This window comes from Pan troglodytes, chromosome 17 (genome assembly GCF_028858775.2).
Source record: "Pan troglodytes isolate AG18354 chromosome 17, NHGRI_mPanTro3-v2.0_pri, whole genome shotgun sequence".
NCBI classification, from domain to species: Eukaryota; Metazoa; Chordata; class Mammalia; order Primates; family Hominidae; genus Pan; species Pan troglodytes.
In genome coordinates, this window is record NC_072415.2 from 30,706,158 (window position 1) to 30,778,246 (window position 72,089).

The 72,089-nt window shown below is 39.0% G+C and overlaps 1 protein-coding gene across 2 annotated transcripts; it reads right to left on the bottom strand.

Annotated features, from left to right (window-relative positions):
* Positions 1–1,296: 1,296 nt before the first annotated feature.
* Positions 1,297–55,118, bottom strand: USP14 (ubiquitin specific peptidase 14). 2 transcript variants are annotated; one of them, NM_001045496.1, is given in 16 exon segments: positions 1,297–2,374; positions 3,017–3,124; positions 3,475–3,535; positions 8,845–8,973; positions 10,349–10,441; positions 10,594–10,659; positions 14,223–14,337; positions 15,429–15,514; positions 15,868–15,948; positions 16,798–16,928; positions 20,678–20,736; positions 32,908–33,011; positions 34,213–34,317; positions 46,631–46,663; positions 49,996–50,141; positions 54,737–54,898. In NM_001045496.1, coding segments are annotated over 16 exon segments (1,482 nt in total). In that variant the 5' UTR covers positions 54,753–54,898; the 3' UTR covers positions 1,297–2,225.
* Positions 55,119–72,089: the final 16,971 nt, after the last annotated feature.

The following is a 72,089-nucleotide window of genomic DNA, read 5'->3' on the forward strand; positions in this document are numbered from 1 at the left end:
CTCCTCTCCCTTCTCAAAGACCTTACAGGCAAGGCTGAATTCTAAAATAGCCTTATTAGTTAAAAACGACACTGGTACCACTCCCATTTCTACTTGAAAAAATTCTTTGGAATAATGCTTTTTTAGATCAAATAAAATGAAATCAAGCTTTTTATAATGATAAGGAATTAATTACAATTTTTAAAATTCTAATATAGTCCATACAAGGCTTATATACTTTGCTCTAAACCTAGCTCACCTGGTCTAGTAGCTACAACATTTAGTAGCTACAGTCAGAAAATCTAAATTCTAATTGTTAAATTCATGTCCTCAATAAAATTGTTCTGACCAAATGAGACAATGAATAAAAAAGACTTTGCAAAGTTACAAGCATCATACAAATATACATGAATCATTATAATTTTCATGGTCTCATCCTGCCCATTCTATTCTTAATCCCCTCCACAAAGTAGAAAGTATTGATTGCCAAGTCAAAGTTTAGGTGAGGAAGCTATTTACAAATAAGTTTCCCTGCAATGCTTATTTTATCCCCTCCTAGTGTTCACAGATTGCATCACATCAGATTTGAAAGTAAAATGGCTGTTATTTTCTATTTTTAATAGTTATCAGTGTTGTGCTCTGCCGAGCATTAAAACAACATACACAAAGATATGAGATGTTACGATAATCCCCAAACTTTTTATTATAAATAACTCAAAATCAGAGCCAAACTGGCTGGTATTCTATGCTTTATCCTTTCCCTAGCAATCAGTCAAGGGTCCTGGAACAAAGATGAGTAACTAATGTATTAAAATGTAAGAAGCCCATCATATTGAAATACCTCATATGCTTGGTATTTTCTACTATCACTTTAAAATCACTAAAATTCTGAAACAGACATTAAGATTTGGGAATTTTTTCTTTTTTTTTTTTTTGAGACAGAGTCTCTCTGTCACCCAGGCTGGAGTGCAGTGGTGTGATCTCAGCTCACTGCAACTTCTGCCTTCCGGGTTCAAGCAATTCTCCCACCTCAGCCTCCCAAGTAGTTGGGATTACAGGTGTGCACCACCACATGCAGCTAATTTTTATATTTTTAGTAGAAACAGGGTTTCACCATGTGGCCAGGCTGGTCTCGAACTCAACCTCCAGTGAACCACCTGCCTCAGCCTCCCAAAGTGCTGGGATTACAGGCGTGAGCCACCGTGCCCAGCCAAGATTTGGGAAATTAAGAAAGGAAATACAAACACAACTGAACCAAGGAAAGAAACTGACTGATAACATCACTGCATTCAGCATCCAAAGAAATCCATTACTTTTACAACTTTGTATTTCTTTTTAAAATACAGGCAGGCAAAGAAGATAACATATTTTTAAGTGGATGCTTAACAGCACAGTGTTAATAACCATCTTCAGAAACTGTACAGTATTAAACATATCTTCAGCCGAGCTCCAACACTCAGAAGACAAAAGACTTGAGGTCAAAAGCTATTAATCCCTCTTTTTTTTATTATTAAATGTCCTCATTTTCTAAAAATAAGCAACCAGAGCTTGTCAACATTTTCTTAAGACTGATTATTACAAAGCCATTCCAAAGTTAAATGTACAATCCACAGTACATCAGAGAGAGACACAAATGTATAATCAAAGGTACTATTATTGATCACAATTTATTTTAAAGTCAGGAAAAGCCTGCAATAGGCTGGACAAATACTTGATTGTGCCCATGTTTCCATGGGATGGACAGCAGCACTGAGTCACACAATGAGAGCAACACTTCCTTTTCCACTTTCCTGGAAAAATGTTTGTTAGATAAGGCAAAGGATGGGTGGCTACAGAATGGTGGTTTGAACCATGCAAGAACAACAAATAATAGGTAATAGGTGTGCAATAAACATCTGATTGCTGAATCTTGGGTGAAAAAGGCAGCAAGAAAAATGACCACAGAAGGAAATGGTTGAAAGGCATTTCAACTCTGAACTTTTTAAAATAATGCAAGAAATAATAAGCTTTTAAAAAATGTCTTTCTGCCACCTTTATATAGGGCAGCACAATCCAAAGATAATTTTCTCTTCTCTGTAATTTTTTAGGTTGGTGCACAGAGTGGTCTGCTTCTGTCCTCTTTTGTTCCAAATGAGGTGAAACATAAAACCACCTATGTGTCTTCCTCTAAAGCTCTGGATTATAGAAATGATCAACAAATAACATTTATTTTCACATCTAAGCATAAATAGCTAAAATGAAGATTACTATTCACTTTCCTCTTCCATTATTTCAACTCTGCGAGGCCCATAGAGTAGAACGTAAGCGATATGCCAGTCTCCACCACCAGAAAGCCGTAAGATATCTTCTGGTGTTACGATGCTGACTTTGTCATCATCAAACTTAATCCATTCATCTAAATAACAGGGAGAAGAAGATGAATTAATGTTATGCAGGATTCTTCTCAGAGTTCCACTGCAAAAAAGGTATCGAGTCATCGGAGGCACAGCAATGCTCCACTGGCCACACCAACAGTCCTCCAAGTGTGACCCAGTGACCACACAGGCTTAAGGGCACTGCAGGGGTTCCACCAGGTTACAACTACTTCAATGACACCACTAGAGCACTGCTTGCCTTTTCCACCCACATTCTCTCAAGTGTACTCTGGAATTTTCCAGAGGCTACATAATGTATGATAATGCAACAGACTGAATGTGAACACTAACAGGAGAACCCAGCTGCCTCCTATTTAAGCCAGACAACAGAAAGACATAAAAATGTAAATCAGTACCATTTCTCACTCATTTTGTTTTTACATTAATATGTAAATGGGCTTATTACTATCATTTTTAAAACTAACTTTCTTAATTTCTCAGTTTTAATTTCTAATACAGTAAGTATTAAGAGAGGCAAACTGAGCATAAACCAAAGCTCTTTGGGGCTTCAAGAATGTAAAGTGGTTCTGAGACCCAAAGTTTGAAAACCGCACTGCTATAAAATTTATAATAAATGAACTGTTAAAATAATATTGAACAGTTGAAAAAAGAATACTCTTTACCTTGTTTCCTTTTCACCCATGATACATAATGACCTGAAGAACTAGACCTTCCCTGGTGTGTTAGTACTGCTTGTAAGTCATAGTATCCACAATTATTGGAGCCAATATCTAAAGAAAGATGTAAATCCATTAATATTAGACAATGAATAGACATGTGACTTCTCAAGCTAAGTAACAAGAATAACTCTAAAGTTCACATTAGGAAAGTATTATCAGAATCCAATAAGATACTACTGTCCAATCATAGTTAAGGCTTCATGATTGATGTTTTAATAAGTAACTTATTAAACTGTATGCCAATGAGTAAATTTACTATATGTCATTAAGGTAAATTGTTCAAGAAACCTGACATTTTGTTTGAAAAGCACATCAGAATAAGTAAATATGGGGTAAGATGTAAATTTTACCTTAAAAAGACCCACATACAATAACTCAATTAAAATGAAAATGTTACTTACCATCAGCAAAAGAAAAGGGTTCATACTTAACTTCTTTCTGGGGACTACTCTTTTTGTCACTCTGAGGAGAAAAAAATGTTTAATTTTAAATCATGATTTTGGAAATAAAATTTGAATTCTCTGTAAGTGTTCAATTTCATAAATATTTACTGTCTACAGTGCAAAGCACAGAGACAAAATACAGTCTACCTTCCAAATTACTAAAATGATATAACCACAGTTAAAACTGTAAACCCAGCAGTCCTACACTTCAACAATATAAAATCTTGTTACAGTACAGTAACAGACACCCTGAATGTGATGACCAATTTTAAACCATTAAAGTGAAAGCATACCAGTGAATACAGCAGTACAGTTAAACAGTGCTCTAGGGCAGAAAAGGAAAAACCCAATTCCCCAGTGTTACCAAAATACTATCAAACCACAGAGGTGGGGGAAAAAAACAACTACCTCTAAAACAAGAATTCCTGCAATTTGTATTAAACCTCCTGAGCCATGTCCATTTACCACGCCAGCACAAATGAACTGAAATATTTTTCAGCAAAGACTTACCTACATTAAAGAGGTATGATTTAAATTAGACAAGGACTCTTAGGAGGAACTCACTGCTTCAACTCATTTTAGCATGTAACATGAGAAAAATAACTTATCTAGGAATACAGCACAAAGTTCTTTAAAACTATAATGGTAATGAAGACAATGCCAGCAGCTTACAGGTAGCTGTGATGGCAAGAAGTCAAAGGATTCCACAACAAAAAATGGCAACTAGGTTAATCACATCTTTTTTATACAGATAATGAAATCACCTATAGCAATCACTGAAAAAACTATACAAAGAAACACATTTAAAAACATAAAGTAAAATAGGATTTTAAAACACAGTTCAAGTAACCCACAAGAAGACAAAAAAAAAAGCAAAACATCAAAAAAGCAGAATTAAACCCTAACATGTCAATGACTGCACTAAATGTAAATAGTCTATACCTAAATCACATTTAAATTTAATATAATTTAGGCCGGGTATAGTGGCTTACGCCAGGGCGAGTGGATCACCTGAGATCGGGAGCTCGAGACCAGCCTGGCCAACATGATGAAACCCTGTGTCTAATAAAAATACAAAAATTAGCCAGGCATGGTGGCACTCGCCTGTAATCCCAGCTACTCGGGACGCTGAGGCATGAGAATTGCTTGAACCCAGGAGGCAGAGGTTGCACTGAGCCGGGATCGTACCTATGCACTCCAGCCTGGGCGACAGAGCAAGACTCAGTCTCAAATAAATAAATAAATAAATGTAATAGAATTTAAATCAAGTAAGTGTGTTCTGTCACCACAATGGCATCAAACTAGAATCAACAGAAACATAACAGGAAAATTACTTAGACCCTTCTAAATAACCAATGGCCAAAGAGGAAGTCTCAAGATAAATTTTTAAAAATACAAGGAACAGAATGAAAATAAAAATACCATGTATCAAAATTCATAGGATATAGTGAAATCACTGCTGAAAGGGAAATTTATATCACAAGGCAAGCAGAATAAAGGAAATAAGAGCAGAAATCAATACAACTAAAAACAGAAAAAAGAGAAAAATCCATGAAACAAAGCCAATTCTTTGAAGATATCAATAAAATTAATAATCCTCAAGCAAGGGGGACAAACACAAATTACTAATATCAGCAATGAAACGGGATGGATCTCACTCACTAAACACTCTACAGACATCAAAAGGGTAATAAATACTAGAAACAATTCTACATACAAATTTGGTAAGCTTATGAAATGGATCAATTCTGGGAAAACAATTTACAAAAACAAATACAATATGAAATAGATCATTTGAATAGCCCTATATCTATGAAGGAAATTAAATTTGAAATGTAAAAACTCCTGAAAATGTGCCTGCCTATGTTTAGGCAATAGAAAAAAAATAAATAAAAATAAAATAAAATAAAATAAAATAAACAAATAAAAGCTCCTGAAAGTAAAATCCCTACGCAGACTGTTCCACCAATTCTATCAAATGTTTAAAAAAAAATTAGCACCAATTCTACATAATCTCTTCAAAACACTAATGGATAAAAACAGCTAATAAATTCAGCAAAGTCAAGGATTTAAGATCCATATACAAAGTTAATTTTATTTCTATACGCTAGCTTTACTAGCCACTCTAGACAATGAAATTAAGAAAGGAATGCCATTTACAAAAGCATCAAAAAGAATAAACTATTTAGGAATAAATTTAACCAAAAAAGTCCAAGGCTTGTACACTGAAAACTATAAAACATTATGAAAAAAATTAAAGACCTAAATGAATAGAAAGACACATGAAGTTTATGGATTGTAAGACTTAATACTTTTTATTTTTTGAGACACAGTCTTACTCAGTCACTCAGACTGGAGTGCAGTGGCACCATTTTGGCTCACTATGACCTCCATTTCCCATGCTCAAGTGATCCTCCCACCTTAGCCTTCTGAACAGCTGGGACTACAGGCACACACCACCACGCCTGGCTAATTTTTGTATTTTTTGTGGAGACAGGGTTTTGCCATGTTGCCCAGGCTGGTCTCCAACTTCTGGACTCAAGCAATCTGCCCACCTTGGCCTCCCAAAGTGCTGAGACTAGTCTTAATACTATTAAGATAGTAATACTTTTTAATTGATCCACAGATTCAGAGTAATCCCCGTCAATCTTTTTTGAAGAAATGGACAAGCTGATCCTAAAATATACATGGAAATGCAAGGGACTCAGAATAGCTAAAATAACTTTCAAAAAGAAGAACAAAAGTGAAGGCTGATACTTCACAATTTCAAGCCTTATTAGAAAACTACAGTAATCAAGACAGTCTGGTATGAGCATCAGGACAGACATATAGACCAACGGAATAAAATTAATAGTCTAGAAATACACTCATAAATACAGATGGTCAAATTAATCTCTACAAAGGTTCCAAGACCATCTGATGGGCAAAGAACAGTCTTCTTAAAAAATGGAGCTGAGACAACCGGATATTCACATGCAAAACAATGAATCTGAACCCACACCTCACACTATATAAAAAGTTAACCCTCAATGGATCAAAGACCTAAATGGAAGAACTAAAACCACAGAACTCTCAGAAAAAAACATACGTATAAATCTCTGAGGGCATGGACTGGGCAATGTCGCCCAGACTGGAGTGCAGTGGCGTGATCTCAGCTCACTACAACCTCTGCCTCCCCGGTTCAAGCGATTCTCCTGCCTCCGCCTCCCAAGTAGCTGGGATTATAGGTCCGCACCACCACACCCAGCTAATTTTTTGCATTTTTAGTAGAGACAGGGTTTCACCATGTTTGCCAGGCTGGTCTCAAACCCCTGACCTCAAGTGATCTGCCTGTCTCAGCCTCTTAAAGTGCTGGGATTACAGGTGAGAGCCACCATGCCGAGCCCGGCAATGCTTTCTTAGATATGACACCAATAGCACAAGCAACTAAAGAAAAAATAGACTGGATTTCATAAAAATTAAAAAAACCTCTCTTCTGCAAAAGACCCTAGGTTAAGAGGATGAAAACATAAGCTACAGACTAGGAGAAAATATTCACAAACCACATATCCAACAAAGGTCTAGAATATGGAGAACTCTCAAAATTCAAGAGTAAAAAAACAAACAGTACAATTAGAAAATAGGGAAAAGACAAGAGGAAGCATTTCACAAAAGAGGATATACAGATAGCAAATAAACACACGAAGACATGCTCAACTTCATCAGCCACTAGGAAGGTGCAAAGGAAAACACAGTATCACTATAAACCTATCCAATGGCTGCAATGAAAAATAGTGACAACACCAAATGCTGGTGAGAATGCAGAGAAAGTGAATCAGTCTCACCTTGCTGGTGGAAATGTAAAATGGTACAGCCACTCTAGAAAACATCTGGCAGTTTCCTGAAAAACTAAACATGCAACTACCATGCAATCTAACAACTGCATTCCTAGGCATTCATTCCAGAGAAATGGAACTTACGTTTACATTAAAACCTGTACACGAATGTTTACAGCAGGTTTATTCATCACAGACAAAAACTAGAAACAACCCAGGTGTTCTTCAATAGGTGAATGGTGAAGCAGATTGTGGTAAATTCACACCAGGGAATACTGATCAGCAATGAAATGGAAGGAGCAACTGATATGCACAACACCCTGGATGAGTCGCCAGAGAATTATGCTGAGTGAGAAAGGTTATATTAAAAAGTGGAAGAGTTTTTATTTCGTTTGTATACTTTTTTTTTAGAAACAGAGTCTTGCTTTGTTATATAGGTTGGAGTGCTGTGGCACAATCATGGCTCACTACAGCATTTAACTCTTGGTCTCAAGCGATCCTCTCATCTCAGCCTCCCAAGTAGCTGGGACTACCAGCGTATGCCACCACATCCAACTGATTTTTTTTATTTTCATATTTTGTAGAGACAGGGTTTCACTACGTTGCCCAGGACAGTCTCGAACTCCTGGCCTAAAGAGATCCTCCTGCCTCAAATTCCCAAAGTCCTGGGATTACTAGCGTGAGCCACCATGCCTGGCCAACTTTCTTGAAATGACAAAAATTATAGAAATGAACGGGTTGGTAGTTGTCAGGAATTAAGGAAGGGGTAGGGCAGAAGAAAAGTGGCCCTGTGGCAATAATGCAAGATCTTTGTGGTGATGGAAATGTACTGTATTTTGACTGCATCAAGGTCAACACTAGGTAAGGTTTTATGTGAAGTACTTTGAGGAGATAAGTATAAAAGGAATATGAGCTACAGATTACGGGGGGAAGGAAAATATTAAGCTTATTCTACCACAAAGGACTCATTTATTCTAAGTAGAGTTCTGTTTCTCATGCTAAAATACACCTAAAGGCCAGGTGTGGTGCCTCATGCCTATAATCCCCAGCACTCTGGGAGGCCTAGGTGGGCAGATCGCCTGAGCTCAGGAGTTCGAGACTAGCCTCAGCAACATGGCAAAACCCTGTCTCTACCAAAAATACAAAAAAATAGCTGGGCATGGTGGCGCACGCCTGTGGTCCCAGCTACTTGGGAGGGTGAGGTGGGAGGATCATTTGTGCCTGGGAGGTTGAGACTGCAGTAAGCCTGAGTGACAAAGGAAGACCTTGTCACAAAAAAAAAAAAAAAAAAGGAAAATAAAATAAAACACATGCAAAACTTTAAAGATCTGCACCGATATATGGAGGATGTGTATACCTGCTAATTGTAATACAGATTCATCCATTTTTATTAATACTATACAAAGTATAGTTCTGAAGGAAAAATGAAGCAGGAAAAAAAAGACAGAGTAATTGCTGAGCACTGATGGGAGATTAAGATATAAAGAGTATAAAGTCAGCAGTAAGAACCTACTGTATTTGGCTGCTGATTCACTTTTTTATCTTCTAGATCCTTGAATTTGGATCGAAAAGACACCATTTTCTCCTGAAGTTCTGGTGTACACAGTTCATACATATCCAACATAAGAGGAAATTTAACATCCTATATACAAACAAACAAAAAACATGTGTAAACACATTTATAAAGATATTTATTTAAAGTATCACATATCTGAAGTAATGCTTTCATAATTTAGATACAGTTGAAAATAAAATCTGTGAAAATCACTTGGAAATCTGCAGTTGAAAACCTCTTAAGAATGCCTATTTTCAAGAATGATCTGGTTCTAACTTCTTTAAGGTGAGAAATTTTTAAAACATGTTTTTCCATTAAATACTCTAACCCACAAAACTAACCACAGAGGAAGTACCAAAATTTACCTGAGAAAAGAAACATCTCAGAAATACTGGACAAGCTGCCGTGAAAATAATGGATCTCCCAAACTGGAATAAACTTATGGTTTTTTTTTTTTAATTTGAAATACAACTTTACATAGAAATAATAGTGATATAGTTCAATAGCTTATAGTAGTATATATTTAAAGTATACAACACTAGATACTTTAACTACATTTAACCTTCTCATACAACACTAAGTATACTGGAAAATATACTAAGAATTTAAGCTCAAAAGGCTAAAATGATAGATAGGCCCCTCCCAGGACTCTATGGAGATGTAGCAGAACTACAACTCAACAAAAACAGTCAGATTCTGAGGCTGGATCCTAAATCAAGGGATTACAATTTGAGTACTCTCTGGGCACCAGTGATTTAATTCTTTCTCCTTTCACCTGAAAGAAAGGAACTCTTTGGGAGGCCGAGGCGGGCAGATCAAGAGGTCAGGAGATTGAGACCACGGTGAAACCCCATCTCTACTAAAAATACAAAAAAATTAGCTGGGCGCGGTGGCGGGCGCCTGTAGTCCCAGCTACTCGGGAGGTTGAGGCTGGAGAATGGCATGAACCTGGGAGGCAGAGCTTGCAGTGAGCCGAGATCGCGCCACTGCACTCCAGCCTGGGTGACAGAGCGAGACTCCGTCTCAAAAAAAAAGAGAAAGAAACCACCTAGAGTATAGTGCAGAGTTATCACTCCCTACCTCACGCCCATCTCCAAGCCTACTGAATCAGTATCCCTGAAGCTGAGGACGTGGTCTAGGGCACTATTTCTGGGTAGTGCAGGAGAGCCATCAGAATTGTATATGAATCTTTTGAAAAATATAATATCCTAGGCCCCACCGAAGACCTACCCAGATGTTTGGGGGTGAGGGAGAAGCCAGGTGTGTGTACAGTTAAAAATAAAAAAGACAATAGATAATTCTAATATACGTTCTGAGTTAAGAATCACTTGTCTAATATTAGCTCCCCTAAATATTTCAAAGAAAGCTTAACTATTCCTAAAGGAATAATGAAAGCAATTGTAAGTTAGCAATTACCTTCAAAGAATTACATTTCTTATACAAAGTAAAGTTCATTACTAACCTTAAGAACTTTGGCATTCACAGATTCCTTCTCTTTATAAAAAAATCGAACCATCTGAATGGTCAAGTAAGCAGGCAGCCGGCTGATCTTGGACTGAGGAGACAAAATGGAAAGAAATCCCGTTACATCAAAATACCATACAAGTTTTAATTATTTGGTGGTAAAAATTAAGACTGGATAAAATTAATTAACTGGAAATATTTCAGTGAAGCGGAATTTGGCTTCGAAAGGACTGCATAACTTACAGATTTGATATACAAGGCATTTCTTTGCAACGTTGGAGACTGTTTGGTGATTTCTTCCTGAAGTCGCTAAAAAAGAACATAACAGAAGACCAAACATTAGTTTTAAAAATTTTATTTCTGCAATATAGAATCACACCAGTAAGCCTTTAAAAACTAGCACTACCTAAGAGGCAATATACAGTACATCAATGGGTTTATACCACTGAGACACAATTTGATGACAATATGGGAAGACTTTTAGATACTGTTCAATTCTTATAAGGCATCAAATAATTTACGTTGTTGTGGATTCCTCCGAGTGTAAATATTGTTTGCTCTTTTTTAGCTATGCCCCAAATGATGCTTAGATTCAGAGAATTTTATATTGTATTTTATATAACAAAGCTGTCATTCCTGTTTATTATCAGAATATTCACTCTAGAGGAAAATTAAGAGAGCCCAAGAAACTCCCGTTCTTTACGTTTTATGCATAAAAGCCAATCAGCACCAATCAATTATTGTTAAATTTGAAAAAAGTCATAACACAGAAACCTCTGTTAACCTAACAGATGTGGGAAACCCTTTAGCTACTGCACATATCTTAACCAGCATGATCACCTTTCTGCTTCTTACAGCCCCTGTAACAGTGGAAACGGTATTTATCCCTCTGGGCATCATTTGGAAAAGGTGGCAGTGGTAATCAATGTTATAGTGTTATTGTTAGAATTACAGTTAGTACATGTAGAAAACCTGGTAAAATATTTGGCATATACTCTACATTTAACAAACATTCACTACTATTTCTAATGTCACAGAAAGAATTAGCACTACTTATGTGCTCTGCTTTAAGAAAACAAACAAAAAAGAAATTAGAATTAAAATAACCTACTGGTAATGTTTAAGCATGTTACACTTGTATAATTTTAACATCTGATTTTTTAAAATTACTAATCATATTACAAAAGGAATCACTGTGGAGTAGCTTTTTAATGTTTAACCAAGTTTATTCAGCAGCAAAGCAGTAGAGAAATGAAGCCAAATTACTCAAGAATTATCAGAACAAAAGATAAAATATCTTAAAAGTTATAAAGGAAATAAATACATTCTAGGAATACACGTTTTTCAAGAAAGCATATCTGGTGAAATCTTAATATTACCACCAATCCACTATCATCTAGACCTTCTGGGTATGTTCGGTTTTCCTATACTTTTACAAAATTGTGAAGAAAATACCATCCTGGAGAGTCCCTGCCAAAGCACTCCACTCCACACTCTCCAATTAACACTGAGACTTCATTTGCTGGTATATCCTGAAACTTGCACACCATGCCTTACATGATTTGGCTCCTGGGGGTTAAGTAGTTTTGTGTGTTTTTAAATGAATTTCTCTTAAAAGTCACCATGTTCATATCCACACTGGCTCAAAACTCTCTCCTTGGTATCATAAGACATAGCGTGACTCACTCTCTCTTCTTCTTATGCCCTTTAACAACCCTTCCCCTTGCCAACCTTACCCCAAACCATAGATGAGAGCCCCCAGGTAACAAATCATCTTGTTTATCAACATAATCCATGTTCCACTTCAGTGTTTATCAACCCACCCCCTCTGCCCAAACTAGGCCTCTGCACAGAGGACCTATTCCAATGCCTCATCATTTTTCACTGACTTTTCTTCCTTCAAGACTTCTCTTTATTGGTCATGGTTAGAGGAGACAGCAAAGAGGATCAACCAGGATTTTTAAAAATTCTGCCCTCCAGGCCCTTCTTCAAATATCTAGATGTTGCAATGGCTAACTTTTATTCATTCATTTATTTTTCATACAACTGTGTTTAGGAAGAAGCTAACTTTTAAAATAAATAATCCTGGCTGGGCACCGTGGCTCATTCCTATAATCCCAGCACTTTGGGAGGCCGACGTGGGCAGATCACAAGGTCAGGAGATTGAGACCATCCAGGCTAACATGGCAAAACGCTGTCTCTATCAAAAATACCAAAAATCAGCCAGGTGTGGTGGCACGCACCTGTAGTCCCAGCTACTCAGGAGGCTAAGGCAGGAGAATCTCTTGAACCTGGGAGTCAGAGGTTGCAGTGAGCCGAGATTGTGCCACTGCACTCCAGCTTGGGTGACAGAGAGAGACTCCGTCTCAAAAATAAATAAATAAATAAATAAAATAAAATAAAATAAACAATCCTAATTATCAGTGCTTTTGAAGTGGAATCACATGAACTGTAATTTGAAAACTATTAAAAGGTATCAGTTCAAATGGGGAGATCCTTCGAGAGATATACATATCCCCAAAGCACACCAAATTAATAAGTCAGCAAGCAAAACTGTATGTTTTATCCATGGGCTTATTAGCAGAGTGGAAGCTGACATTTTATGTGAGTCCGTATTCTTTAGTATGGCACTGGAAAAGCAGCACTAACTGAATAATGAAAGAAGCAAGTTCTAGTTCTGGCTCTGCCAAAAGCCAATTAGGTTACTTTAAATTCCAGGGCTTCAACTGCAAGACAGTGCAATGGCAGAACGACTACATGCCCTGATTTGCACAGAAAAATCCCAGTTTATATTGCATAATTACTAACATACCCTCATTCACTCTCCACCAAAGTGTCCTGGTTTAGACAATATATTATATGATCACCCTTAATGGTTAAGAGCACAAACCCACAAACAACCCTATAGTTACTCTCATTTTCACGTAAGAAAACAGTAGCTTAGATTAAGTAATTTTCCTTAAAGTTAATAGTTCAGCTAAGTTATAGGGCCCATGAAAACAACTATCTCTAAGGAAAAATCTTAACAAACATGTAAATTATTCAACAAACGTTTCTTGAGTGCTTTAAAATAAAGCAAGGTACAGCACAAAGCACTAGGTGCTTCTTCACAGTGTGAAGCAGGAACACCCAGTGATTAAAAAGTGAGATGTCCCAATATTTGTTAGCATATGCAACCATGTCAATAATGCTTTTGTCTATGAAATGAAGAGCTAGTTGAAGTTTGTTTGATTTCTGACTATACAGTTGATTTTGTTAGTCACGATAATTATGTTCTACAAAGTCACCACAAGCACTGAATCAGTGAATACTGAACCACTGCTCCTAGGGGAAATACAGGATTAGATTCCCGCCAGCCTTTGATCACAACATTTTCATCAACCAGTCAATACATAACCTTGTTTTATGTGTGTTTCTGTTTAAGGACACCTTATTTCACATATTGTGTTGATTAATTAACATTGAACTCAGAGCCAACAGCGCAACGCAGGCCCAACTGAAGCTTCTCTAACAAGTGTATTTTCTCAGTAAGGCACATCACAGCCTTCCCACACCTAGAAACACTAGACAGCACTCAGCCCTGTGCTTGGGGGGTCATCTTAAACAGTGAAATAACCAACAAAGAGCAGAATTTTTTTTTTAAAACAACAGTTCTAACATTCCTGCTAAAATGGTATTTGTTTACCAAGCTGAAACAAGAAGGCCAAGCACTTGTTTGACCTCAGATGAGACTGTGTGTATCGGGCAACTCAAAATGCGTATTGCTCTGCACATGTCTACAAATGACCATTAAAGCCCAGTGAATAATGACTTTGGCTTACTCGCAAACATGGAATTCACAAACAACAAGGATGGACTGGGATTGTCCTTACCAATTTAAGTCCTGTAAAAAGATACTTGACTTCCTGATTGATAAAACAGCTAAGCTGAAGTTGATTTTCCTTTCCTTTGGTGACTTCTTCTTCTTCAGATTCTGTACATTTCATGCTTTGTAAACTAAGATAAGGAATATGCCAACGGGTATTCAATTTGTTATATACTCTTGAATATAATACATTATCCTAATTCCATTAAAATTAATAGTATCATTCATTGGCATTTAAAACCTTTTAGTCTCCCAAGATTCATTTCAACATACTTAAGAATGTTCATTTGGCTACCAACAATTCTAGAAACAACAATGAGTAATAAATGTGTATTAAAAGATAAACTGCAATAAACTCTAAACTATAAGCTGGTATTTAGTATGGTCTTATAATGGTCTTAGAAGCCCAAAGGTACATAAATTTTTTCTAAGTTTTTCTAACCATGACCTAGAAGACAGTACTTTCCTGATTCATGTTTTATTAACTGGTTCAATCTCATGTATAGCTGATACACACCCTTTTATAAAATTAAAAAATTCTTTTTTTATTTTAAAAGTTATTATTAACAGTCACCTTGACATATAAGAAATTAATTCTTTATAAGGTGAATGAAAATGAGGTAGACTCTGCTAAAGATGTTCTTAGGAAAAAATAAATATCCTTCAAGAAATAAATTTAAAATAATTATATTAATCAAAACATAATGAATAATCCCATTATCCTTCAAGATCACTCCAATAGGTATATTTTTCCAAATTCCTAATTTCCATTATTGTATTTTTTTAGGTATAAAAACCTCTGGGCTGGGCGCGGTGGCTCACACCTGGAGGCCAAGGTGGGTAGATCAACTAAAGTCAGGAGTTCAATACCAGCCTGACCAAGAGGGTGAAATACCAGCCTGACCAAGAGGGTGAAACCCCATCTCTACTAAAAATACAAAAAATTAGCTGGGTGTGGTGGCATGCGCCTGTAATCCCAGCTACTTGGGAGGCTGAGGCAGAACTGTTTGAACCCAGGAGGTGGAGGTTGCAGTGAGTCAAGATCACACCATTGCAATCCAGCCTGGGCGACAAGAGTGAAACTCCATCTCAAAGAAAAAAAACCTCTGAAGAATTTTTCTTCTACCCACCACCAATCAATCAGCCAATGATGCTATTTATGCCAATTCTAATAAGGTATGAGTATAGTCTATATCTTGGCTCATAAGGATACGTAGTTTCAAACTCAACACCGAAGAACTGATCGATTAAACTTTTCTTTTTAGAAGGTGTCGCTGCCGATGCAGATGAGGAGTCTGTCTGCAAAAATTAAAATAAAATAAAAATTCCAACTTTATATAAATATTAATGTAGATTTTCTTCCACACAATCCAGTTTAGTAATACATATTTTTTTAAAATGTAGTCCCTTACTGTAAAATCCTTCAAAAAACATTACCAAAAATCAACAATGAATTAAGTTTAATAAATAATACATTAAATTTAAATGTCGTATGCGAGCTTCCAAATTCTGACTACAGATTGAGCATCTAAAGTATTTAAATACACATCTACCTATAAGATGGAACTTATTTTAAGCTTTTGAGGGGAAAAAAAATTTAAAAAAAATCAAGGTATAACGAAAGTCTATAATCACAAATATATTTCAATTACCTCTTTAACAGAATCATCCTCTATGGCTTCCAATTTCTGTTGCAATACTCGCATCATTTGTATCCAACATTCATTAGCATCCTGTAATGTAAAAAAAGACAAAGTAAGTAATCCTGGCAGTGAATGATCTACAAAGTTCTTCCAAAATAATCACTGTCTCCTAGGCAAGAAAGTGGTTTCCTTCTTTAAAAATATTAAGCCAAATAAGACATACGATCTTCCAAAAAATAAAGCATTCTAGAATAGCTTATTCATTCAACAGACATCTGCTGAGCTCCAGTTTGTGCTAAACACTGTACTAGATACTCAGCATAATAGCAGTGAATACATAAAATTCAAGTAGAGATAAGGGTTATGAAGCGAAAAAAAGCAGGATGGAAACAGTAAGTGATCAGGGGAAGGGAAGTGTGCTATTCCAATAAGGTCATCAGGGAAAGCCTAAGGCTTTGGCCTTGGAGCCATGAGACCTGAAGGAGGTGAGGGAGCTGGTCTTGCACTTATCTGACAGCCAAAGAACAAGAGCAAAGGCCCTGCAGGAAGAGGGCACTTGAAGGGTTTAAGGAAGCCTGTGCAGCTGGAGAGAGGCAAGCAAGGGACAGAGTGGTAGCAATGAACTCAGAGAGAAAGCCAGGGGCTAGAGGATTTAGGACTGCGGTAGAAAATCACTAGGGAGTACTGAACAAGGGGCCAACATAATCCTATCTTCATTTTAAAAAGGACGTTGCGGGCTGTGTAGAGAAACTGCAAAGGGGCAAAGGCAGAAGCCAGATGATCAGTTAAGACTACTGTGCGGCTCCAGGCAAGAGACAGCCGTGGCCTGAACTAGAGAAGACTGATGTTTATATTTCGAACTATGTTCCAGTAAGTATGGTAAATGTAGGAAACCTAAGTTTTACATTTACAGAATGAAAAATACCTTGCCCTAATTACCTGTTGAAGATACTGTCCTTGTTCACCCTTCTCGGCAAACTGTGGGAAAGCCATGTGCAAAAACTGCAGTAGAATAATAGGTGGAATACTGGAAGAAGTTTTATCCATGGAATCAAACAAATCTCTAAGGGCTTAAAGACAAAGCAAACATTGCCTTAGTAAAACAGTCACATATTATACACGCGACTGTAAATTAATTTTAATTAATACAAACAAAAACTTACTTAATTTTTTTTTTTTTGAGATGGAGTCTTGCTCCGTTGCCCAGGCTAGAGTGCAGTGGCGCGATCTCGGCTCACTGCAACCTCCGCCTTCTGGGTTCAAGCAATTCTCCTGCCTCAGCCTCCAGAGTAGCTGGGATTACAGGCACACGCCACCATTCCCGGCTAATTTTTTGTATTTTTTTTTTAGTAGAGACGGGGTTTCACCATGCTGGCCAGGCGCTGGTCTCCAACTCCTGACCTCATGATCCGCTCACTTCAGCCTGTAACCCCAGCTATTCGGGAGGCTGAGGCAGGAGAACTGCTTGAACACAGAAGCGCCTCCCGAGTAGCTGGGATTACAGGAGCATGCCACCATGCCTGGCTAACTTTTGCATTTTTTTTAGTAGAGACAGGGTTTCGCCATGTTGGCCAGGCTGGTCTCGAACTCCTGACCTTGTGATCCGCCAGCCTTGGCCTCCCAAAGTGCTGGGATTACAGGTGTGAGCCACCACACCCAGCCGCTTAAATATTTTTAAGTGTATCTACTCTTTGACAATTGTTGGACTCTCAATAAGAAAAAAAAAATCCTTTTTAAATCTTAAAGAACTCACCAGAAGACCTTACAAAGCAATCACTAGCTGTAAACAACTTCTGAGCCCTGCCTCTCTCTTTCTTCTTGCCAGCCTTTGTCTTCCCAAACAAAGCAGGGCGTTTTAATTCAGTACAAAGAACACATAACCTCTGTTTAGGGACAAACAGGCATAATGTAATTGTTCTGCTACTCTGCCAAGATCAGGATAGCGGGTCACCTCTCCCAACTTACCTCCCTTTAAACCTATAGTTGGTTCTCATCTACTCAACTCCTGGAGATTTAAATCTGGGTCCTTAAACAGCTGACTCTACTGGAGAGCTAAGTACCAAAACTACTAAGAATTTACCTTCTTCAGAAAAACTTCTTTCCACTTACCCCTCTCAGCAGCATGAATCTCACAGTCATGGACTAGTCTGTTCTCTTGGATTTCGAACCATTTCTCCTCTGCTGACTTCCTAGTGATCATACCTTGCCCTCCTTCATGTACAGCAAAACTCTTCCTCTAGCTTATCTCAACTTGTATGTTTTATTAATACCCAAGATGTGAAATGTCACCTATCATCATTATACAGACTGAACCCACCAAATACTACAGCATCTTAGCACAAAGCAGGGGCTCAATAAAATGTTCCTGAATAACAAAACTGAACACAATGTTTAAAAAATATTTTTGGAGGGAAGGCTGAAATTTGGGCATCACTACCAAGCTAATTATTTTTTTAAATAAAAGCCTACATTTTAACAATACTTTATACACTACTCAAAAAAACAGATGATTTAAGATCTAGTATATACCATCAACAGAGCATCTCAAAAGTATTTCATTAGTTTGAAAGAAAAAGGTCAAGAAGAAATATAGATTAAAAGAGACTAATAAGACATAACAACTAAATGCAATGTGGGATCTTAAACTGAATCCTGAAGAAGGAAAAAAAAAAACTTTTTTAATGGACAATACTAGGACAGTTGGCAAAATCTGAATAAATACTGTATTTTAGGGTACTGTGTGAAACTCCCAAATTCTAAAAAAAGAGTTTGTTTTTTGAGACAGTGTCTCAGTCTGTTGCCCAGGCTGGAGTGCAGTGACACAATCTCAGCTCACTGTAACCTCTGCCTCCCAGGTTCAAGCGATTCTCGTGCCTCAGCCTCCCGAGTAGCTGGGATTACAGACATGCACCAACACACCCGGCTAATTTTTGCATTTTTAGTAGAGACGGGGTTTCGCCATGTTGGCCAGGCTGGTCTCAAACCCCTGGCCTTAAATGATCTGCCCGCCTCAGCCTCCCAAAATGCTGGGATTACAAGCATGAGCCACCGCACCCAGCCCAGATTCTCAAAATTAAGAATTGTCTTGTGGTTATGAATATCCTTATTGTTATGAAATACATACTGAAATATTCAGGAATAAAACACCTGCTGTCTGGCGCCTTATTCTAAAATGGTTCAGAAAAAAATTACATGCATAACGGAAAAATGAGAAACCAAATACGACTAAAAGTTAGTAACTGGTGAATTCTTACAACTTTTCTGTAAATTTAAATGTATTTCAAAACAAAAAGGTAAAAAATCGAGAAGCAAAAATGTGAAGAACAGTATTTTTCATCGCATCAATACTATTAGCCGCATATATGATGTTGCAGAAGCTGCTGAAATTCTAAGTTATTCTAAGATACATGAGCTGTCAAATGAAGTAGATATAAATGATCACACTTTCTCACTAAAAACTTCATTTCAACAAGTAAGTCTACTTTAGGAAAAAAAGTTAGAGTAAAATCTCTCTAACTGCAAATGACACAAAAGAAACCTGTTTATAATATCAAAAATCAATGGTTGACAACAATGAGACAACACTTCATACCTCTTGGATGGCTATAGTCAAAAAGACATACAATACTAAGTGCTGGTAAGGAGACGGAGAAATCAGAACCCTCATACCCTTCTGGGGGAAATGTAAAACGGTGCGACTCCTTTGGAAAATTCTGGCAGTTCCTCAAAAGGTTAAATATAGTAATCGTATGACCCAGTAATTAATTCCACTCCTAGATGCATACCAAAGAGAAATGAAAGCATTTGTCCACACCAAGACTTGTACACGACTGTCAGGAGTATTTGTAATAGTCGAAAAGCAGAAACAACCCAAATATCCACCAACGATGAATGGATAAATGATATGTGGCATGTCCATACAAGGCACTCTTATTTAGCAATAAAAAAGAATGAAGTACTGATACATGCCACGATGTGGATGAATTCTGAAAACATTATACTAAGTGAAAGACACCAGTCACAAGAGACTACATATTATTTAATTCCATTTAGAGTAAAAGTCCAGAGTAGGCAAATCTAGAGAGAAATAACACATAGATAAATGGGTAGGGCTAGAAATGGGAAAGGAGGTGACTGCTAGATGTTATGAAGTTGCTTTTTGGAATGATAATGTTCTAAAATTAACATTTTAGTAATATTTGCACAACTCTGTGGATAAACTAAAAAACAATGAATTATACACTTTAAATGGGCGGATTTTATGATATGTACACTATATCAATAAAGCTGTTAGAGAGAGAGTAAAAAAAAAGGCATGGCTGTAAAACCCTATTGACCTAACCCAAAGATTTAACAGTATTAAAATGTCCAAAATTAGGTGGGGGTTATATTCTCTTATGCAATGAAGAAACCAGTTATTTCTATCCTTTAAGATTACTATTTCTCCTCACACACATCACTTCTTTACACCAATACTCACTAAGACCCTCTTTTATAATGATACATGGATTGTGATAAAACCCGTCGCTGGCTATCCCCAGAGTCAACCCCAAAGATATATTATACAAATCAAACCTGAAGCCAAAATTATAATTTAATCCAAAAAAATCCAAAGATTATTTTTCACAAAGGACAGACATCATTGATTGATAATCTGGACGATAAAATAAGTACCAAGTTGTTTAACTTAAGTATAATGTACACTCCAAGCTTAATGAGGTGATGTTTTACAAAAGACATTCTGTAAACTGCAAAGGATTGTGAGTGAAAAATAAAATGTCTTACTCCTATCAAAAAGTAGTATATTTAGTATACAAACCTGCAGTAATATACTGCGCTGAAGCCATTTCCCCTGAAGCTCTCAAGGCACCTGCATACCTAGGAACATTAAAGACGAGTTAAACAATAGAATTCAATTCATTCTAACATTCAAATGGGAAGAAACCAGTTAAAAGGAGTTCTTATGACACGCTCAACTGCAAGTTCCTCAGAGTTGTTCCCACCTTTCCTTTTCTTCTCTTCTGGTCTTGCATGACCAGAAATATGGAGAAAAAAAGGAATGCTGAAAAGGGAATTTAGATGGAGCCTACTTTAAGCTCTTTCCCTTTGTCAAACTCATATAAAACGAACATTTCATTTTATTTTTTATTTTCTGAGACAGAGTTTTGCTCTTGTCTCCCAGGTTGGAGTGCAATGGCATGATCTTGACTCACTGCAACCTCTACCTCCTGGGTTCAAGCAATTTCTCCTGCCTCAGCCTCCCAAGCAGCTGGGATTACAGGCATCTACCATCATGCCCAGCTAATTTTTGTATTTCTAGTAGAGACAGGGTTTCACCATGTTGGGCAGGCTGGTCTCAAACTCCTGACCTCAGGTGATCCACCCACATCGGCCTCCCAAAGTGCTGGGATTACAGGCATGAGCCACTGTACCCAGCTAAAACAAACATTTTCTGAAAGTATTGTGAAACAAAACTATTCATTAATTACAAAGAAAATAAAATAATACAATCTCTGAAATAACTTGGAAGAAACAAGCATTAGATCAAAAACATTCAATCAAAAATCATACACCTACATTCAGCATTAGCTTGCTGTGTATCATTAAATAGGTCACTTAAGGTTGTAGGTCAGTTTGCTCATCTGTAAACTGAGAAGCTTCTATTAAATGATTTCTAAATTCACTTTCAGCTTTATGATCCTCACTTAATTTACAACAGTACAACAAACTGGCCATGCAAATTCCTTTTCAAATGACTATTCAAACCATAGTCATTACTCACACATGTCTTATTACAAAAGCTCAGAAATTATCATTCAGTTAATATCAAACATTGAAGTGAGAGGGAGATTGCATATACACTATGATTAAACTATGTGTACATATTACACACCCATTAGAGTGACTAAAATCAAAATTAAAAAAAACTAGTATCACCCAATATCGGCAAGATTGTGGAGCAATCAGAATTACTGATCTAGTCAATAATAATATGAATGGATCTCCAAGCTAGATACTGAGTGAAACAAGCCAGAACAAAAGAAAAGCATGACCTGTAGGATTCCATTTATTTTACGTTTCAGAATGTGCAAACTAATATGAAATCAGTAGTTGCTGGAAGGGGGTGGAGAGGATAAGGATTAACTGAGAAAAGGCACGCCCAAGAAATTTTCTGAGATGATAGAAATGTTCTATACTTTGATAGGGAAATGGATTACAGAGAATTTGCATTTGTCAAAACTGATCAAACCAAACACTTAAGATATATGCATTTCACTAGATGTGAATTATATCTCAATTTAAAAAGCAAAATCTCTATGCTTATGTTAAGTAGTATGAAAGAAATCACAGAGAGTATTGTGTTAAATCGTACTCAATTGAAGGATTTTGTTTTTCCCTTTTTCATTTGTTTGCATCTTTCGGAAACTGTTGTGACTCAACGAATTTTCTTAATTTTTCAATACACAATAATTCACAATAATGCCTGAATTATGTGTGTTCATTTTTAAAAACCTGAAAATCATTACATTTCCCTGTTAAGACATTTTAGCAACTTCTTAAAAGGCATTTTTGAAATTAAAATTAAGTACTAATATAGCAGACATACCCTGAACATCACTTGGGTATGTAATTAGCTATATAATCGCTGCTGTTACTGAATTTTACTTCTTGTTATAGGGTAACATGAATATGTAACTATTTCTACATTTATGGCAAAGATACACTAATGAATTATCAACCTTTTTTTTGTAACTAAGGAAGGTCATATGTAATTTAATATCCAAAAAAAAATTTCCATATTAGAGCAATAAAATGTAATTCCTAATTCATGTAAAACCATCCATTAAGCCAAATAACATTAACACTGAAGTTTATAAAGAAAAACTTAGAAAATAAAAGGAAACTGACAGAAATACTGAGAGGTTTTACAGTCAAAAGTACTGAGAATCTTTCCTTATCTCTGTCAAGTCAATAAATAAAAAGTAATGATATAGAAAATCTGAACATAATAAAATTAACCTAATGTCTATTATACTTTGACACCTACAAAGAGAGGACATTTTGACTTTTCTAGTCCCTATGAAATATTCAATCATACATCAGATCAAAAAGACAAACTCAAATTTCCAAAAACCAAAAGTTATGTAGGCCACAATCCTTACCCATAGTGAAATAAAGTACATTTATAACATATGCTTTCATATATGTGTTTCTAAATCCACTGGCTAAATAACTTGGCTTAAACTCTTGGGGGTGGATGTGGAACAGATGGAAAGCACATATAATGCTAATGAAAATATGAATTGGTACCTCCGTTTTTGAAACTGGTTGGCAAAACATACTAAAACTGAATATATACATCCTTTTATGACCCAGCAGTTTCACTCATATATATTTTGTGCATATGCATACATACTCATATATACCCAACAGAAACAAATGCATGTGCCCAAAAATGTACTAGAATATTCAGAGTATATTTTTTCATAATCACCAAAAACTGAACATAAACCAAATATTCATCAACAGAAGAATGGATAATAACTTGGTAGTACAGGACACAACGGAATACTATACTATATAGTATGAATATAAATGAACCACCAATACACAGAACATGGATACACTAAACATCATGAGCCAGACCCATTACCCAGTCATCAGCCAGACAAATGGGCCCAATTTGTACATTTCTGTTCATAGAGTTCAAAACTGGTAAAACTGATCTATGAGATTAGAAGTCAGGATAGTATTTCCAATTTGGGAAACATAAACGGTGTTAGTGATTAAGATCTGTGAGGGGATTTTTAGAGTGCTAGAAGGGTTCTGCCTTTATTTTGAGTATACGGATGTGTTCACCCTGGGACAATTCATTGAGTTGTACACTTATAATTTGTATACTTTCGCATGTTATACTTCAATAATCAAAAATAAACGCGCCAGGCATGGTGGCTCTTGCCTGTAATCCCAGCACTTGGGAGGCCGAGGCAGGTGGATCACGAGGTCAAGAGATCGAGACCATCCTGGCCAACATGATGAAACCCTGTCTCTAATAAAAATACAAAAACTAGCTGGGCATTGTGACACGCGCCTGTAGTCCCAGCTACTCGGGAGGCTGAGGTAGGAGAATCACTTGAACCCAGGAGGCGGAGGCTGCAGTGAGCCGAGATCATGCCACTGCACTCCAGCCTGGAGGCAGAGTGAGACTCCTTCTCAAAAAAAAAACAAAGAAAAAACAAACAAAACTGAGCTAAAAGGAAAAGACAAGAGACTTTGTAGTGGCTTTTGTTAACATTTGAACAGCCTCATCTAACAAATAGAGAACAAGCAAAATCTGAGAACTAAATGCTTTCATTACTACACAAGGGTAAGTAAACAATCCACATATGAAACTTTAAGTTAGAAAATAGACAATAAAACAAGCCTAAGGTAAACAGAAATAAGAAAAAATTAATATAAACAAAAGTAGGATGAATCAGACAACTCAAAAAATTGAATGAACAAATCTAATAGCCAATTCCTTGAAAACTAAAATACAAATCTCTAGCAAGAAAATCAAGGGAGGAAAACACAAATATAACAAATAAATAAAAATACAAAAAAAACCATACAGGTCCAATAGTAGAATAACTCTTAAGCTGAAATTAAATTTAAAGACAGGACAATTTTGTAGGAAAATATAAATTACCAAAACTGACTTTAGAAGAGAATAAGTACATTTAAAATACCCCAAAGGCCAAGCACGGTGGCTCACGCCTGTGATCCCAGCACTTTGGGAGGCCAAAGCCGGGGGATCACCTGAGGTCAGGAGTTCGAGACTATCCTGGCCAACATGGTGAAACCACGTCTCTACTAAAAATACAAAAAATTAGCTGGGCGTAGTGGCGGGTGCCTGTAATCCCAGCTACTTGGGAGGCTGAGGCAGGAGAATCGCTTGAACCCAGGAGGCGGAGGTTGCAGTGAGCCAAGATCATGCCACTGCACTCCAGCCTGGGCAACACAGCAAGACTCTGTTTCAATAAAATAAAATAAAATAAAATAAAATACCCCAAAAAAGCTGAGTGCAGACAATTTCATGGGCAAGGCTTTCAACAACAGATCAGTCCTATAAAAACATGAAAGAAAATAAAAGTTCCAGGAAAAGATGGACATAGAGCTAGCGTAACTGTAACACCAAACCCTCACAAAGAAAAAAAAAAAAAGCCAGAGGGAGACAGAATGCTATATATCAGTCTTACTAACAAATGACCCCAAAAAATCCTTTTAAAATGTTCCAGCAAATTAAATTCAGCGCTATATATTGAAAGAATACGAATGTATCAGGAATATAGTCTACTATTAGGCTAACTATTAACATAATGTATCACAAATAGATCCAGTGAGAAAAATCTTAGTACTAGGTCAACAAACAACATTTGACAATTTTAACATGTATTTCTTATTTTTAAAAAAACCTCCAGTAAACAAATGGAGGGATACTTTCTTAACATTCTTAAGAATATTTCCACCAAACCTGAGGGGAAGAAGACAAGGAGAAAAAAAGAAAAAAGAAAAAAAGAACATTTCCACCAAACCTAAGATCAATATTTAACCCTAAAATACAACAGTCTTATTAAAATCAAAAACAAGAGAGAATTCCACAACCATCTACTATTTAACATTGTGTTAAAAGTTCTAGCCAGTGAAGCACGAAAGAAACATGAAGTAAACTACCTGAAACAGACAAAAATAACCTGAGTAATGGATTTGATTATCTATTTAGAAAATCCAAATACTAATAGAAAATATGCCTTATTTCCTCATAAATATATCATAAATAAATCATAAACATCATCATAACTAAAATGTGTTTTCAGGGTAAATAAACGTGTTTTCAAGGTAAATAAAAACTACATTAAAATTTTCATAGAATATAAGGACTATTTCAATATTAGGGGAAAGTATATCTTGGAACCATGGAAATCTGATATTTGAAATTAGTACTCCTGATTTCTTCCCATCAGCTAGCAGGGCCAATAACAAAATGATCAAGGGAAAATTCATCTAACATTACAAAATACAAAAATTCAAAACAGTTGGAAATAAAACACGTGAAAAAAAAATCCATCTTACTGAAAGTCAAATAAGACCTGAAACAATGGGGAGACAGCCTATATTCCTGGATGGGGAGGCTAAATATTGCAAAAATGTCAATTTATCCCAAACTTAAAGCCATTATGGTCAAAATCCCAAAGGCTGACACTCCCACTATATATCCATTTAGAGGGAGAAAGGCGTATTGAACATGACTATGAAGTTCAAAGAGATGTAAAATATGGATCAAACTATCCGGTAATATACTGAAAGTAAGAAGTATGCATTACTACACACCAGATGGTTAAAATGGCATAATACAAACACATATCGAAAATCAGACCTCAATAAATAAACCCAATTAGAAAATCTAGGAACAGGTCTCAAAAATATTTAATAATAATACATATGATAAAAGATCAATGTGTATCAATATACAATAAATGGTGATGAGAGAAAAAAAGAGAAACCTAGATTTTTACCTTAGAAATGTAAGTCACCAATAAACTCACGAGTAAACAGTAGTTCAATCTTACCAGTAATCAAAAAATATTTATCATTATAATATTTTACATTGATGAATATGTACAGAATGTAGCATTCATATTTTTCTACCTTTTGGGATAACAACTGCCAATATCTAAAAGGTCAAACTATCCACTCTAATTTATTAACCCACTAACTCCACTTCCAGAAATTGATCCAAAGAATCCTATGCATCAAGATGTACTGCAGAATTGTTAATATGTAAGCATAAAAACAAAGACATGAGTACAAATTTAAGACTGTTTGAATTGGTTATAAAAAACACATACACTGCTACACATATGTTTAAAGAAAAAACCCAAATATAACACAAATCTTCATCCCTTTCTCTTTTTTTTTTTGAGACACAGTCTCCCTCTGTCGCCCAGGCTGGAGTGCAGTGGTGCAATCTCGGCTCACTGCAGCCTCTGCTCCCGGGTTCAAGCAACCCTCCTGCCTCAGCCTCCCGAGTAGCTGGGATTATAGGCGCCTGCCACCAAACCTGGCTAATTTTTTGTATTTTTAATAGGGACGGGGTTTCACCATGTTAGCCAAGCTGGTCTTGAACTCCTGACCTTCGGTGATCTGCCCGCCTCAGCCTCCCAAAGTGCTGGGATTACAAGCATGAGCCACTGCTCCTGGCCCATCTCTTTTTTTAAGAGACAGGGTCTCATTGCATTGCCCAGGCTGGAGTGCAGTGGCATCATCACAGCTCACTGCAGTTGCAAACTCCTGAGCTCAAGCATTCCTCCCAGCTCAGCCTCATGAGTAGCTGGAACTACAGGTGCACACCACCACACTCAGCTATTTCTTTTTTATTGCAGAGATGCGGGTCTCACTATGTTGCCCAGGCTGGTCTTAAACTTCTGGCCTCAAGCTATAGATTCAGCCTCCCAAAGCACTGGGATCACAGGCATGAGCCATCACATCCAGCCCACGGCACATCTTCAATCTGTATGAATTAAATGTATGATGCATTTTCATCATATCCTGACATAAGGGCTGAGAAGATGGCTGAGAAAAAGTGAATATCAAATATGTAGACTTTTCTGTTATTTAAAATTTTTTTGTCAAGAACAAGTTGAAATCAATTACTTAGAATGAAGATATGTGTGCCAGATGTGGTGGCTCACACCTGTAATCCCAGTATTTTGGCAGACTGAGCTGGGAGGATTGATTGAGGCCAGGAGTTTGAAACCAGCCTGAGCAACATAGCCATCTCTTGTTTCTACTTAAAAAAAAAAAAAAAAAAAAAAAATCAGCTGCGCATAGTGGTGCATGCCTGAGGTCCCAGCTACTCGGGAAGCCAAGTCAGGAGGATCCTTGAGCCCAAGAGGTCAAGGCTGCAGTGATCTGTGATCGTGCCACTCCAGAGCCTGGGCAACAGAGCGAGGGCCTGTCTCAAAAAATAAAAAATAATTTAAAATTTTTTAAAATTTTAAATGAAGATATGCCCTCAAAAAGCTAAAAAAAAGAAAATAATTTAAGTAGTGTAAGCAATCCCACATGCAATTCCACTCAATGAACATATCCCCTAGACAGCTGTGAGATGAGATATGGGGCTTTTCTGTTCCCTCTGAGTGTCTCAGTTCTTGCATGCCTCTCATAATATGAGCATCTCACTGAACTGAATGAGACTCTAGTGTTAACAGACAAATATTTTCAGCCAGGCACAGTGGCTCACACCTGTAATCCCAGCACTTTGGGAGGCTGAGGCGGGCAGATGACTTGTGAAGATTTTGAAACCAGCCTCGACAATATAGCAAAACCCGTCTCTACTAAAAATACAAAAATTAGTCAGGCATGGTGGCACACACCTGTAATTCCAGCTACTTGGGAGGCTGAGACAGAAGAATTGCTCAAGCCCGGGAGGCAGAGGCTGCAGTGAGCTGAGATTGCACCACTGCACTGCAGCCTGGGTGAGGGAGTGAGACTCTGTCTCGAAAATAAATAAATAAAAAATAAGAAAAAAAAATGAAAGAAAATCAGCAATCTAGTAACTGTTAACGCTGTGTATATTGAGAGCTGGGGCTTGCCAGTCTCCAATACAACAGATACGGCCAAGTGATACTGTCTTTTGAGGAGTAATTTATAGAATTTTAGGATGATTTTTTATAACACAGTTTTCACTCTAGGTTCTAAATTGAGAATTTAACTCCAGGAGTATGATGAGATTCCACTGTTGGGCGGCATTAAGCAAGCCATTTCAAACCTTATTTTCACCTGTGCCTATAGTTCTTGATCCTTACTGCCTCTTAAGCTAATCCAGTCTATTTCTCTTGAACATACTTTCCTTCTACCCTCCATCATTATACATCCCACTCTCTTTTTATTTTATTTTATTTTTGAGACAGGGCCTCACTCTATTACCCAGCCTGGAGTGCAGTGGCACACTGATGGCTCACTGCAGGCTCGACCTCCCAGGCTCAAGCAATCTCCCACCTCAGCCTCTGAGTAGCTGGGACTACAGGCACACACCACCATGCCTGGCTAAATTTTGGTTTTTTGTTTGTTTGTCTGTTTTGTAGAGGTGGGGTTTTGCCACGTTGCCGAGGCTAGTCTCAAATTCCTAAGCTCAAGTGAGATAACCGCCTCGGCCTCCCAAAGTACTGGGATTACAGGCATGAGCCATCACACTCGGGACCCATACCTCCCACTCTATAGAACCTGCCAAAGACAAGTTCTGCTAAGTATTTGTGAGGATGGTCTTCCTCATCTCCAGCTGTAAAACACCTCTTGTGGAATGTTTTTCTGTTCTTTCATTCTTGTTTTATCAGTTAGTGCCATTTTTCCAAAGACATACCACCATCCGTGACATCTTGTATCAATTACGTTAGTAAGTGCACTCTCTTGAGAAAATTTAGAATTCAAAAACTACTTCTTTTGTTTGGCATCAGAGGTTGCTGTACAAAAAAAAGAAAAAATACTAAAAATAAAAACCAAAAAGCGAAAAAAGTAACTTTCACTTTTTATTTTTTTTAAAAAAAGGAAAAACAAAAAATACTTCTTTTGGTTTCAGGAAAATAGAACCACATAGGATGAAATCTCCCCTGCTTACACAGAACTCTTTCCAAAACATAAAAGAGCACTCTCTCAGGAACAGAGGCTAAAAGGCATCCAAGAAGAAAACAGTAAAGAGGAAATCTTGGAAGTGAGCCAAGGCTATCTCCATCAGCCACTCCCACGGGTGCTGGCCAGAAAGCTACCCCAGCAAACTACCTATTCAGATAATTTGCAACTGGGACATAAGGAAGAGAATATGGTTGCATGATATGAGCACACAACCTTTAAACAAATGAGGGAAGAACAACCCTTATATCCAAAAAGAACAGAGTTAAAAGGCCAAACAACAAGGAAAAAAAAAACCGTTAAACAAAAATACTTCAGAGCCTCAGAAAAATAAAAGCAGGATTTAGATCCAAAAATTAAGAATAAGGAGTTATAAAAAAGAACAGAAGTCATGATAAGTAAGCAGTGAAACAAAGTAGACATATGAATCAGTAAAATGTAAGACAGAACTGAGGCATTTTCCTAGAGCACATCACATAAAAATTATAAAAATTTAAAACACGGAGGAAAGTTAGAAGACTAAAAAACAGATCTAGAAATTTTAATACGTATAAGAAACCAGGTGGAGGAGAAGCAGTATCTAAAGAAATAATGACCAAGAAATGTCCTAGAGTTTGCAACAAGAGTCCTCAGACTAAAAGTGCTCACTGAGTACTTTTATAAGATAAATAAAACCCACAGTCTCACATTCTTGGAAAACTGGGGGAAAGAAAAAAAAAAAGAGAAAACCCTAAAAGCTACTAACAGAAAAGAATAAAAATCAAGACTGATATCAGACCTCTCATCAGTAAGCATGGACACACAAAAATAGTGGAGAAATAACGACCAATCACTGAGGAAAAATGGCTTTGACCTAGACTCTTGCTCCAAGCAATATTATCATCCAAGGATAAGAGGAAAGGGTAAAATAAAGCAATATTTTGGGATATATATAAAAGACACAGTAAGATTCACCAGGCAACTTTTTAAGAAAAATTAAAATAAAAACTATTAAAGAATAAAATAATAATCTTAGCTACCTAGAATTCAGAGGATAATTTGAATGTCAGTACTCTGCTTAAAATCTTCCGACGGTTTCTCTTCGCCCACAACACGAAGTCCACACTTCTTAAAAATGACTTCAAGATTTCTGGCTGGCCCCTGCTAATCTCCCATCTATCACCGTTTCTACATCCATCCTTCTCCAGGCAGTTGCACTGAGTATGTTGCAGTCTCCTGCCTCCAGACTGTTGCTTAAAATCTCTTTCCTCCAGTCCACTCTCACACTTCCCTAACCTCTCATCCAGGCTGGGATAACACCTAACTGTTTAAATACCAGTTACTCTAAGAAGTCTTCCCAAACTATCCGCAGATACCCCTGATGAACTCCCTTAGATGTTCTCATAGCAGCCTACATTTCCCATCAAAGCAGTTCTGAAACAGTACCTGTTTACTTGATAGTCTTTCTCTGTTAGACTGTAGATGCCTTGAAGACAGATACTGTGTCTTGTTCACTGATAATATATCAGCTGCAATCTATGCAATTTCTCATAAATACCTGACAACTATTCGCTTCAGAGAAATGTAGAAAACCTTTAAAGTCACTCTTTCAGATTTTTGCACACTCCTCTCCCTTCTCTTCTGCTCAGTTCTATCACAACATTTCACAATAGACTGAGGGGAAAAAACAAAAATCAATATTCATAAAGCTGTCTAGAATCCAAATTGTAGTTCAGAATTCTATCATAAAGAACTGACAATTTATGTATCAAGACAGTTGTATAAATTTAGTCAGAATTAAGTTACATATTTTTTAAGTTACACTTATACTCACTGGAAGAAAGGGCCCTTATTTGTAGACCATTTTACAGGTTCTCAAAACATTTGTAATTAATTCTTTACTCTTTTCCTTTCATACGATGGTATAAAAACAAAATGTTCTTTCTTTTTTGAAACCAGTACTGACTGACATAAGGATAGACATATATATAAATGGAAAAGAATCCAGGGTCCAGAAATGAACCTATACATTAAGGTCAACTGACTTTCAAAAAAGGTGCTAAGACAATTCAGTGGGGAAACAATAGCCTTTAACAAATGATACTGGAAGAACTGGATATACACATGCAAAATAATAGGCAAATACCTCCCTCCCTCCCACAATACATAAAAATTAACCACAGGCCTGAATAGAAGAGCTAAAAGTATATTAACTCTTGAAAAACAACAAAGAAGTAAGTCTTTGTAACCTAGAATTAGACAATGGCTTCTTACATATGAAACCAAAAGCATATGTGATAAAAGAAAAAATAAAAATTAAAATTAAACTACATCAAAATTAAAAAACATTTGCATTACAAACGTACCATCAAGAAAAGTAAAAGGAGACTGCATACAACAGACTTAGGAAAAAAATAAATTTTAAAAAAGAAAGTAAAATGACAGCTTATAGTATAGAAGAAAAGATTTGCAAATTATCCATTGGGTAAGGAACTTGTATATATGTAAAAACACAATTGAATTTTTAAAAAGACAAATAACCCAATTAAAACACAGGCAAAAGATTTAAACAGACATTTCTCCAAAGAAGATATACAAATGGCCAATAAGCACATGAAAAGATGCCCAACATCATTAGCCACTAAAAAAAATGTGCATGACAACCACAATGAGATACCACACTTCATAGCGCTAGATGGCTTAATCAAAGACAGACAACATTGGCAATTTTCTCACATTGCTGGTGAGAATGTAAAATGGTACCGTCACTTTGGAAAATCATTGTGGCAGTTCCTCAAAACATTAAACATAGAGTTACTATATGAAAATGTTCACCTACACAAAAAACATGAATGTTCACTGCAGCATTACTCATAACAGCCAAAAAGGAGAAACAATTCAAATTTCCATCAACAAAATGAATGGATAAATAAAATGTGATATATCCATAAAATGAAATACTATTCAGCCATAAAATAGGAATGAGGTAATTATATATGCTGTAACATGAATGAACCATGGAAACATGCTAAATGAAAGAAGTTAGTCACAAAAAGACCACATATTATATGATTCAATTTACATGAAATGCCCAGAATGAGCAAATCTATGACAGAAAGTAGATTAATGGTTGGCTAGGGCTAGAGGTGGGTGAAAGGGTTTAAGGAGTGACTGCCAGTGAGTATGACACTTCTTTTGGAGGGGGCGGAAAATGTCCTAAAATCGATGGTGGTGATGGTTGCACAAACTTGTAAATACTATAAAAAGCATTAAACACTTTAAAATGCTGAATTGTATAATAAATTAATTATATCTCAATTAGGATGCTAAAGAAAGCAAAACAAAACAATACTACTCATCCAAATGTGAACATCCCTTACCCAAAAAAGACTGCAGTCTTACCTTTTAAGGGCATCTTTGAGTTCAGGCACAGAACGAATACACTGAACTGTGGCATTCATGTAACAAGTGTTACCAAGGTTTGTCAATCCACATGGTAACTCCATCTAGTTGGAAAAAAAAAAAAAAAAGGATTAAATCATTAAACCATTTTCACAAAATGACATGGCATATATAAATCACTAAAATTCTCATTTTGAATTAAGTACCATTTACTAGCTTCTACCAATTTATATTCTGCCTTCACTCTAAAGAAACAGTTTTATTTCCCCCCAAAAAAAGTTTACTTGGATCATGCTGGCCATCATATTATGTTTTAGTTTCCTTCTTAAATATAATAAGAGAATAATCATACTAGTCTTGCCTTTTTTGCAGGTTTATCAAGAGAAGAGAATAGGCAAAATATGCACAGAAACACTTCAAAACAAAAAGCAAAATAACAGGTTGGGCACAGTGGCTCACACCTGTAATCCCAGCACTTTGGAAGGCTGAGGTGGAAGGACTGCTTGAGGTCAGAAGTTCAAGATCAGCCTAGGCAACACAGCAAGACCCCATCTCTACAAAAAAAAAAAAAAAATTTTTTTTTTTTAATTTGCTGGGCATGATGGTGCACGCCTACAATTTTCGCTACTCAGGAGCCTGAGGTGGGAGGATCACTTGAACCCAGGAAGTTGAGGTTACAGTGAGCTATGATCATACCACTGCACTCCAGCCGGGGTGACAGAGCAAGACCCCATCTCAAGGAAAAAAAAAAAAAAAAAACAAAAAAAAACCATGAAAATGAATGAATGGCACTAAATAAATGCTAGGTGTTAAAAAAAAAATTGACACGTGTTGACCAGTTTCTAAACTGATTTTGCATTTAAATTCAGGATAAAATGTATGTATTTTCCACATGAAGGATTTTAAAAATTTAAATATCCCAACATTTAAACTACTCTTTGACCCTGTTTTCTCATAAAATAATAATAGTAAATACTTATATAGTACTATCTGCCAGAAACATATTTATTACAGATATTAGCTAAATATATGTAAGTTAAGCCTAAGTAAATTCACTTGGAAGTCTGAAAACCAGTAGTAAGGTGTACAATACAAAAAAAAACCCCTAGCTGTGCCTTATTTAACTACAGAAGGACTCCCTTAAGCTAATCAAAAATAATAAAACTCTTATTTACTGCTAAAAATATCTATCTTGGTATTAATGATTAAGTCTTCAAGACATTTAGATGCTACTTTCTGAAAGACACCTTAATAATGGTCCTTCAAAAAGTAGTGATCAAACACATAAAATCTGGTGTGTCTTACAGCAGATGCTAACTGTTCTTCTGTCATGTCTTCTACGAAGACAGTTTTGGCTGAGGGTTCTTCTGGAAGAGCATCTGCTGACCCCATCATTAGTAGAGTCATTCCCTGTTTTTAAAAAAAGTAATTTCATGAAAATCCTTAAAAGTTGGTAATGTTTATGTCAAACAAAAGAAGCCAGGCACAAAAGAACACATATAACATAATTCTATTTGCCAAAAAAAGTAAATCTACAGAAAGTAGATTAGTTGCTGCCTAGGACTGGAGATGGGAAGAGGGAGTGACTTTAAATGGTACAAGTTTCTTTCTGGGGTAACGGAAATGTTCTAAAATTAGATTGTGGTGAAGGCTGCACAACTCTGTAAATACACTACTAAAAAATCACTGCATTGTTTAAAACAAGTAAAAAGCACTGGGGTGGCTGTTTGAGGCCAAGGCAAAGGTGTACAAAGAAACTTTTTAGTGATGAAACTTCTAAATCGTGATTGTGGTAGTGGTTACATGACAATATAGAATTGCCCAAAGTCATCAAACTGTACATCAAACACAGGTGAATTTTACTCTATATAAATTGTACCTGAATAAAGCTTAAGGAAAAAATAAGTATTGCCATAAAAACACCTAATAATGTTTACAATATTGAAGCAGAGGGAATTCCTCAAATGATCATTAGCATTTAGTGGCATTATCTCTCTCCATAACAAACTAACAACTAATAAAGTTCAGACCAGGCATGGTGGCTCATGCCTGTAATCCTAGCACTTTGGGAGGCCAAGGCTAGTGGATGGTTGGAGTCCAGTTCAAGACTAGCCTGGGCAACATGGCGAAATCCCATCTCTACAAAAATTACCAATATTAGCTGGGCATAGGGGTGCATGCCTGTAGTCCCAGCTACTTGGGGGCTAAAATGGAAGGATCACTGGAGCCTGGGAGGTTGAGGCTGTGGTGAGCTGTGATCACACCACTTGCATTCCAGCCTGGGCGACAGAGTGAGACCCCGTCTCAAAAATTATAACAAACAAACAAACAAACACTAATAAAATTCTTTCTGTGAATGTCTATTGTGTAACTGTAGTGATTGTTTACATTTAAATACAAATATTTTTAGAGCATTAAATTCTCTATTACTAAAAAATATCAAACCAAATACAGAGTAAATTTGTTCAAAATATCCAATTATATAATTCTACACATTAACCTAAGTAAATACTTTTATTTAATACATATGCAAACACTCCATACAATCAATAGAAAGACAAGGAAGACACTGTCATTGTAAAGCTCATAATCTTAAAATATGAATAACATCTTACTCTCTTACTCAGTATCTTAATTGGAAGGCATGAACACATGAGACAAAGTAAAAGGTAGGACCAGAAGTGGAGATTCAAAAAAAAAAAAACAGGGAGGGAAAAATGATAGCCAGAAGACTAAAAATATCCAGATGATGATTAAAATTAGGAAATTAGTTCAGTTAAGAATACCTACAATTAAATTTAATGACCTTTATTCTATCACCTTTTATTTCTACATAGACATTTTATAAGATCATTGCAAAGCAGTAAAGCAGTACTAAGCCGTCACTACAGAATTTTTTTTTTTTTTTTTAGAGACAGGGACTCACTCTGTCACCCAGGCAGGAGTGCAGTGGCACAATTATAGGTCACTGTAGCCTCACACTTCTGGCCTCAAGTGATCCCCCCATCTCAGCCTCCCAAAGTGCTGGGACTGCAGGTATAAGCCACCCCACCAGACCAAGAATCTTTTTCCAAAGACAACTGTCTCAAGAGCCAACTATTTAAAGAATACACTAGCAATAACCAGTTGGAAAACACAATAGAAGAAATGCCAACATATATCTAAGAATAAGCATAACAAGAAAAATGTAATACTTTAATGAGAGAATAAAGCTTTACTTAAGGATATTAAAAAAAAAAAGCACCTAAATAAACTGAAAGACATGACAAGTTCTGGACTTGAAAAATTACTATAAAGATGCAATTATAGTTATATAAATTTAATGAAATTCCTTTACAAAACCTTGCAAAATGATTCATTCATGCAGCAAATTTATACCCATGATAATAGCTAAGAAATTTCTGAAAAAGAATAGAGACTAAAGCAATGCCCTTAAAAAATTATTAGGAAAAGGGATTATATAATGAAAAATATTGAGAAAAACTGTATACTTTAGAAAAAACATACTATCAGCTCTTTACTTCATACCATACCACAACAATAATGAATTAAAGGTAAAGATTTAAATGTAAAAAAATTAATATTCATAAAAGAATGCAAGTGAATCAAAAAACTCATGCATTGTTGGAAGATTTTCTAAAATTGACATAAATATTAACGATTGATGTAACTAGCTACACAAATCTTAAAAATGTCTATAAAACATTTGAAAACAATAAACTAGGGGCAAAACTATACCATATATACTAAGCACTCAAAAAGCAAATCTATAAGAAAAAGCAAATACATACTACAAAAATGAGCAAAAGAGATTTAAAAGAAGGCTTAAAATTAATGAACTAGGTAAGCTTCTACCTTAAGCTAGAAAAAGTAAAAATTAAAACCAAGCCATGTGTGGTGGCACACACCTGTAGTCCAAGGTAGTCGGAAGGCTAAGGTGGGAGTACTGCTTGAGTCTAGGTGCTCAAGGTCAGCCTCAGCAACATAGCAAGACCCCATCTCTAAAACAAACCAAAAAAGTCACCACCATTTGCCTGGGTTTCAGCACTTCATTCAACAAAATATGATTATATAAAAATTTTCAAAATTTTTAAAAAATTAAAACCGAAGTAGAAAGAAAGCAAAGAGAAAAAAATAAATGAAGTAATAAATGAACAGGCCAAATGTTTTTTTGGGGGGGGGGACACAATCAATGAAACTGATAAAACTCTGGCTTGATGATAAAGGAAACAGACAAATCATAATTTGCCAATACTAGAGAGGAAAACGAAAAAGCAGCACTACACATTCTAGAGTTAAAGGATAATAACAGTAGAATATGACAATCAATTCAGCAACTTAAATTAAATGAACCAATTCCTTAAGAAATACTGATTATCAAACTGATAGGAAAGAAAACATAATATCTAAATAGTCCTACATTTATTAAAGACACTAAATTCTTAATTTAAAGTCTTCCTACAAAGAAAACTCCAAACCCAGATGAAGTCTAGTGAACTAGGCTTCACTAGAGAATTTTAGGCAACATTTAAAGAAAAAATATCCCAGTGGAGTGGGAGCAGAAATAAAAAAAGAAGAAAAAATATTAATACAAACTCAGAAAAGAGGGGATGCTTCCTAACTCACTGTATAAGACTAACATTACACTGACAGCAAAACCAGATAAAAAAGAATACAAGAAAACTACAAACCATTATCTCTTATGAAAAGAGACACAAAAAACCTTAACAAAAGATAAGCAAATAGAATCTAGCAATATATAATGTCCAAGTGGGGTTTATCCCAAGAATATAAGTCCTGTTTAATACTCAAAAGTCGGTGTAGTTTAATGGATAAAATGAGAGGAAGAAATGATATAGAAAAGGCATTTAACAAAATGACAAAATTCAACTTCCATTCATGACAAAACCTCTCAGCAAACTAGAAAGAGTTCCTGAACCTGATGATGAACATCTATAAACTACCTCCAGCCATGACTGGAGGCTTTTCCCCTAAGGTCAGGAAAAAGGCAATGATGTCCACTATCAACCACTTCTACTCAGCATTGTTTAAAGTCTTAAGCATTGCAATAAAGAAAAAAAGAGAAACAAAATGCACAAAGATTAAAAAGGAAGAAATAAAACTGTCCTTATTTGCAGATGACATGTATACCTACAATATCCTAAGAAATTAATATATGAAATAAAGTCACAGGATACAAAGTCAATTATAAAAATTAACTTTATTTTTATATACTAGCAAGCAATTGGAAAATGACATTTCAAAAACACCACAGCTGGGTGCAGTGGCTCACGCTTGTAATCCCAGCACTTTGGGAGGTCAAGGCAGAAGGATTGCTTGAGACCAGTTCGAGAACAGCCTGGCCAACATGGCAAAACCCCATCTCTACTAAAAACACAAAAATTAGTCCGGCGTGGTGGCACATTCCTGTAGTCCCAGCTACTCGGGAGGCTGAGGCACGAGAACTGCTTGAACCTGGGAGGCAGAAACTACAGTGAACCATGATCACGTCACTGCACTCCAGCCTAGGCAAGCAACAGAGCAAGACTGTCTCAAAAACAAAAACAAAAAATTAGCCAAGCACAATGGTGCATGCCTGTAGTCTCAACTACTCAGGAGGGTGAGGTGGGAGAACCCCTTGAGCCCAAGAATTCAAGGCTGAAGCGAGCTATGATTGTGCCACTGCACTCCAGCCGACAAAGCAAGACCTCGTCTTTAAAAAAAAAAAGAAAAGTACCACTTACAACAACATTAAAAACCATGAAATAAGCCGGGTGCAGTGGCTTACACCTATAATCCCAGCACTTGGGGAGGCCGAGGCAGGCGGATCACTTTAAGTCAGGAGTTTGAGACCAGCCTGACCAACATGGTGACACCCCGTCTCTACTAAAAATACAAAAATTAGTCAGACATGGTGGCGAGTGCCTACAATCCCAGTTATTCAGGAGGCTGAGGAAGGAGAATCACTTGAAGCCAGGAGGCGGAGTCTGCAGTGAGCTGAGATCACGCCACTGCACTCCAGCCTGGGCGTCAGAGCAAGACTGTCTCAAAAAAAAGAAAAACGTGAAATACTTAACAATATGTGGAACAAAATATGTGTAAGTTCCAACATTGAACATTTAAATAAAGGAAAGGTTTACCATGTTTGTGAGTTAGAAGACTCAATATTGAGATGTCCCAGACTGACATACAGATTCAATGCAATTCCAATCAAAATCCCAGCAGGCTCTTATGGAGAAAATGACAAGCAGAATCTAAAAATGTGCAATAGATGTACAAAGTTCCCAGAATAGCCAACACAACTTTAAAAAAGAAAAACAACAGGAAGACTTAGACGACCTGATTTCAAGGCCTGAAGAATCAAAACAGCAGGGAATGGGTACTGGTATAAAGGTACATATAAAAATCAATGGAAGAAAACAGAATCCAGAAATAAACCCTTATGTTTATGGTCAACTGATTTTCAACAAAGGCACTGAGGAAGAATGGAAAAGAATAGTCTTTTCAACAAATGTTGCTCACTACACTAAATATTCATGTGAAAAAAACAACCTCAACCATTGCTTAACAGCAAACACAAGAATTTACTCAAAACAGACAATAGACCGGGTGCGGTGGCTCACACCTGTAATCCCAGCACTTTGGGAGGCCGAGGTGGGCAGATCACCTGAGGTCGGGAGTTCAAGACCAGCCTGACCAACATGGAGACCAGTCTGACCAACAACATACTAAAAAAAATACAAACAATTAGCTGGGTGTGGTGGTGTATGCCTTTAATCCCAGCTACTCAGGAGGCTGAGGCAGGAGAATCACTGGAACCTGGAAGATGGAGGTTGCGGTGAGCTGAGATCGCGCCATTGCACTCCAGCCTGGGCAACAAGAACGGAACTCCGTCTCAAAAAAAACAGACAATATAGGCCGGGCATGGTGGCTCAAGCCTGTAATCCCAGCACTTTGGGAGGCCAAGGCGGGCTGATCACAAGGTCAGGAGATAGAGACCATCCTGGCTAACATGGTGAAACCCCGTCTCTACTAAAAAAAATACAAAAAAATTAGCCGGGTGTGGTGGCAGGCACCTGCAGTCCCAGCTACTCGGGAGGCTGAGGCAGGAGAATGGCATGAACCAGGAGGTGGAGCTTGCAGTGAGCCGAGATCGTGCCACTGCACTCCAGCCTGGGCAACAGGGTGAGACTCCATCTCAAAGAAAAAAAAAAAAAAAAGACAGACAATATATCTAAATGTAACAGCTAAAACTTATCAAGCTTTACAAGAAAACAGAAAAAAAATATATCTTGTAAACTTGGCACAGGCGAAGATTTCTTACAACATAGTACAAATCACTAAAAAATGTGATAAACTGACTTAGATAAAATTAGCTTCTATCCAACAAAAGAGTATTACATAGATTAAAACACAGGGATACCTTGAAGATATTACAGTTTGGGTTCCAGAGCATGAGAAAGCAAATATTGCAATAAAGCAAGTCACACAAAAATTTTCCCCCAGTGCATACAAACATCATGTTTTTATCAGTCTGTGAAGTATGCAACAGCATTATGTCTAAAAAGGAATGCACATACCTTATTTTTAAAATAATTTATTGCTTAAAAAAAAAAAGTGACAATCATCTAAGCCTTCAGTTAATGATCTTCTTGCAGGTGGGGGCAAGTTGATGGCTACTGACTGATCACGGCACTGGTTCCTGAAGGCTAGGTAATTGCTTAAAATGAGACAACAATGAAACCTGCCACGCTGACTGACTTCCTTTCATGAAAGAGTTCTCTGTAGCTTGCAGCGCTGTTTAATAGCATTTTATCCACAGTAGGACTTCTTTCGAAACTGGAGTCAAACCTCTCAAATCCTGCTTTATCAAGTAAGCCTATGTAATATTTTAAATCCTTTATTGTCATTTCAACAACATTCACAGCTTCTTCACTAGGAGTAGAGTCTATCTCAAGAAATTACTTTCTTTGCACATCCACCAGTTACCTCCTCATCTGTTCAAGTTGTATCATGAGATTGTGGCAATTCAGTCACAATTTCAAGCTCCATTTTTCTATTCTTTTTTGTTTTTTAGATACAGGGTCTCACTCTGTCACTCAGATTGGAGTGCAGTGGCACAATCATAGCTCACTGTAACCTCAAACTCCTAGGCTTAAGCGATCCTACTGCCTCAGTCTCCAGAGTAGCTAGGACTACAGGTATACACCACCATGCCCAACTAATTTTATTTTTTGTAGAGACAGGGTCTCACTGTGTTGCCCAGGCTGGTCTCAAACTCCCAGCCTGAAGCTCTCCTCCTGTCTCAGACTCCCAAAGTGCTGGGATTATAGGAGTGAGCCACCGTGCCTGGCCACTTCTAATTCTAGTTTCTTCCTATTTACACCACATGTGCAGTTGTATCCTCAACTCAAGTTTTGAACTCCCCAAAGTCATCCATGAGGGTTAGAATCAACTTCTTTCAAACTCCTGGTAAATACTGACTTCATTTTAACTTCCTCCCATGAATGTTCCTAATGGTATCAAGAATTCAGGTGAATCCTTTCCAGAAGGTTTTTAATTGATCTTGCCCAGATTCATGGAGAAATAACTTTATAGGGAAACTTTAGCCTTACAAAATGTATCTCTTAAATAATAAGATTTGAAAGTAGAAATTACTCCCTGATCCATGGGCTGCAGAATAGTTGTTGTAGCAGACATGAAAACAACATTCATCTCGTTTATCTCTCAAAACTCTTAAGTGACTAGATGCATTGTCAATAAGCAGTAATATTTTGAAAGGAATCTTTCTGAGCAGTAAGTCTCAATGGTGGCCTTAAAATATTCAGTACTCCATACTATAAACAGACGTACTGGCATCTGGGCTTTGTTGTTCCATATACAGAGCACAGGCAGAGTAGATTTAGCATTATTCTTAAGAGATCCATGGTTTTTGGAATGGTAAACGAGCATTGGTTTCAACTTAAAGTCATTAGCTACATTAGCCTCTAACAAGACAGTCAGCCTGGCCTTTGAACCCAGGCACTGACTTCTCCTCTCTAGCTATGAAAGGCTTAGACAGCATCTTTTTCCAATATCAGGCTGCTTCATCCACACTGAAAATCTGTTGTATAGTGTAGCTACCTTCATCAACAATCTTAGCTAGATCTTCTGGATAACTTACTGCAGCTTCTCCATCAGCACTTACTGTTTCACTTTGCACTTTTATGTTACAGAGATTGCTTCTTTCTTTAAACCTCGTGAACCAACTTCTGCTAGCTTCAATTTATATATATATGTATATATATACATATATATGTATATATATACATATATATACATATATATGTATATATATACATATATATGTATATATATACATATATATGTATATATACATATATATGTATATATATACATATATATGTATATATATACATATATATGTATATATACACATATATATACATATATATGTATATATATACATATATATACGTATATATATGTATATATATATTTATATATAATTTTTTTTTTTTAAGTTCCAGGGTACACGTCCAGGATGTGCATGTTTGTTACACAGGTAAACATTGTGTCATGGTGGTTTGCTGCACCTATAGACCCATCACCTAGGTATTAAGCCCAGCATGCATTAGCTATTTATCCTGATGCTCTCCCCACATCCCACTGCCTGACAGGACCCCGTGTGTGCTGTTCTCCTCCCTGTGTCCATGTATTCTCATTGTTCGGCTCCCACTTACAAGTGACAACATGCGGTGTTCGGTTTTCTGTTCCTGTGTTAGTCTGATGAGGACAATGTAGCTTCCTCACCTCTCTCAGCCTTCACAGAATTAAAGAGAATTAGGGTCTTGCTCTGGTTAGGTTTTGACTTAAGGAAATGTTGTGGCTAGTTTGATCTTCTATCCACACCACTTAAACTTTCTCCATATCAGCAATAAGGCTGCTTTGCTTTATCACTTGTGTGTTCATTGCAGTAACACTTCAAGAACTTATCTTTTAAATTATAAATTTCCTTTGAAAACTGGACCTTTGTATTCACAACTTGGTTAACTGCTGCAAAATGCCTAGCTTTTGGACTGTCTTGGCTTTACACAGGCCTTCTTTACTAAGCTTAATCATTTCTAGCTTTCTGTTGAAAGTAAAAGACATGAAACTCTTCCTTTCTCTTGAACACTTAGAGGCCATTGTAGGGTTATTTATTTATTTATTTATTTTTGAGACAGAGTCTCGCTCTGTCAGCCAGGCTGGAGTGCAGTGGCATGATCTCAGCTCACTGCAACCTCCATCTCCCAGGCTCAAGCAATTCTCCTGCCTCAGCCTCCGGAATAGCTGGGATTACAGGCATGTGCCACTACGCCTGGCTATTTTTCTATTTTTAGTGGAGATGGGGTTTCACCATGTTGGCCAGGCTGATCTTGAACTCCTGAACTCAGGAATCCACCCGCCTCAGCCTCCCAAAGTGCTAGGATTACAGGTGTGAGCCACCGCGCTCAGCCTGTAGGGTTATTAATTGGCCTAATTTCAATACTGTCTTGTCTCAGGGAATAGGGAGGCTCGAGAAGAGGGAGGAGGGAACTGCGGGTCGGTGAGGCTGTCAGAACACACATTTGTCGATTAAGTTTGCCATCTTACAGGTGTGATTCATGACACCCCAAAACAATTACAAAACTAACATCAAAGATCAACACACTTGACATGAGAGTAATGAAAATGTTTCAAATACTGCAAGAATCACCAAAATGTGACAAAGAGACATGAAGTGAACATAGGCTGCTGGAAAAATGGTGCCTATAAACTTGCTCGATGCAAGGTGGCCACAAACCTTCAACTTATAAAAATCACAATTATCTGTGAAGCACAATAAAATGAGGTGTGCCTTTATATGAAACTCTGGGGTCAATCATAATATTTAAGAGGGCAAAAGGGTCACAAAACCAAGAAATCTGAGAACTGCACGTCCCAGAAATGCAAGGTTTAAGTTAAAAATCAATGAGAATAACCACACTACCAACAGAAAAAAAGAAAAAAAATCACACCATCATTTTAACAAACAGAAAAAACACTTAACAAAATTTAACGGTCTTTCATAATTTTAAGTTGTAGTGAACTAGAATAAGACAAGATGTCCACTCTTTTTTTTTTTTTTTTTTTTTTTTGAGGTAGAGTCTTGCTCTGTTGCCCAGGTTGGAGTGCAGTGGTGTGATCTCAGCTCACTGCAACCTCCGCCTCCCAAGGTCAAGCAATTCTCTTGGCGTGCACCATGACACTCGGCTAATTTTTGTATTTTTAATAGAGACGGGGTTTCACCATGTTGGCCAGGCTGGTCTCGAACTCCTGACCTTAAGTGATCCACCATCCTTGGCCTCCCAAAGTGCTGGGATTACAGGTGTGAGCCACCACACCCGGCCAAGATGTCCACTCTTATCACTTTTTTTTTTTTTTGAGATGGAGTCTCGCTCTGTTGCCCAGGCTGGAGTACAGTGGCACAATTTCAGCTCACTGCAACCTCTGCCTCCCAGGCTCACACCATTCTCCTGCCTCAGCCTCCTGAGTAGCTGGAACTACAGGCACCTGCCACCACGCACAGCTAATTGTTTTGTTTTTTTTTTTTTTAGTAGAGACGGAGTTTCACCATGTTAGCCAGGATGGTCTCGATCTCCTGACCTCGTGATCCACCTGCCTCAGCCTCCCAAAGTGCTGGGATTACAGGCGTGAGCCACCGCACCCAGCCACTCTTATCACTTTCTATTAACACTGTATTAGAAGTCCTATTAAAAAGTAGGACAAGGCCTGGCACAGTGGCTCACGCCTGTAATTCCAGCACTTTGGGAGATCAAGGCAGGCAGATCACTTGAGGTCAGGAGTTCGAGACCAGCCTGGCCAACGTTGCGAAACCCTGTCTCTACCAAAAATACAAAAATTAGCCAGGCATGGTGGTAGGCGTTTGTAATCCCAACTACTCAGGAGGTTGAGGCAGGAGAATCACATGAACCCAGGAGGCAAATAATGCAGTGAGCCAAGATCACGCCACCACACTCCAGCCTGGGCGACAAAGCAAGACTCTGTCTCAAAAAAAAGAAGTCATTTGCTTATCAATTATATGTCAATAAAGTTTAAGAAATCTGAAAGTCATGAATATTGAAATGGGAGAAGTAAAACTGTCATTATTTGCAGATAACACGTTTATGTACATAGAAAACCCAATGGAATCTGCCCAAAACACAACTGGAATTAAGTGAATTGCTTACAAGAATAAAGAATGAAAATAAACTTAGAAAAATCAACTGTATTTTGGCCGGGTGCGGTGGCTCACGCCTGTAATCCTAGCACTCTGGGAGGCCAAGGTGGGCGGATCACCTGAGGTTGGGAGTTCAAGATCAACCTGACCAACATGGGGAAACCCCATCTCTACTAAAAATACAAAAGTTAGCTGTGCGTGGTGGTGGGTGCCTGTAATCCCAGCTCAGGCAAGAGAATTGCTTTAACCCGGGAGGCAGAGGTTGCAGCGAGCCAAGATCGCGCCATTGCACTCTAGCCTGGGCAATAAGAGTGAGACTCTGTCTCAAAAAAAAAAAAAAAAAAAAAAGAGAGAGAGAAAAATCAATTGTATTTTTACATTCTAGCCATGAACACTGGAAATATTTTTGAATATTATTTTAAGCAGCGAACAAATGTTAAGTTCCAATAATTTAAGAGAAGTCATGCAAGGGCTGGGCACAGTGACTCACACCTGTTAATCCCAGCACTTTGGGAGGCCAAGGCAGGAGGATCGCTTGCGCCCTGGAGTTCAAGACCAGCCTGGGCAACATAGTCACACCCCCATCTCTACAAAAAATAATTAAAATTAATTAATTAACTGGGCATGGTAACACCCGCCTGTGGTCCCAGCTACTTGGAAGGCTGAGATGGAAGGACTGCTTGAGGCTGGGAGTTTAAAGCTGCAGCGAGCCGTGACCATGCCACTGTGCTCCGGCGTAAGTGAGAGTGAGACCCTGTCTCAAAAAAAAAAAACGACTCATGCAAAACCTCTATGTTTAAAAACTACAACTCTGCTAAGAGAAAAGCAGAGACCTAAATAAATAAGGAAGTACATCATATTCAGGGATTTTAATACTCAATATTGTTAAGATGTTTATTCTCCCCAAATTGAGCTACAGATTCAATGTAATCTCAAACAAAATCTCAAAGAGGAGAAAGTTGGAGAGCATAAGAACATATACTATCTTATTTCAAGACTCTTTTTTTGGAGACGGAGTCTCGCTCTGTTGCCAGGCTGGAGTGCAGTGGCACGATCTCGGCTCACTGCAATCTCCGCCTCCCAGGTTCAAGCGATTCTCCTGCCTCCTGCCTCTGCCTCCCGCCTCAGCCTCCCACCTCAGCCTCCCACCTCAGCCTCCCGAGTAGCTAGGATTACAGGCATGCACCACCACACCCAGCTAATTTTTTTTTCAAGGCTTTTATTATAAAGCTTTAGTAATCAAAACCATTTGGTACTAGTGTAACTTTAATCTACTAGATCAATAAAACAAAAACCCAAAAACAAACCTATAACTAGTTTTCAAGAAAGAGCCCAACACAAGTCAATAGGAAAAGGCAAGTATTTTCAACAGATAGTGCTGGAACAACTGGATATACACATGAAAAAAAGTCATCTGGAATGTATTTTGGTACCATAATGAGGTTACTGCATTATAATAAACATTCATAAGATAATACTTACATTTTTTATTTTGATGTTTCCCCAATCATCATCCTGTTTCAAAGACAAACAAAAGACATTTAACCACCACTGTACAAGCTGAACACAATCTAATAATCAATTTATTTTAATCTACTTCAAAACAGAATAAAATTTATCCTATATGCAGATTTTATTTAAAATTATGGCAATTAAAAAAAATTTTTTTGGCCAGGCACAGTGGCTCACGCCTGTAATCCCAGCACTTTGGGAGGCTGAGGCAGGCAAATCACCTGCGGTCAGGAGTTCGAAACCAGCCTGACCAATATAAAGAAACTCCATCTCTACTAAAAATACAAAAAGTAGCTGAGCATGGTGGTGCACACCTGTAATTCCACCTACTCAGGAGGCTGAGACAAGATAATTGCTTGAACCCAGGAGGCGGAAGTTACAGTGAGCCGAGATCTCACCACTGCACTCCAGCCTGGGCAACAGAACAAGGCTCCATCTCAAAAAAAAAATAAATTTTTTTTTAAACACAAGTGGTACTAAAGCCAGGGTTTCAAATAATTTGCTTCAACTGCATAAGGTAACACAATACAAAAGGCAGTAACCTGTATTTACAGCATCAAATACTAAAAAACACGTAAGTATAAAAAAATACTTTTAGCAAGTACTAAAAAACACTTGACTAATGACAAATGATAGATCCTATTTTTTGGATGTTTGGAACCAGCAGAGCTAATAAATAACGAGCTTACATGGCAAGAATGAAGAGTTAATGTCTATAACGCATCTATAAAGCAAGTATATACTTTCCTTTCAATATGTTGAATAAAAATCAAGAATGTTTTTTTTTAAATGCATGATTAGTCCAGAGTAATATTTTAACTTACTACAGCTAGGCCTTTCCCCTCATAGGATAAAGTCGATTCTATATTACTCCCTTTTATAGAAGGTATCGGGTACCCAATATGCTTGTCTACCCTTCATTGGTGCCACTAATTATCTCTTTTATCTGCTTTAAAATGGAACAGTAACTTCCTAAAGGCCCTTCTCAATTTAAGGGCTATGACTGCCAAACATAACGAATGATAACTATAAATGCACCCTAAGATCACTTACCCAAGGTCACACAAAACTGGGAAGTGAACACAGATCTGCTTGATGTATAAATCATATGCTCTTTTGGTGCCTTACTATGTTACTTAAACCTCTTTGACACTCATTTATAAAATTTCCTCATATATATGATATGGATAACATACAGCTGAGAATTAAAGAAAATATAATAAAAGCCTGACATAAAATAAGTACTCAATAAATGGTAACTATTAGCAGTCACAGTTTCATTTAATTCGCATACTTCTATAATTCTCGACAGCATACCACTAGTACAGTGTCCAGCACAAATTAGGCTATGAAGTTCACTAAAGGCCAAAGGTTCATACTGTACCTTCGGGGGTAAACAAAGATTTTCCTCCAACGTGTGTTTTACTGCCCAGTGGGGGTAGCCAGTCTTTATCTCTAAAGTTAACTATAGATCTTTAGCATTTTATCTAACCCTTGAAGGAAGTATTTTTAAAAACTATACTCATATTATTAAAAATAATAGAGGCCGGGTGTGGTGGCTCACGCCTGTAATCCCAGCACTTTGGGAGGCCCGAGGCAGGCAGATCACTTGAGGTCAGGAGTTCGAGACCAGCGCCAACATGGTGAAACACTGTCTCTACCAAAAATACAAACATTTGTCACACATGGTGGCGGTGACCTGTTATCCCAGCTATTCGGGAGACTGAGGCAGGACAATCACTTGAGCCCGGGAGGCAGTGGTTGCAGTGAGCCGAGATGGCGCCACTGCACTCCAGCCCCTGAGTGACAGAGGGAGACTCAATCCCAAAAATAATAATAATAATAATAGATATCTTCTTGTCTCTTCTGCAGTCCTTCATCAATGATGCTGGCAGGGATGGATTCTTAACTGTGGTCACTGAGATCATTCCAAAGGAAGTAAAGAAAAAAATTAGGTTTCTTCTCTTTTTAAACAAAAATTTTTTCCTCCCATCTCCAGGTAGGAGTTAGGTAACAATTACTGTTTAGAAAAAAGGGGGCTGGGTGCGGTGGTTCACGCCTGTAATCCCAGCTCTCTGAGAGGCCAAGGTGGGCAGATCACTTGAGGTCAGGAGTTCAAGACCAGACTGGCCAACATGGTGAAACCCCATCTCTACTAAAAATACAAAAATTAGCCGGGCATGGTGGTAGACACCTGTAATCTCAGCTACTCAGGAGGCTGAGGCATAAGAATCGCTTGAACCCAGGAGGCAGAGGTTGCAGTGAGCCAAGATAGCACCACTGCACTCCAGCATGGGCAACAGAGCAAGACTCGTCTCAAAAAAAAAAGAAAAAGAAAAACAGCTCTTCGTTAATGGGTAGGATGCAATAAAGGCCAAAAAAAAAATGAACAGTTTTCCAGAACCAGGGCTTTTGTAAAAATGCTGAAGTGCTTTGAATTTCAACATACAAATGCATGTACAAAATTACATTCTGTAGTAGTTTTTTTAAGAAAACAAACCTATCTGTATTGTTCCATATTTTTAAACTGAGATAAAATTTTCCAACCTCATTACAGAAAATTACTAAGGAAATATTAATTGGTTTCATTTTAGTCTAAACAAAATAAAACTAATACTTTTAATACATCCTTATAGGAAAAAAAATTCACACAATACAGATAACTGTAAAGTGTTCCACTCTCCTGACCCACAGAGGTATCTGGTAATACAACACATTTTAAAATAAAATTTAAATGATGCTTTTAGAACAAAGTCATGTCCTTTGCAGCAACATGGATGGAGCTGGAGATCATTACCTGCTAGTTCCCTAGTAAACTAATGCAGGAACAGAAAAGCAAACTGCATGTTCTCTTTTCTAAGTGGGAGCTAAATAATGAGAACACATAGACACATAGAGAGGAACAAAAGACACTGGAACTTACTTGAGGGTGGAGAGTGGGAGGAGGAAGAGGATCTAAAAAAAAAAAAAACTACCTATCGGGTACTATGCTTAGTACCTGGGTGATGAAATCCGTACATCGAAACCCTGTGACACGAGTTTACCTATATAACAAACCTGCATATGTATCTCAGAACCTGAAAGTTAAAAATAAACAAAAGTAAAAAGAGTTTTAAAACGATGTTTTTATAATACCATATAGTGTTGTCAAACAGCTACAATATTTCTCCCTTACTCTAACAGGCATAAGACAGTTTTAACACCATAGCTGACATACTCTCATCATATAAAAAAAGCACTTCAAATGCTACATTAAAATTAAATAATTTTCTGGCGTTATTTTTCAAAAAGTATACAATAATAGTAATGTGATGAAAATTTGGACTGCAATTTACCTTTAGCGTTCCTCCTTTCACCATAACTTTCTGTCTGGCAGGCTGGACTCCAGTCAACGCAAACAGCTGAGCCTTGAATACCATTGGAGGTTCATCCGTATTCAATTCTACACCTTCAAATTTCTCCTTTCCCCATTTTACAGTAACTGCAAACAAAATCACAATTTTTTTAATTAAAAAATAACAAGACAAGATTTACAGACCCTTAGAAGATCACCAATTAGGCAGTTATCGAGAGTCAAAACATGTCATTCATCTTTCTATGCCCATAACACTTACCTAATCAAGAGCAGCATGCATGCAGTAGGTGCTGAATAAAATTTCACTGGATCAAACCTAACTTCTCATTTCATAGTTAAAGAAACTGAGACTTCAGCAGGCTGGGCGTGGTGGCTCACGCCTGTAATCCCAGTACTCTGGGAGGTCAAGGCGGGCGGATCATGAGGTCAGGAGTTCGAGACCAGCCCGTCTCTAATAAAAATACAAAAATTAGCCAGGTGTGGTGGCGCACGCCTGTAATCCCAGCTACTCAGGAGGCTGAGACAGGAGAATCGCTTGAACCCGGGAGGCGAAGGTTGCAGTGAGCCAAGATCGTGCCACTGCACTCCAGCCTGGGCGACAGTGCGAGACTCCATCTCAAAAAAAAAAAAAAAAGAAACGGAGACTTCAGAGAAGTAGACTGATTTGCTAATGTCATAAAATTGGTTAATAAACTTCCAAGTCTTCTGAATCCTACTCCAACAATATGATCATATTGAAATATTTCCCAAAATGATAAGTTTCGCAGCCCCCATGTGTTTAATTGAAGAATCATTCACATCAGCACACAGCATTGGAAAAGAAGAGAGAGAGAGAAAGGTTAGATAGTTTAAGAGAAGAAGAAAAATTCCTGGGAGAATAAAGCACATCTAGAACAACTTAAGGAATACAGATTCTGAGTCATAAGAAATGTGGGAGAATTGAAAAGTGTCATTTCTGAACAAGAGGTGCTCAATTAAGAAAAAATCCAAAGACATATCTAAATCATTTAAAAATATATAGAAATCCCACTTCACAGCCATTAGAATGGCTATTCTTTTTAAAATTTAACAGAAAATAACAAGTGTTAGCAAAGATGTGGAGAAACTGGAACACTTGTACACTGCTGGGGGGAATAAAAGTAAACATAGAATTACCATATGATCCAGCAATTTCATTTCTGGGTATACCCAGAAGATCGGAAAGCAAGGACTCAAACAGATATTTGTACACCCATGTTTACAGCAGCATTATTCACAACAGCCGAAAAAGTGGGAGCAACTCAAGTGTCCATCAACCAAGTAATGGACAAAGAAAATGTGGTATATACATACAATGGAATATTATTCAACCTTAAAAAGGAAAGAAACTCTTATACATGCTGCAACATGGATGATTCCGGTTATGAGATACCTAAAGTGGTCAAATTCATACACACAAAAAGAGAATGGTGTTTGCCAGAGGATGTGAATGAAGGTGACAGTTGCAAAACAGTGTGAATATATTTAATGCTACAGAACTGCATATGTAAAAATCATTAAAATGGTAAACTTTATTACATATATTTTACCACAATAAAAAATTTCAATCAGCCTCATAAAATAGCTAACTTTTGAAATATATATTTTTAAAACCCAAGGATATATATTGTTTCCACTGAAAATTTTATACCTTCTCAAAAATAAGAACCTCACAACTGTTAATTGCTTTCTAACTCCTGAAATCAGAATTTGAAAACCTCACTCAGACACCAAATCCCAATTCTATCATCAGTTCAATTAATATGTTGAGTATTCATTTAATGACAAGCCCGGTACAAAGCATTGGGAAGACTCTCCATAAACTTATAGCCTAATAGCGGGGTGGGAGGAGGTTAGAGTAATTAACTATGTAAGTATTATAAAGGCTACAGCAACAAAGTGGAATGCTTCATAAATGAGGAAAGATTTCCTGGATGAAGTGTTAACTTCTGAGTTATCACTATCAATTTTGAATCTCAAGAAAAGATTAGGTGTTAGTCAGAGACTAGGAGAGGACAGGAGAATTCCCAGAAAAGAAGGAAAACATTCCACAGCATAAAGCAGCATGGTGTGTTCTAAGATGTAAGTAATTAATTACCAGAGTGAAGGGAAAGCAGCAGTAGATGAAACTGGAAGCTGGGTAAGGATCAAATTATGGAAGATAAGTCATCCTAAAACATACATAAAGAGGCCGGGAATGGTGGCTCATGCCTGTAATCCCAGCACTTTGGAAGGCCAAGGCAGGTGGATCACCTGAGGTCAGGGGTTTGAGACCAGCCTAGCCAATACGGTGAAACCTCGTTTCTACTAAAAATACAAAAATGAGCTAGGCATGGTGGCAGGCGCCTGTAATTCCAGCTACTCGCGAGACTGAGGCAGGAGAATCGCTTGAAACCAGGAGGTGGAGGTTGCAGTGAGCCAAGATCGCGCCACTGCACTCCAGACTGGGCAACAAGAGCAAAACTTGGTCTCAAAAAATAAAAAAATAAATACAATAAAATACGTAAAGGCTTTATGTTGTAGGCAATGTGTAATTCCTGAAAGGCTGTCATAAAGGCCACTTTAGTCTGGTTTGAATACTATTAGATCACTTGCAGCAGCAGAGAAATCAGGCTTGAAGAAGGCATACTGTAATCACTAAAATAAACTAGAAGCATATTACAATAGTACAAGCTAAAGATGCTACAGGATTAAACCAAAACAGTACTAGAAGTAAAGGAGAGGAACCTACCTGAAATTTATTGCGCTATTGCCATGAGCAAGTTACTTAAAACTTTTTGCTTATGCTTACAAGAGGAATTATACCAGGATCACAGGATTATGTTGAAGATTAAAACAAAGCAATATGTACAAAACCCTAACTCTATAAGAGGCACAGGTGTGTGTTTATTTTTAGAGACGGGGGTCTTGCTCTGTCACCCAGGCTGGAGTGCAGTGGCGTGATCACAGATCACAGCACCCTCTAACTCCTTGGCTCAAGTGATCCTCCCAACTCAGCTTCCCGAGTAGCTGGGATTAAAAGCATACATCATGGCCCCTGGCTTTAATTTTTAACTGCACTTATCCTTAACCATTTAATAATCTAGATATGTAATTTTCTTTTTTTCTTTTCTTGAGACCCAGTTTCGCTTTTTTCACCCAGACTGAAGAGCAATGGCGCGATCTTGGCTCACTACAACCTCCGCTTCACAGGTTCAAGCGACTCTCCTGCCTCAGCCTCCCCAGTAGCTGGGATTACAGGCACCTGCCACCACTCTCGACTGATTTTTTGTATTTTTAGTAGAGACAGGGTTTCAACATGTTGGCCAGGCCGTCTCGAACTCCTGACCTCAAGTGATCCGCCCGCCTCGAGCCTCCTAAAGAGCTGGGATTACAGGCGTGAGCCACCGCGCTTAGACTAGATACTTAATTTTCTACTAAATCTTATGAAATAGTACTTAAAATGTTCTCTTCATTTTAATATAGAGCTTTTTGCTGACCCTCAAAATACAGATTCTCAATATGGAGAGGTCAAAGGAAGGGACCTTAGAAATCTACTTGAGTTCCTTCATTTGGGGGATGAGGAAAGGATCTGATTAAATATTTAAGATAAAGCTCAAATTTTAAAAAAGAAACTCTGGTCAGCGCTGGCATTTTGAGGAAACAGAGGGGTTTTGTTTTATGTGTGTGAATCTACTGATGTGTTTAAGTATTAGAATATTTCAAGAGCCATTCTACTGTTGTTATGGCTTTAGAAAGGGGTTGGGCAATCATTAAGAATTCGATTCAAGATTCTAGACCATCAAGAATCCACCTTGAGATCAAACAATACTCTTGATTCGTATCATGCTTTGTAAATGCTGAATCTTCAATAAAGGAACTGTAACAGAATAAACAGGGATGGTCAACGAATCACACACCTACAGCCAGTTGGAGACACCACACATATTTTAGGTGCCATTTTGAATAAGGCTAGGGAGCAGCAAGGTCCATTCCCTAAGTAAAAGTGATCCCTGGCCAGTACCTTGGACTGTCAGCAAGCAAACAATACAAGCCCTTGTCAAACGCCAATCAAGAAATGACACCCCGGGGATATGTGTATTCATCTACTTCTGAAAGCTCACACCATGTTTCGGATACAGAAATCCAATGCAACGTCTGATGAAACGAAAACGAAGCAAAAAGGTTTATAATCTGCCTCGGGACAAAACTAAAACTGGTACCAAAGGGGCGGTCGAACAAAGGCAAGGGGCAAGAGAAGGGCGAAGGACGACGAAGGGCGGCGAACGCCGCTTGGCAACCCCAAGAAGGGTCGCTCCATCCCTCCCCTTCTTCCCCGCTCCCTTCCACGGCGACCACTGAGAAGCCCAAAGGAATCTCCCTGCACCTCCAGCCTGGCCCAGCGCCCCAGGACACACCCTCACTTTCACCGCACACCAGGGCAGCGTCAGAAACTATTCTGCAGAGTCACGACTTTGAGAGGCTTCCCCATCTCCACTCCCCCCACCCATCGGTGGCTCAGGGGGACGGCGCTCCCCTGCCACACAGGGCTCCGACCCAGCCGGGAGAGGGACGGTGCCTGGGTCATCTCCGCGCCGCCGGCCCCGCGCACCCCACCCCGGCCCCTCCCAGTCCATGCCGGGTGCCCGCCCGTGCAGGCCAGGCCTACGCGGAGGCCTAGCGCCGGTCCGGTGTGCTGCGCGCGAGGCCAGGACAGGGCTCACCGGAGTAGAGCGGCATGGCGGGGCGCGGCGAGAGGCAGCGGCGCAGGAGAGCTGGGCCTGACAAGGGCGGCAAAGGGACGGGGACCAGAAGCAGCTGCGGCGGCGGCCGAGGCGGAAGCGCGGTGGTGGCGGCGACTTCGGTGCGACGAGTCTCATTCAAACCGGCCACTGGCGATGACGCAGCAACACGCAGAACACCCGTGCAGCTCCGGAGCGACTGCAGCGAGGAGACTGGGCTGCAGGACCGGGGCGGGGCCTAGAGGTGGCGAGAGGACGGAGGAGGGGGAAGGCGGTGGAGGGGTGGCGGGAAGGAAGGAGGGAGCAAGTGAGGGACGGGCGCGGGGCCCCATACACCGCAGCAGGTGCGCGCCTGCGCACTGCCGCCCATCGCTCTGCGCGCACTGGCCACGTGGTCTTGGCGCGGCCCAGCCCTGCGGCAGATGAAGTGGGAACTTGGTATCCCACCTGCTGTCTGAGGCTGAGGCGGGAGAATCGCTTGAGCCCAGGAGGTCGAGGCTGCAGTGAGCTGTGATCGTGCCACTGCACTCCAGCCTGGGCGACAGAGCGAGACCCTGCCTCAAAATAAAATAAATAAAATTAGTGGTTGTAAAGTCAGAGGTGTTTTGAAACCCAGCTGTTACTAGCTAGCTGTATGTCTGCAAACCTCAGTTTTCTTTTCACCCACACCTCATTTTATTGCGTTCTATATATATATATATATATATATATTTATTTATTTATTTATATATTTTTATTTATTTATATATATATATAAAAATTGAAGGTTTGTGACAACCCTGGGTTAGCAAGTCCATCAGTTCTGTTTTTCTAACAGCATGTGCTCACTTCGTGTCTCTGTGTCACATTTTGGTAATTCTCACAATATTTTGAACTTTTTAAATACTATTATATCTGTTCCAGTGATCTATGATTAGGGATCTTTGATGTTACTATTTTAATTGTTTTGGGGTGCCACTAACCACCCCCGTGTAAAACAGCTAACTCCAATGTTTTGTGTATTCTGACTGCTCTGGCAACAAGTCTTTTCCCACAAGGGTTCAAGGCTTGAGTTCAGGACACAACTGCAGGTGTGGTGGAAATAGCAAGAGAACTAGAATTAGAAGTGGAGCCCACAGATGTGACTGAATTGCTGCAATCTCAAGACAAAGCTTTAATGGGCAAGGAGTCGCTTCTTATGGATAAGCAAAGAAAGTGGTTTCTTGAGATGGAAACTACTCCTGGCGAAGACGCTGTGAACACTGTTGAATGACAACAAAGGATTTAGAATATTCCATAAACTATGGAACTGTTGATAAAACAGCAGCAGAATTTGACAGGATTGACTCTAATTTTGAAAGAAATTCAAATTTGAAAGTTCTTCTGTGGGTAAAATGCTGAACAGCACTGCATGTCACAGGGAAAACTTTCATGAAAGGAAGAGTCAATCGATGTGGCAGATTTCATTATTGTCTTATTTTAAGAAATTGCCACAGCTACCCCAAACTTTAGCATCCACCGCTCTGATCAGTCAGCAGCCATCAACCTTAAGGCAAGCCCTCTGCCAGCAAAAAGATGATGATTCACTGATAGCTCAGATGATCCTTAGCATTTTTTAGCAGTAAAGTTTTGTTTGTTTGTTTGTTTGTTTTGAGACAGGGTCTCACTCTGTCACCCAGGCTGGAGTGCAGTGACGCAATTACGGCTCACTGCAGCCTCAACCTCCCAGCTCAAGCTATCCTCTCACCTCAACCTCCTGAGTAACTGGGACCACACACGGCTAATTTTTTTTTGTATGTTTTGTAAAGACGGGATTTCGCCATGTTGCCCTGGCTGGTGTTGAACTCCTGGTCTCAAGCAATCTGCCCACCTAGGCCTCCCAAAGTGCTGGGATTACAGGCATAAGCCACTGCACCCAGCCTTGACACTAAATAGACTACAGTATAGTAGAAACATAACTTTTATATGCACTGGGAAACCAAAAACTTTGTGTGACTCATTTTATTACAATATCAGCAATATTGCAGTGGTCTGGAACTAAACTAGCAATGTGTTCAAGCTGTGCATGTAAAATGGAGATACATCTCAGGATTGTTATAAGGACTAAATAAGATTATGTATAGAAGATTCTTAGCACAGTGCATTGTACATGTGCTATGATACCTATTTTATATTACACAGTAAAACTTCAAAGGGATTTTGCAGGGTATGTTAGCATAGCAGGCTATGGATAGCTTTATTTTCTATTTTTTTTATGTTCAGTAATATATTTCTATAACATACATATTTAAAAATGTATTGCATAGATTGCCTGGGCACCATGGCTTACGCCTGTCATCCCAGCACTTTGGGAGGCCAAGGCAGGTGGATCACTTGAGCTCAGGAGTTCCAGACTAGCCTGGGCAATGAAGTGAGACCCCCATCTCTACAAAAAATTTAAAACTTAGCTAGGTGTGGTGGTGCACTCCTGCAGTCCCAGCTACTGGGGAGGCTGAGATGGGAGGGTAGCTTGAACCTGGGAGGCAGAGGTTCCAGTAGCCAAGATTGCACCACTACACTCCAGCCTGGGTGACAAAGCACGACTCTGTCTCAAAAAAACAAAACAAAACCAAATAAAAATGTATAGATCATCTGTGGAAAAATCTGTGCTGCCCTTTGTTGAAGCTGACAGTAAAGGAGGCCTAAAGATTGAGAGATTCAGAGGCAAAAATCATCATCCTGTCTGCTACACTCACATTGCAGCCTGCGCTTTTTTGTTGTTGTTGTTTCTTTTTCTTTTTGAGAGAGAGCCTTGCTCTGTCGCCCAGGCTGGAGTGTAGTGATGCAATCTTGGCTCACTGCAACCTCCGCCTCCCAGGCTCAAGTGATCGTCATGCCTCAGTCTCCTGAGGAGCAGGGATTACAGGTGTGTACCACCACGCCTGACTAATTTTTGTGTTTTCAGTAGAGATGGGGTTTCCGCTGTGTTGACCAGGCTGGTCTCAAACTCCTGGCCTCAAGCTATCCGCCCACGGCCTCCCAAACTTCTGGGATTACAGGCATGAGCCACCATGCCCGGCCAGCTTTTTCTTTAGTAACTCTCATCACACTTCTATTTTTTTAATGTCTGTATTCCCCCAAGTACACTATAAACAGGAATCGTGGCTATCTCGTAGGCACTCAGGAATTACTTGATGCTGTGAGAACTGGATGTGAAAGTTACCTATTTGAAGTTTATTCATCATGTAGATGACGAGGGAATCTTGTAGACCAAGTTTTGGTCCCTTTGGTACAACTAGCTTCTTCCAGCCTCTCTGAAGATCCGCAGACCTAAATTTAAGACAAATGGGGGCAGAGTGAGGAGGTGGAACCATGCTAGCAACTGAAAGGAAGCATAAAAAGAAATTTGCACAACTGGCCTTCCTAAACGTCAGAGTTAAAGATGACAGCGACCTCATCGCCGTGACACACATTGTTAAGCCCTGCCCTCCATGTGTTTAATGGATGGGATTTTCTTCTTAAGGTTGACTTCTTTAATGAATAAATTGGTAAGATCTTAACCTGCATGTTTATACATAAATAAGTTCTATAAAAAATGGCCAAATATCAGAAATGTTTTCACTTGGTGAATTACCTACAATTTATTGCTTAGAATGTACCCTCCTTCCTCATCTGGCCATGGGAAATCCTGTCCAACTTTAAAGTCTCCATTTAATGCTAACTTTTTCACATGAACTCAAAGCCTTCTTATGCAATCACCCCTTTGTGTCAAATACTATTATGTTTTATTATGGCTGATTTAGTTTCCTATGAGTGCTATAATGAATTATCACAAACCTAGTGGCTTAAAACAACGTAAGTTTATTATTATCTTACAGTTCTGGCGGTCAGAAGTCTGAGACTGGTCTTAACATTAAGGTGTTGGCAGGACTGCATTCCTTCTAGAGGCTCTGAGGGTGAATTCTTTTTTTTTTTCTTTTTCACACAGAGTCTCACTTTTTTGCCCAGACTGGAGTGCAGTGGCACCATCTCAGCTCACTGCAACCTCCGCCTCCTGGGTTCAAGCGATTCTTGTGCCTCAGCCTCCCAAGTAGCTGGGATTACAGGCACGCACCACCACACTAGCTAATTTTTGTATTTTTAGTAGAGACAGGGTTTTGCCATGTTGGCCAGGCTGGTCTCGAACTCCTGACCTCAGGCAATCCACCCACCTCAGCATCCCAAAGTGCTGGGATTACAGGAGTGAGCCACTGCACCTGGCCTCTGAGGGTGGATCTATTCCTTACCCTTCCCAGATTCTAGATACTGTCCACATTCCTTGGCTCCTGGCTCCATTCCAGCCACAGCATCACTCCAACCCCTGCTTGAGTCGTCATAGCGCCTTCTCTGACTCTGACCTCTGCCTTCCTTTTAGAAGGTCCCTTGTGATTACATTAGCCCCAACTGGATAATTCCAGATACTGTTTTCATTTTAAGATCCTTAATCACATCAGCCAGTCCCTTCTGGAAGACAACCAAGATAATCATAGGTTCAGAAGATTAAAACATGGACATATTTGTAGAAGTATTATTCTGTCTACCAAGGACAGACAATAAATAATAAAACAGAAAACAACAAATATCACTACACCTTCTTAGAGGATCTACAGTTTAATATTCCTATGTTTCTCTCTTCTCTCTCTACTAAATTATAAATTATAAGCCCTACCAGGTGTAGTGGTTCATGCCTGTGATCCCAGCTCTTTGGGAGGCCAAGCGGGGCAGATCACCTGAGGTCAGGAGTCCGAGACTAGCCTGGCCAACATGGTGAAATTCCAGCTCTACTAAAAATATAAAAAATTAGCCAGGCGTGGTGGCATGTGCCTCTAATCCCAGCTACTTGGGAGGCAGGGGCAGAAGAATCACTTGAACCCAGGAAGCAGAGGTTGCAGTGAGCCAAGATTGCGCCATTGCACTCCAGCCTGGGTGACAGAGCAAGACTCTGTCTAAAAAAATAAATAATAAATAATAAACTATAAGCCCTGCCTTAAATAATTTGGAATCCTGCCGGGCACGGTGGCTCATGCCTGTAATCCCAGCACTTTGGGAGGCCGAGGCGGGCGAATTACTTGAGGTCAGGAGTTCGAGACCAGCTTGGCCAATGTGGTAAAACTCCGTCTCTAAAAATACAAAACTTAGCTGGGCATCGTGCCGGGCACCTGTAGTCCCAGCTACTCGGGAGGCTGAGGCAAGAGAATCGCTTGAACCTGGGAGGCGGAGGATGCAGTGAGCTGAGATCACACCATTGCACTCCAGCCTGGGCAACACAGCAAGACTCTGTCTCAAAAAAATTAATATAATAATAATTTTGGATCCTACACACACATATACACACCATATGCATACGCGTGCACGCGCGCGCGCACACACACACACACACACACACTCATATTCTATAACCTAGAACGGTAGTTTGCCTAAAAAGGTTTTCAATAAGTATTTCCTGGCCAAGTATGGTGGCTCATGCCTGTAATCCCAGTGCTTTGGGAGGCCGAGGCAGGAGGATAGCTTGAAGCCAGGAATTTGAGACCAGTCTAAGTAACAGAGACTTTGTCTCTACAAAAAAAAAAAAAATTAAAAACGGTAGCTAGGCAGGGTGGCTTGCCCCTGTAGTCCTAGCTATTTGGGAGGCTGACGCAGAAGGATCACTTGAGCCCAGAAGTTCATGGCTGCAGTGACCCAAGATTGCACCACTGCACTCCAGCCTGGGCAACAGAGTGTGAGACCCAGTCTCCTAAAAGATTTTTTTAAAAGTATTTCCTAAATGAATTCATAACCTAGTTTTGGGTCAACAGATGATGCAAATTATATTAGGTGAATGCTATGCTGCTATGGCAAAAGTGCCTCATGATTAAGTTGCTTATTTATTTATTTATTTATTTATTTATTTATGAGACAGAGTTTTCACTCTTGTTGCCCAGGCTGGAGTGCAATGGTGTGATCTCGGCTCTCCACAAACTCTGTCTCCCGGGTTCAAGTGATTCTCCTGCCTCGGTCTCCTGAGTAGCTGGGATTACAGGCACGTGACACCATTCCTGGCTAATTTTGTATTTTTAGTAGAGATGGGGTTTCTCCATGTTGATCAGACTGGTCTCAAACTCCTCACCTCAAGTGATCTGCCCACCTTGGCCTCCCAAAATGCTGGGATTACAAGGGTTAGCCACTGTGCCCAGCCAGATTCAGTTGCTTATTGAAGATCGAGTTATGCAGGAGCCACGGAAGTGAAAGTACTTGCATTATGAGGTTGTTTATGGACCAACATTCCATCTGTAAAGCTCCTCTGCTACCCACTAGAGCAGTGCTTCTTGAAGGTGAATGTGAACATGTATCACCTGGGATCTTGTTAAAATGCAGATTCTGATTTCCTAGGTCTTGAGTGGAGTCTAAGATACTAACAAGCTCTCAGGAAACAATAATACTCAGTCTGAAGTATAATACTCAGTCTCAAGTACTTACTACTTGAGTAGTAAGCTGTGAATGGGGCTTGTCTTTTACTTGGTTGAAGATGGGTTGCAGGATCCAAGTTTCAGCCCCTAAGAAGAAGAAATAGAAGACAAAAAGGGTACAAGGTAGCAATTTCATTTTAAGCAAGAGGAATGTGAGGGATGTCCCCAGATCACTCCCATTCACATTTCACTGGTGAAAACAGTTATGTGACCATGCCTGGCTACGTGCAAGTCTGGGAAATATAGTCTCTAACCTGTCACAGGTATACACTTCCTAATCCTATTACAATGCAAGAAGGACAGAATGGATTTTGATGAAAAACCAGCAGTCTCTGCCATGCAGATGGTGGTTTCTTTTATCAATAATCTTCAAGCTTATAAAGTTTTCCTAAAACAAGTGATCAAACTCCTGGTGATTTAGTTTTCTCAACTGTAATATGAAAATGATCATATCTGTCCCTGGACCCTCTTAGAGTTGTAAGGTATAAATGCTAGTTGAGAGCATATATGTCAGGAATAATTATCAGATAGAGCTAAACCACAACAGAACAAATAGCACAGGCACTCATCTGTTTATATATCTACACATGAGTAGGCTAAGTTCTAGGCTAAGTTCAATTCCCAAAGTTTGCATTATTAAAGCCAAAACAGAAATATATGATTTGCAATCCTCACTCTCAAAACATTTCTTTTAGAAACAAAAATCTCTACAACTGGACATGAATAAACTGTCTGGCCTTATCCCTAATATTTTTTTACCTATATTACCTCAAATTCAATGATGCTTGGCCAGGCACAGTGGCTCACGCCTGTAAACTCAGCACTTTGGGAGGCCGAGGTGGAAGGATCACTTGAGGCAAGGGGTTCAAGACCAGCCTGGGCAACATAGCAAGACCTTGTCTCTAGTTAAAAACAAAACAAAACGAAAAACCCGAGTTCAGTAATGCATGCTTGTAGTCCCAGCTACTCCGGAGGCTACAGTGGGAGGATCACTAAAGCCAGGAGGTTGAGGCTGCAGATAGCTCTGATTGCACTACTGCATTCCAGCCTGGGCAACATAGTAAGTCCCTGTCTCAAAAAAAAAATTAAATGATGCTTGAAAATACTGTGCTTTCTTACCTTCCATTGTTTTCCCCACACTACTACCTCGGAATGTTCTTCCCAATTCCTCTCTACTTATTTCTCACCTCCATGATGCAAACCGTGAACTTTTCTCTGCTTATTTAAGCAATTGCTTTTTGTATCACTCAACATTTTATTACCATCTTTAAATATTTACTATCTTTTAACATTTAATATTTACTATCTTTGACATTAAACATTTAATATTTACTGTCTTTTTATGTGTATAGAGCAGTTATATTATCTTTCTTTTCTTTTTTTTTTTTTTTTTTTACTTGAGACAGGGTCTCACTCTGTCACTCAGGCTGGAGTGAAGTGGCACAATCTCGGTTCACTGAAACCTCTGCCTCCCAGGTTCAAGAGATTTTCCCACCTCAGCCTCCTGAGTAGCTGGGATTGCAGGCACCCTCCACCACACCTGGCACCACCACACCCGGCTAACTTTTTGTATTTTTAGTAGAGACGGGGTTTCACCATGTTGGCCAGGCTGGTCTCAAATTCCTGTTCTCAAGTGATCTGCTCGCCTCAGCCTCCCAAAGCACTGGGATTACAGGCGTGAGCCCTGGCAGTTATATTATCTTTCCATCTAGACTATGAATACTTCTTTGCAGCTCCTTCAATAATATTTGAGGAGTATTTCAATTAGAGGTCATATCACACTCTGAAGCACTTTAATAATTATCATTAGATTGCTATCTGTGTATTATCTGCTTCGTGTCCGGACAGTGCCTGCATCTATGCCGTTCATCTCTGTGTCTCCTAGGCCTGGCACAGACCTGGCATGGAGTAGGCATTCTATATATTTGGTGAATGAATGGGTTGAGGTTATTGGTAATAGGAATTCAGAGAATAAAGAAATTGAAGGGGGTGGGAAGCAGTTGGGGGCAGGAAGGTTCTAGAGAAATATAGAAAAAGCAAAACCTGGCTGGGCACAGTGGTTCACACCTATAATCCCAGCACTTTGGGAGGCCAACGCAGGTGAATTGCTTGAGCTCAGGAATTGAAGACCAGCCTGGGCAACGTGACAAAACTCTATCTCTACAAAATTACAAAAAAGTAGTCAAGTGTGGTGGCGGGTGCCTGTAGTCCCAGCTACTCAGGAGGCTGAAGTGGGAGAACTGCTTGAGCCCAGGAGGCAGAGGTTGCAGTGAGCCAAGATCGGACCACTGCACTCCAGCCTGGAGACAGAGCAAGACTCTGTAAAAAAAAAAAAAAAAAAAAAAAAAAAAAAAAAAAAAAAAAAGAAGAAGAAGGAGGAGGAGGAGAAGAAAGTGGCTCACACCTGTAATCCTAGCACTTCGAGAGGCTGAGGTGGAAGGATCAGTTGAGCCCAGAAGCACAATACAAGCCTGGCCAACATGGGAAAGCCCCGTCTTTACAAAAAATAAAAAATTAGCTGGGTTTGGTGGTGCACACCTGTAGTTGCAGCTACTCTGGAGGCTGAAGTGGGAGGATAGATGAAGCCCGGGAGGTTAAAGCTGCAGTGGGTTGTGACTGCACCACTGCACTCCAGCCTGGGTGACAGAGCAAGACGCTGTCTCAAAAAAAAGCAAAATCCCAAAGCAATCAAATTCATCAATTCAACAATTATTTATTGACTGTCTACTTAGGGACCCGGCATTCCAGGAATTCACAGTCTATCAGAAAATGTAGAAAACAATTGCTGAATGCGGTGGCTCACGCCTGTAATCCCAGCACTTTTGGAGGCTGAGGCGAGAGGATCACTGGAGCCGAGGACTTCGAAACCAGCCTGGGCAACATGGTGAAACCACATCTCTACAAAAAATACAAAAACTAGCTGGGCATGGTGGCACACGCCTATGGTCCCAGCTAGTTGGGGGCTGAGGTGGGAGAATTGCTTGAGCCCGGGAGGCAGAGGTTGCAGTGAGTCAAGATCATGCCGCTGCCCTCCAGCCTGGGTGACAGAGCGAGACCCTGTCTCAAAAAAAAAAAAATGTAGAAAAGTAGAAAAAATTATTAAAATATATAGCAACTATGCATGCAGGTGGTAGGAGGGAAACTAGAGCAGAATGGAGGACCTCTATATGGTGCTGTGGTAATAGATAAGGTGGCTGGCAATATGGGACAAGATTACAGAGAGCCTGAGTGCCAGGATTAAAAGACTAGTCTCAATTAGGTGGGGTTTTCTATCTTCTTAAAATTACTATTCCTCACAAAGAAGAAAAATAATATTGAAATGTCCGTGTAGACCGGGTGCAGTGGCTCATGCCTGCAATCCCAGCACTTTGGGAGGCCAAGGCGTGTGAATCACTTGAGGTCAGGAGTTCGAGACCAGCCTGGCCAACATGGTGAAACCCTCTCTCTACTAAACATACAAAAATTAGCCAGCGTTGTGGCGCTGGCCTGTAGTCCCAGCTACTAGGGAGGCTGAGGCAGGAAAATCGCTTGAACCCAGAAGGCGGAGGTTACAGTGAACTGAGACTGTGCTGCTGCACTCCAGCCTGGGCAACAGAGCGAGACTCTGTCTCAAAAAAATAAAAAAAATAAAAAATTAAGAAGAAATGGACAAAAGTGATGGAAGCCCCAGAGGGCTGGGCAACGGAGTGATTTCTGGCAATGAGACCTGCTGAAGACGTTGCTGCCGAGAGGAACGAATTCTTTCACCATATTATTAACATTAGCTATATTAACAGTACTTTCAGTCAGGGTAGGTAGGTGAAGCGCTCTCTTGCATAAGTACTAGATAGCCTCACTTATTCTGTGTATGTCTGCAAATATCTTTATTTTAATCTTGTTCTTGCTGATCGGTTAGCTGAGTAGAGATTAATAGATTGGCAGTAATTTTCCTGAGCACTTTGAAGAAATTTCGTTGTCTTCTGTCATTTACTATTGCTGATGAAACTTTTTTTGTTAAGTTTAATTTGTTGTTACCTTGTAGATAAGGTCTTCTCTCTCTAATAACTCTTAGAATTTTCTCTTTGTTCTTAATATTCTGCAGTTTCATGTAGCGTGTTCAGCTGTGTATTTAATTTATCCATCTCAGTACTAGGAGTGAAGTTTTGAGCTGAGACTTAGGTTTTTGGATGCTGCTTATTCTCTGTTTTGAAACTACCATTGTTTTTTTAAAAAATAAAAATTTCTTTTAATTATTTATTTATTTAGTAGAGACAGGGTTCCACCACCTTATCCAGACTGGTCTGGAACTCCTGAGCTCAAGCAATCCTCCTGCCTCAGCCTCCCAAAGTGCTGGGATTACAGGCATGAGCCACCATACCCAGCCAAAATTTTCTCTTATAATTCATATTTTTAAAAATTAACAAAATTTTTTATTCTTGCTGTCATCTTACAAGTGGGTTTTTATTGAAGCTTCTCTTTTCTTTCTTTCTTTTTTTGAGACAGGGTCTCACTGTGTCACCCAGGCTGGAGTGCAGTGATACAATTCTCTGCTCACTGCAGCCTCAACCTCCCAGACTCAGGTGATCCTCCCACCTCAGCCTCCCAAGTAGTTGGGATTATAGGTATGCGCCACCATGCCTGGCTAATTTTTTGTATTTTTTGTAGAGACGGGGTTTCACCATATTGCCCAGGCTGGTCTCAAACTCCTGGGCTCAAGCAATCTGCCCACCTTGACCTCCCAAAGTGCTGGGATTATAGGTGTGAGCCACCTTGCCTGGCCTGTTGAAGATTCTACATCCTTCATTTGTCTTACCTGGTCTCTCATATTCTTTTATCTCTTTATCTCTGTGGTAAATTATGTTTGAATTCTCAGTACTCTCTTCCAAATCATTAATTCTCTCTCTGTCCAGTCAGCCGGTTTTCCCATCTATTGTTTTATATTTTAATGATTATATTTTACACTTCCAAGATTGCTTATTGGTTCTTTTTTATAATTGTCCTGTCTTGTGTAATATTTTTGTTTTCTTTTCATAATTTATTGGTCTTTTTGAAAAGAATATGATCCCTTTAAACTAATATTTTTGTCATTACTATTTTTTAACTTATTATTTGAAGTAATTTCAAAATTACAGTAAATTTGCAAGAGTAATACAAGGAACTCTTGTTTACCCTTCAGTAACATTTCACCATAGTTGCTATATATATATATATATATATATATATATATATATAATATATAGTTATAGATATATAGATATAAATCTATATATAGACACTCATGACATTTGTGTTAATCATTTGAGAGTAAGTTGCAGATATGATGTATATTTAGCTCTAAATAAATCAGTGTGATTCCGTAAGAACAAGAACATTCACTTGTATAACCATAGGACAACTACCAAAATCAGGATATTCACCATTAATACAATAACACTATTACCTAATCTATAGACTTTACTCAAAGGACATTTTTGCAAAATGTCCTTTCTAGTAATTTTTTTTCTATTCCAGGATCCAATCCAAGATCATGCCTTGCATTTAGAGTTATGGTTTTTAATCTTTGTAAATTTCAAACAATAATTCCCCAGCCTAATTTTCATCTTTTAAAGACTTTTACATAAAAGAAAATTCACCTAGAATAAAATCATTATGCCAGTTGCATAGTGGATAGTACAATGAACCTCTGTATTCCCATATCAAGATTTAACAAAATTCAAGTTTTGCCTATTTGTCTCATCTATTCTTTCCCTCTTTTTCTTTGCTTAAGAACCTCAATTAACCATCCCTAAAAGTATATGAATTATTTTCTTATATAGCTATAATATCATTATCTTACCTAACAAAATTAACAATATTTTCTTGGTATTATCTATTTTGTAGACCATAGTCAACTTCCCCAGTTGTTTTTAAAATGGTGGGGTTTTTTTTGCTGGTTTTCTTGTTTGTTTTTATTTGTTGATTATAGTTTATTTCTTAGAGTTAGAATCCAAATGAGATCCATAGATTACATTTGTTATGCCTCTTAAGTTCCTTTTGAAATAAAGCTGCGGCCTCTCTCTTTTTTTTTTTTTTGGACAGAGTGTTATCCAAGCTGGAGTGCAGTGGTGCGATCTTGGTTCACTGCAACCTCCACCTCCCAGGTTCAAGCGATTCTCTTTCCTCAGCCTCCGGAGTAGCTGGGATTATAGGCTCGCACCACCACGCCCAGCTAATTTTTTTTTATTTTTAGTAGAGATAGGGTTTTGCCATATTGGCCAGGCTGGTCTCCAACTCCTGGCCTCAAGTGATCCGCCCACCTCGGCCTCCCAAAGTGCTGGGATTACAGGCGTGAGCCATCGCACCCAGCGGCTGCTGCCTTTCTTTAACCCCACTACGTTATTTTCATGCCATTAACTTTTAGAAAAGCCGGGTAAGCCATTCCATAATATGAAATGTCCCATATCCTGGAGTTGTTGGTTTGCTCCTTTGTGGCACCATTTACCTTGATTTTCCCTATATTTCTTGTAAGAGAAATTAGCTGTAGAGACTTGATTACATTCTAGCTAAGCCTTTTTTTACAGAAATACTCCAAGAATGATGCTGTGTGCTTCACGTTGCATTGGATGAGGAGGCGCACAGCATCTGATGGTCCCAGGCTTAGTAATGATCAGGTGAGCTTGATGGCGGGGCAGAGTTTAGGTGAGACTCTGTGATCTCCCCATTGTTAGGCTCCCTGTTGTGAACCAAAGGTATCTGAGACAGGTCCCAATCAATTCAGAAAGTTTATTTTGCTAAGGTTAAGGACACTCCCAAGACACACCCTCAGGAGGTCCTGACATGTGCCCAAGGTGTATGGGTACAGTGTGTTTTTATACATTTTAGGGAGACATAATACCTCAGTCAATACATGTAGGATATACGCTGGTTCGATCTGGAAGGGAGGAAGTGTGGGGCAACTCGGAGTGGTGGGGAGAGCCTTCCAGATCATAGGTAGATTTAAAAATTCTGATTGCCAATTGGTCGAAAGAGTTATCAATAGCTGGGCACGGTGGCTCACGCCTGTAATCCCAGCATTTTAGGAGTCCCAGGCTGGTGGATTACCTGAGATTGGGAATTTGAGACCAGCCTGACCAACGTGGAGAAACCCCATCTCTACTAAAGATACAAAATTAGTCGGGAGTGGTGGCGCATGCCTGTAATCCCAGCTACTCAGGCGGCTGAGGCAGGAGAATCGCTTGAACCTGGGAGGCAGAGGTTGCGGTGAGCCAAGATCCCGCCATTGCACTCCAGCCTGGGCAACAAGAGTGAAATTCCATCTCAAAAAAAAAAAAAGAAAGTTATCAATAGAAAGGAATGTCTGGGTTATGATAAGGGGTTGTGGAGCCCAAGGTTTTATCATGCAGATGAAGCCTCCAAGTAGCAGACTTCAGAAAGAATAGATTGTAAATGTTTCTTATCAGACTTAAGGTCTGTGTCGATATTAATGCTGGGGAGGTATAATGAGGTACACCTAAAACCCTCTTCCATCATGGCCTGAACTAGTTTGTCAGGTTCACTCTGGAATGCCCTTAGCTGAGAGGAGGGGTCCATTCATATGGTTGGGGGACCGTCTAATTTGCAGGATGACTCACTGTTTTCATCCCTCCTGTCTTCTGGTCTTTTTCTGACGTTCTCCAGCCTGGTGTTTGGGGTCTCCTGCTCCATGTTGATATTAGGATATGACACATCCAGTCACTAAGCCAAGGGCCAGTTCAGTTCAGTTACTTGTCACATAGCTTTGCCATTACCCTCCCATCTTCCTGGAGTCACAGCTCTACACAGAGACAGGGTTTTTAGTTTTTGGTTTTGCTTATTTATGTATTTTTTATTGTTATTTTCAGCCTGTTTCATGAATGGGGCGATTCCTCCTTTGCCTCTGGTTGTTAAGTATTTATCCACTCTTATTCCCCTTTTCAAGCTGAGCATTTTATTTTATTTTATTTTATTTTAGACGGAGTCTCACTCTGTTGCCCAGGCTGGAGTGCAGTGGCAAGATCTCGGCTCACTGCAACCTCCACTTCCTGGGTTCAAGTGATTCTCCCACCTCAGCCTGCTGAGTAGCTGCGATTACAGGCGTGCGCCACCACGCCCGGATAATTTTTGTATTTTTAGTAGAGATGGGATTTCACCATGTTGGCCAGGCTGGTCTCGAACTCCTCAGCTCCAATGATCCTTCCACCTCGGCCTCCCAAAGTGCTGGGATTAGAGGCATGAGCCACTGTGCCCAGCCATGCTGAGCATTTTAATCTGTTACCCTACAAGAGCAAAACTTGTCACCTCTGCCTGCTTCTATTTTTGGTCTATGGGGAATTTTTATCTCATTTTTCAGTCCATCTGCAAGTGTGTGTTTGTGTGTGTGTGTGCGTGTCTGTGTGTGTGTGTGTGTGTTCCTGGCCAAGTCCAGATCCATTCTGCCTGCATACAGTAAATCAATCACAGTGAAGATGGATTTTGCAAAAGAGAAAAGATTTATTCACAAGGGCACCAAGCAAGGAGGTGGGAGAACAGCTCTCAAGTCCACCTCCATGAAAATGAGGCTTCGGGATGTTTAGGGATTAGGAAAGTGGAGTGATCTAAAGCATGGGGAAAGGTGATTGGCAGGGGAAAAAATAAAGTAACAGGTTCATGATGCACAAGCATAGCTGGGGCTCATGACATTTGTGTGGCATATGTACAGAAAATGATGGCATTAGCTTGATCTGAGGGGGGAGTTTTTGGCCCTCTGTGGTCAAAAGGCCACGTCTTGGGCAATTGTGTTGGCCCAGTTGAAGGGTCAGCGGTCTCAAACAGTTTGAACTGGACAGGAGCCGGCCCACATTTCTGAAAAACAACTGAAGCAACCATTACTATGGTGACTTATGGATGTTATCTATAAAGTAGCCAGCGATGGTTAAGTTTCAGCGTTCAGTGGTGAGGCCTTCGGTATTGCAGCCTTCAACATCCTGGAAAAAAGGAAAAAACAAACAAGCAAGCAGGGCAGGCAGAGCTGACTAAACGAACCCCTCAGTTTCATGTGTGTGTGTCTGTGTGTCTAATAAACTCTTTATTTCTCCTTCATTTTTTAAAAAATTAATACACTTTATTTTTTAGAGCAGTTTTAGGCTCACAGAAAAACTGAATGTTAAGTCCAAGAATTCCCGTACACCCACTCCCAGCCATCCACACCATTGACATCCCCTGTCAGTGTGGTGCATTTGTTATAATCAATGAACCAACACAGACACATCTTTATCACCCAAAGTCCATAGTTTATCCTCTTTTTTCTTGAGACGGTCTCACTCTGTCACCCAGGCTGGAATGCAGTGGTGCAGTCTCAGCTCACTGCAGGCTCCACCTCTCAGGCCTAGTGAGCCTGTTACTTCAGCCTCCTGAGTAGCTGGGACTACAGGCACGTGCCACCGCAACTGGCTAATTTTTGTATTTTTATAGAGATGACGTTTCACCATGTTGCCCAAGCTGATCTCAAACTTGAGAGCTCAAGCTATCTGCCCACCTCGGCCTCGCAAGGTGCTGGGATTGCAGGGGTGAGCCGCAGCGCCCAGCCCAGAGTTCATAGTTTAAATTAGGGTTCACCCTGTGTTGAACATTTTATGGGTTTCACAAGTGTAGAATGTCATATACCCACTGTTACAGTATCATAAACGGTAGTTTCACTGCCCAAAAAAGCCTCTGTGCTTCACCTGTTCCTCCCTTCCCCACCCCTAACCCCAGGCAACCACTGATCTTCTTACTGTCCCCATAGTTTTGCCTTTTCCAGAATGTCATCTAGGTGGAATCTTACAGTATATAGTTTTTTCAGATTGGCTTCTTTCACTTTGCAATATGCCTTTGATATGGTTTGGCTCTGTGTCATCACCCAAATCTCATCTTGAATTTTACTCCCATAATTCCCACATGTTGTGGGAGAGACCTGGTGGGAGATAATTGAATCGCCAATACTGTTCTCATGGTAGTGAATAAGTCTCACGAGAGCTGATGGTTTTGTCAGGGGTTTCCGCTTTTGCATCTTCCTCATTCTTACTTTGCCTGCTGCTCCTCCTTGCCTTCCGCCATGATTGTGAAGCTTCCCCAGCCACCTGAAACTGTAAGTCCAATTAAACCTCTTTCTTTTGTAAATTGCTCAAGCCTTGGGTATCTTTACTAGCAGCGTGAAAAGGGACTAATACAGCATTTAGGTTTCCTCCATGTGTTCTTGTAGCTTGATAGCTCATTTTTTTTTTTTTTTAGTGCTCCTGTGTGGTCAAGTAATTTCTTATTTGTACATTATATGGATGTAGCATCAATTCAAATATTAATCTCAGCCAGAAACACCCCCACAAACACACACAGATTAATGGTTGGCCAAACGTCTGGGTACCCCACAGCCCAGTCAAGTTGACATTTAAAATTAACAATCACAACTGTTATGCCAAAAATCATGACTCCACTAAATTAGGGGAGTCACCTCAACTGAGAGTCAAAACTGAACACAAGCCAGGTGCAGTAGAGCATGCCTGTAGTTTCCGCTACTCAGGCAGCTGAGGCAGGAGGGTCACTCGAGCCTAGAAGTTCGAATCCAACCTGAGCGATATAGACAGACTCTGTCTCTTAAAAAAACCAAAACCAGGACACAATGGCAGAAAGGAAGTCCTCCCCACCCCTCAAAAATTGAGATGCTGAGACCAGAAGAAAGGCAAAACAGATATGGGTGGAAAAATCACAAATGCCCCCAGTCATGAGTCCCGCCATCCAAAGAGAATTGGTCAAGAACATTATGTTGCACTCAATTATATTTATATTTATATTTATGTTAGGCAAGCCCAACAGTACAATCACTATGGAGTGAGCCAGACAATCTTTAACCAGTTTCCCACTACAACCCCAGCTCCTGCTTCTTCATTGCCCTCCTTTAATTA

Excerpts from the sequence above, each read along its gene's own strand:
- USP14 (XM_009433734.5), bottom strand. Across the intron at positions 10,660-14,222 it reads TTTTTACAGGACTTAAATTG|CGACTTCAGGAAGAAATCAC; the intron begins GTAAGGACAATC and ends GTTCTTTTTTAG. Across the intron at positions 2,375-3,016 it reads ATGGGTGAAAAGGAAACAAG|ATGAATGGATTAAGTTTGAT; the intron begins GTAAAGAGTATT and ends CCTGTTATTTAG.